The 66,918-nt window shown below is 36.2% G+C and overlaps 2 protein-coding genes across 5 annotated transcripts; one reads left to right on the top strand and one right to left on the bottom strand.

The window, feature by feature from the left end:
* Positions 1–11,435: 11,435 nt before the first annotated feature.
* CENPQ (centromere protein Q) lies at positions 11,436–32,601 on the bottom strand. 3 transcript variants are annotated; one of them, XM_046004118.1, is made up of 9 exons: positions 32,498–32,601; positions 26,709–26,851; positions 25,721–25,769; positions 24,332–24,458; positions 23,155–23,223; positions 18,939–19,068; positions 13,957–14,076; positions 13,739–13,813; positions 11,436–12,689 (listed from the first exon to the last, which is right to left on the bottom strand). In XM_046004118.1, the coding sequence occupies exons 2-9, from the start codon at positions 26,808–26,810 to the stop codon at positions 12,558–12,560; spliced, it is 804 nt and encodes a 267-aa protein (XP_045860074.1). In that variant the 5' UTR covers positions 26,811–26,851; positions 32,498–32,601; the 3' UTR covers positions 11,436–12,557. The 3 variants fall into 3 exon arrangements, with proteins under 3 accessions (XP_045860074.1, XP_045860075.1, XP_045860076.1); XM_046004119.1 differs by having other exon boundaries at positions 24,332–24,452; XM_046004120.1 differs by lacking the exon at positions 23,155–23,223.
* Positions 32,602–32,698: 97 nt separating this feature from the next.
* On the top strand, positions 32,699–64,022 carry MMUT (methylmalonyl-CoA mutase). Of its 2 annotated transcripts, none has more exons than XM_046006503.1 (13): positions 32,699–32,829; positions 35,978–36,402; positions 37,744–38,111; positions 41,974–42,131; positions 44,126–44,297; positions 45,292–45,540; positions 48,354–48,465; positions 50,134–50,249; positions 52,528–52,643; positions 55,583–55,714; positions 56,887–57,034; positions 61,285–61,452; positions 63,755–64,022. In XM_046006503.1, exons 2-13 carry the CDS (start codon positions 36,018–36,020, stop codon positions 63,881–63,883), a joined length of 2,253 nt encoding a protein of 750 aa, XP_045862459.1. In that variant the 5' UTR covers positions 32,699–32,829; positions 35,978–36,017; the 3' UTR covers positions 63,884–64,022. The 2 variants fall into 2 exon arrangements, with proteins under 2 accessions (XP_045862459.1, XP_045862458.1); XM_046006502.1 differs by having other exon boundaries at positions 32,736–32,837.
* Positions 64,023–66,918: the final 2,896 nt, after the last annotated feature.

Raw genomic sequence — 66,918 nt, 5'->3', positions numbered from 1 at the left:
CCCTCTGAGGTTTTTAAAAGCTTTTCTGACTTGAGTTCACATTAACAGGTAGGAACTGGCCATCTGAGTGTCCTTCATCAGCTGATAAAGAGGGTGTTTTATTTCTCCATACCGTGGTATCCACAAGTGACAGTACCCAGTTATGCCCCTAAACCCCTTTACTTGTTTTAATACTAGGGGGATGGTAGGAGGTAATAGGCCAAACCCTATCTTCTACCAGTCTCCTTGTCTCCTCTGTGAGGACCACGCCCACATTATTGACAAATGTCTTGCATAATTGTGCCTTACACTGAGAAACCTTATATACTTTTCTATCCAGGAAGTTGAAAAGTTTTTGGATGCCAGTTTGAACGCTTTGCTCAAAGGAGACACAAAGGGGAGATTGTCCACATACTATAGTAGATGCAGTTTTCAGCTGAAAAATCTGAGAGATCTTAGGAAGGGCTTGTCCCAATAAATGGGGACTATATTGGAACCCCTGGGGTAAAACTTCCATGTTAGTTGGGTGGTCAGATTAGTGGGGTCCTTGAATGCAAACAGGAAGTGAGAATTTGGATGAAGTGGAATGCAATAGAAGAGATCTTTTAAGTCTACAACTGTTTACGGGGATTTGAGCCAGTAGGGCATGAAGGTTTATAAACACAGTATGAATTGTGTCCACAGCCTCATTGATAATGCCGAGGTCTTATACTCATCTGCATTCCCCACTAGGTTTCTCTCTCACTCTTCCTTTCTATCTTTCTCTCTCTCTCTCTCTCTCTCTCTTTCCTTTTGTTTAAAGATTTTATTTATTTGAGAGAGAGAGTGTGTGTGCGCATGTGCACATGAGTTGGGGAGGGGCAGAGGGAGAAGCAGACTTCCCACTGAGGGGGGACCCTGATGCAGGAATCTATCCCAGGGCTCTGGGATCATGACCCAAACCTAAAGCAGACACTCAACAAACTGAGCCACCCAGTGCCCCTCATTAGGTTTCTTTACCCCCCAAATTGGGGTGTTACATGGGTTGTTGCATTATTTTAAGAGCCCTTGCTGTTTTAAATTATTTATGATTTGTATTAGGCATCCCTTGCTTCTGGTTTTAGAGGTTATTGTTTCCAACAAGGGAAAATTATGAGATCTTTATGGTGTATGTGGACAGACACTGCAGTTAAGACCAAACCCACTTCTACCTGAGTTGCCCAGACCTGAGGATAAATGTCAGCCTCGTGGGGGAGGAATCAAGATGGCAGAGGAATAGCAAGCTGAGATGATATCAGGTAGCAGGAGATCAGCTAGATAGTTATCAAACCATTCCGAACACCTACAAATCCAACAGGAAATCGAAGAGAAGAGTAGCAATTCTAGAAACAGAAAATCAACCACTTTCTGTAAGGTAGGATGTGCACAGAAGTGAATCCAAAGTGAGGGAAGATAGACCGTGGGGGGAGGGGCCAGCTCCCAGCAAGTGGCAGAGCAGCTGAGCACAAAATTGGAACTTTCAGAAATCTGCTCTACTGAGAACACCACTTCAGAAGCTTAGCGGTGGTAAAGCCCTCGTGGGGACAGCATGGTCTCAGGCCCCATGGGGTCACAGAATAATCAGGGGTGTCTGAGTGTAACAGAGCTCACAGGTATTAGATCACGGAAGGTGGCTACAGAGACAGAGGCAAGGAGTGAGCTCTCAGCTTGGGGGTTACCTTATACTGTGATCCGTGGCACCATCAGACCACTGCTCTTTGAGCAGAGACCCCACAAGCAGCAGATCTAGGGAAACCCCCCTGGAAGAGCAGAGCAGCCGGAATCTGCTGGGTTTGGAGACTCCAAATGGGACTGTGTGCCAGAGAAAGAAATGCTCAGTCACAGGCTGGGTGAGTTCAGAGCATGGCTAGAGACCAGGGAGACAGGAGTGATTGAGAGCTTTTCTCCAAGGGTGCACTGAGAACTGTGGCCCTGAGCTCTCAGTTCCTCTGGGCCGGAAATTGGGAGGCCGCCATTTTCATTCCAGTCCTTCACAGCTCTATGGAAAGCCTTCAGGGAACAAAAGCTCCCGAGAGGAACCTGAGCAGATTACTTAGCTCGGCCCCTGGCAAGGGCAGAGCAATTCCACCTCAGGCAAAGACATCTGAGAATCACTACAACAGGCCCCTCCCCCAGAAGATCAGCAAGAGCATCCAGCCAAGACCAAGCTCAGTGATCAAGAACAGCAGAATTCCAAAGCAGGGGAAAGCAAAGCATTCCCCCATGATTCTTTAGTCTTACAAAGTTAATTAATTTTTTTTAATTTCCTTTTCTTATTATAATTTTGTTAACTTTTACTCTTTCCTCTTTTATTGTCTTTTAACTAGTTTATCTTAACAACATCTTTCTTAAAAAAAAACTTTTTGAATCTTCATTATTATAGTCATATTTTATCCTTCATTGTTTCTAACTTTATATTCTGTATACATATAGGGTTTTTTCTTCTAAAACTTTTTGGGATACAACTTCTTCTAATAGATCAAAATATACCCTAAATCTAGCACAGGGCTCTGTTCCAGTCTTCAGCCTGAGCAAATTCTCTCCATGTTCTTTTTCTTTCTTTTCCCAACCAACTTATCAACTCCCTTTTTATAATTTTTTTTACAATTTTCATCTTTAGAGTCATATTCTATCCCTTCATCATGTTTACCCTTATTTTTGTATATATATCTATGTATCTATATCTATCTACCTATCTATATATTTTCTTTCTATAAAATTTTGGAGGTAGTTTCTTCTAAGAGATCAAAATACACCCAAAATCAAGTGGGTGGCTCTGTTCTATTCACCAGTCTAATAAGGGTGTGTGTGTATATATGTATATATGTATACGTATATATATATATATGTATTTTTAAATTTATTTTTGAATTTCTTTTTACCCCCTTTATTCTCCCATGATTTGGTTTCTCTTCTGATTTGGTTAATGCACATTTTTCTGGAGTCTTTGCCACTCTTTTAGTATTTTATTCTCTTGTTCATATACTCTTATCTAGATTAAAAAAAAAAAAAAAGGCGGAAAAACTCACCACAAAAAAAAGAACAAGAAGCAGTACCAAAGGCTAGGGACTTAATCAATATGGACATTGGTAATGTTTCAGATCTAGAGTTCAGAATGATGATTCTCAAGGTGCTAGCTGGGCTCGAAAAAGGCATGGAAGATATTAGAGAAACCCCATCTGGAGAAATAAAAGACCTCTCTGGAGAAATAAAGAACTAAAATCTAAACAAGCTGAAATCAAAAAACCTATTTGTGACCTGGAATTAAAAATGGAGGCTCTTACTGCTAGGATAAATGAAGCAGAAGAGAGAATTAGTGATATAGAAGACCAAATGATGGAGAATAAAGAAACTGAGTAAAAGAGAGACAACTACTGGACCAGGAGGGGAGAATTCGAGAGATAAGTGGTACCATAAGACAAAACAAAATTAGAATAATTGGGATTTCAGAAGAAAAAGGGGGGGGGCAGAAGGTATATTGGAGCAAATTATTGTAGAGAATTTCCCTAATATGGTAAAGGGAACAAGCATCAAAATCCAGGAGGCACAGAGAACCCCCATCAAAATCACTAAGAAAAGATCCACACCCCATGATCTAATAGTAAAACTTACAAGTCTTGGTGACAAAGAGAAAATCCTGAAAGCAGCTCAGGACAAGAAGTCTGTAACATACAATGGTAAAGGATATTACATTGACAGCAGACTTATCCAAGAGACCTGGCAGGCCAGAAAGAATGGGCAGGATATATTCAGAGCACTAAATGAGAAAAACATGCAGCCAAGAATGCTATATCCAGCTAGGCTATCACTGAAAATAGAAGGAGATATAAAAGGCTTCCAGGACAAACAAAAACTAAGAGAATTTGTAAACACCAAACCAGCCCTACAGGAAATATTGAAAGGGGTCCTCTAAGCAAAGAGAGAGTCTAAAAGTAGTAGATCAGAAAGGAACAGAGACAATATACAGTAACAGTCACCTTACAGGCAATACAATGGCACTAAATTCATATCTCTCAATAATTGCCCTGAATGTAAATGGGCTGAATGCCCCAACCAAAAGACACAGGGTATCAGAATGGATTAAAACAAACAAACAAACAAAAAATACAATCAATATGCTGTCTACAAGAAACTCATTTTAGACCCAAAGACACCTCCAGATTTAAAGTAATGGAGTGGAAAACAATTTACCATGCTAATGGACATCAAAAGAAAGCTGAGGTGACAATCCTTATATCAGATCAATTAGATTTTAAGCCAAAGACTATAATAGAAGTTGAGGAAGGACACTCTATCATACTCAAAGGGTCTGTCCAACAAGAAAATCTAACAATTTTAAATATCTATGCCCCTAACGTGGGAGCTGACAACTATATAAACCAATTAATAACAAAATCAAGGAAACACATCAACAATAATACAATAATAGTAGGGGACCCCCCCCCCACACACACACACTGAAATGGACAGATCATCCAAGCAAAAGATCAACAAGGAAATAAAGGCCTTAAATAACATACTGGACCAGATGGACATCACAGATATATTCAGAACATTTCATCCCAAAGCAACAGAATACACATTCTACTCTAATGCACATGGAACATTCTCCAGAATAGATCACATCCTGGGTCACAAATCAGGTCTCAACTGGTATCAAAAGATTAGGATCATTCCCTGCATATTTTCAGACCACAATGCTCTGAAGCTAGAACTCAATCACAAGAGGAAATTTGGGAAGAACTCAAATACATGGAGGTTAAAGAGCATCCTTCTAAAGAAAGAATGGGTCAACCAGGAAATTAAAGAAGAATTGAAAAAAATCGTAGAAACAAAGGATAATGAAAACACCGTTGTTCAAAACCTGTGAGACACAACAAATGTGGTCCTGAGAGGAAAATATATAGTGATACAAGCCTTTCTCAAGAAACAAAAAAAGTCTCTAATACACAACCTAACCCTACACCTAAAGGAGCTGGGGAAAGAACAACAAAGAAAGCCTAAACCCAGCAGGAGAAGAGAAATCATAAAGATCAGAGCAGAAATCAATGAAATAGAAAAGAAAAAAAAAAACAATAGAACAAATCAACAAAACTAGGAGCTGGTTCTTTGAAAGAATTAACAAGATTGATAAACTCCTGGCCAGACTTTTCAAAAAGAGATGAGAAAAGACCCAAATAAATAAAATCATGAATGAAAGAGGAGAGATCACAAGCAACACCAAAGAAATACAAACAATTATAAGAACATATTATGAGCAACTATACGCCAGCAAATTTGACAATCTGGAAGAAATGGATGCATTCCTAGAAACATATAAACTATCACAACTGAACCAGGAAGAAATAGAAAACCCGAACAGACCCATAACGAGTAAGGAGATTGAAGGAGTCATCAAAAATCTCCCAACAAATAAAAGCCCAGGGCCAGATGGCTTTCCAGGGGACTTCTACCAAGCATTTAAAGAAGAATTAATTCCTATTCTCCTGAAACTGTTCTAAACAATAGAAATGGAAAGAAAACTTCTAAACTCATTTAATGAGGCCAGCATTACCTTGATTCCAAAACCAGATAAAGATGCCAACAAAAAAGGGAATAACAGTCCAATATCCTTGATGAACACAGATGTGAAAATTCTCACCAAAGTACCTGCCAATAGGATCCAACAGTATACTCAAAGGATTATTCACCACGACCAAGTGGGATTTATTCCAGGGCTGCAAGGTTGGTTCAACATTTGCAAATCAAGTGATGTGATATAATACATTAATAAAAGAAAGAATAAGAACCATAGGATACTCTCAATAGATGCTGAAAAAGCATTTGACAAAGTACAGCATCCCTTCCTGATCAAAATTCTTCAAAGTGTAGGGATAAAGGGTACATATCTCAATATCAACAAAGCCACCTATGGAAAACGCACAGCGAATATCATTCTTGATGGAGAAAAACTGAGAGCTTTTCCATTGAGGTCAGGAATATGGCAGGGATGTCTATTATCATCATTGTTTTGCAACATAGTACTAGAAGTCCTAGCCTCAGCAATCAGACAATGAAAAGAAATTAAAGGCACCCAAATCAGCAAAGAAGAAGTCAAACTATCACTCTTTGCAGATGATATACTTTATGTGGGGAAACCCAAAAGACTCCACTCCAAAACTGCTAGAACTTGTACAGGAATTCAGTAATGTGTCAGGGTATAAAATCAATGCAGAGAAATCAGTTGCATCTCTATACAGCAATAACAAGACAGAAGAAAGAAAAATTAAGGTGTCAATCCCATATACAATTGCGCCCAAAACCATAAGGTACCTGGGAATAAACCTCACCAAGAGGCAAAGAATCTGTACTCAGAATACTCATGAAAGAAACTGAGGAGGACATAAAGAAATGGAAACATGTTCCATGCTCATGGATTGGAAGAACAAATATTGTGAAAATGTCTATGCTACCTAAAGCAATCTATACCTTTAATGCAATCTCTATCAAAATACCATTCATTTTTTTCAAATAAATGGAACAAATAATCCTAAAATTTATATGGAACTAGAAAAGACCTCGGATAGCCAGAGAAATGTTGAACAAGAAAGTCAAAGTTGGTGACATCACAATTCTAGACTTCAAGCTCTATTACAAAGTTGTCACCTTCAAGACAGTATGGTACTGGCACAAAAACAGATACATGGATCAGTGCAACAGAATAGAGAGCCCAGAAATCGACCCTCAACTCTATGGTCAACTTATCTTCGACAAAGCAGGAAAGAATGCCAGTGGAAAAAAGACAGCCTCTTCAATAAATGGTGTTGGGAAAATTGGACAGCCACATGCAAAAAAATGAAACTGGACCATTTCCTTACACCACACACAAAAATACACTCAAAATGGATGAAGGACCTCAATGTGAGAAAGGAATCTATCAAAATCCTTGAGAAGAACACAGGCAGAAACCTCTTTGACCTCAGCTGCAGCAATTTCTTCCTAGAAACATTGGCAAAGTCAAGGGAAGCAAGGGCAAAAATGAACTATTGGGACGCCATCAAGATTAAAAGCTTTTGCACAGCAAAGGAATTAGCCAACAAAACCAAAAGACAACTGACAGAATGGGAGAAGATATTTGCAAACCAAATATCAGATAAATGGCCAGTATCCAAAATCTGTAAAGAAGTTATTAAACTCAACACCCAAAGAACAAATAATCCAATCAAGAAATGGGCAGAGGACATAACAGACATTTCTTCAAAGAAGACATCCAGATGGCCAACAGACACATGAAAAAGTGTTCAACATCACTCGGCATTAGGGAAATATAATCAAAACCACAATGAGATACCACCTCACATCAGTCAGAATGGCTAAAATTTAACAAGTCAGGAAACGACAGATGTTGGCGAGGATGTCGAGAAAGGGGAACCCTCCCACACTATTGGTGGGAATGCAAGCTGGTGCAACTACTCTGGAAAATAGCATGGAGGTTCTCTAAAAAGTTGAAAATAGAGCTACCCTATGACCCAGCAATTGACCTACTGGGTATTTACCCTAAAGATACAAATGTAGTGATCCAAAGGGGGCACATGCACCCAAATGTTTGTAGCAGCAATGTCCACAATAGCCAAACTATGAAAGGAACCTAGATGTCCATCAACAGATGAATGTATAAAGAAGAGGTGGTATATATATATATATATATATATATATAATGGAATACTATGCAGCCATCAAAAGAAATGCAATCTTGCCATTTGTGACGACATGGATGGAACTAGAGGGTATTATGCTAAGCAAAATAAGTCAATCAGAGAAAGAGAATTATCATATAATCTTCCTGATAGATGAATTTGCGAGGCAATGTGGGGGCTTGGGGGTAGGGAAGGAAAAAATGAAACAAGATGGGATCAGGAGGGAGACAAGTCATAAGAGACTCTTAATCTCACAAAACAAACAGATTTGCTGGGAGGCAGGGGGTAGGGAGAGGGTGGTTGGGTTATGGACTTTGGGGAGGGTATGTGCTATGGTGAGTGCTGTGAAGTGTGTAAACCTGGCGATTCACAGACCTATACCTCTGGGGCTAATAATACATTATATGTTAATAAAAATATAAATCTGGCCTCTATACATATCGACACCAAATATATATCTCTATCTCTATCTCTATCACTATCTCTATCTCTATCTTTATCAGGCTCTTTTAAGGGGGAGGCAATTGCTAGTCTGTCCAGTGGGTATCAGTATGAGAGCTTCCAGACTGGATATAATATCTCTACAGAGATATTATGTGTGGGGCTCTCATGCATTATTAAGAAGGTGAGAGAGAAAATTGGATCTCCACAAATGCATCCCAATGGGGTGAAAAAAATCTGGTTTTGGGCTGTCCAGTGACACCCTTAACAACAATGCTGTGGTTAGACAGTTGGCCTAGAGTGGAAAGTAGTATCAAGAAGGAAATTGACTGGCTGTCTATCTCCAGAATTACCTGAGGCTCTGGGTTTTATTGGTAAGCTATTGTTGAGGAGTCACTGTGAAGGACCCTGGGCCCCACCAGTCCCTGACGGGGGTGCTGGTTGTCTGAGCCCTTGCAGATTGAGATCCCCAAGGGCATTCAGATTCCCAGTGCCCTCCTCCACATGTAGAACAGGGGATGCAGGGCTTTGATTTTTGCCTTTGAGGGCATTCACACTTTCAGTGCCATGGGTGGCCACTTCAGTGGCATTTAGTAGCAGAGCCTTGAGGGCCCAAGTTGGTAAGTATGTATATAAGGCTGGAACTAGGGTCTTGGACTTCTTTCTTAGTTACTTTTCTTATTCCTTTCTCTCCTTTTGGGCTTGGTTGTAAAAGATCTGGTTAGCAGCTCATAAGTGCCCTTCTAGGATCCCCTGTGGTCCAACAACCAATTTTTATTGAGTCTCTGGGGTTGACTGGTTCAGAGATTTGTCCTTGAGAATGATATTTGCCTCAGGAGAACTGGGGGAGATAGCAGTATTTAATGAGAGCCTCTCTCACCTAAGAAGGCTGTTGGGTTTTCCTCCTGAATTTGGGTGATGGTGGGCAAGTTGGCATAATTCAGATGCTTAATTAACCTTTGATCTTCTTAATCCCTCAAGGATGCAAGCTTGGATGTGAGCTCGGTACCAGTTTTTGAGGGGATCATTAGGTTCCAATTGGGATATTGGGGAGGAACAGCGTGGGCTCCATTTGGGAACTGGAAGCCACCCAAGGGTTCACCTATGCCCTGGTAATGAAGTTGCAGTTTGTCCCCATATTTTTCAGTGTTGGCTAGGACCCCACATTTTTCAGCCTTGGAGAGGGTTTGATTTAACAAGAGCACTACATCCTTCCATGTTAATTTAGATTTTGGAAGGCTTCAATATATTTGTCTGGGTTGTTGGAAAATTTTCCAAGGTCCTCCTTCGTCTCAAGCCTTGCAATGAAAAGGGCTCCTATACCCTAGCCATAGCAGCAGCCCCTTCCCTTGGTCCTTCTCCAGGTACATATTCTTGGAAGGGATAGAGCCCCCCAGCACCAGTACAGGTTCCAGGTAGAAGGAACTGACCTAAGACCCCAATAAACACCTTGAGGCCATGGGGAAGGAGAGACTACAGGTGGATGATTCTCTGTGAGAGTGCCATTTGCCTATCTACCTTTGGTGTGGGTGTGGTAGTCCTTTTCCTCCCCCAGTGGCCGGCCACAGGAGAGAGCAGCCAGGAAGCTGGAATCAATCCTACACTGCTGGCACAGGCCCTTATTTTCCTTTAAGGCCCAGAAACATTGTACATAGGGTAGTTCTGTTTTCCCTCACGTTTGCAAAATAAGTCTAATTGTAAAATAGTATTATAATTGATACTTCCCTCAGGTGGCCATGTCTCCTCCTCCAATTTATATTGTGGCCATGTCTTGGAACAAAGCAAGTAAGTTGCCTTTTCTTCAAGGTTTGCGGGTCAAAATGTTTCCAGATATTCAGGATGCATCTTAAAGAAGTACTGGTGTCAGTCAGGGAATTGCAGTTGCCCTTCTATAGGAAGAGAGGAAAAGGCATCCCCTAAGTCAGTTCCTTATAATAGATCAGGAAGACCTTTCTTGATCTGATGGCCTGATCTGTTGGTGTGACTGACGACCAAGGCCCCTGTCAATTCTGCAAGGTGCTGGGAGTAGTTGTGCTTACCCAGGCTTTGCCTACCTCTAGAGAGTGACCCTTGCCCTGATCTTTTTTTCTTTTTTGTCCCCTCGTTTCCTACCCATGGTACTTGAGAGGTGCTAATTATGAATCTTTAAGTCTCCCTGAGTAGTTGATGGAAATGCTAGACTACTTTCGGCTCGTTGAAAGTTGACATGATGGCATAACAGAATTGGCCCGTCTGGCATAGCCACAAGAAGAGGTTAGTAAAGGCTACCTTTTGGAGGGATATGATGAGGGAGCTTGGGGAGACGGAAGCTGCCTGGGTAGACATTAGTTTACCGGTCCTGTTTTGCCATTCCTTCCTATAGGTGGTGAAGCCAATGGTGGGGGGAGGGTCTACTGTATAGATAGGAGAAAAACAATTTGTCAGGTGTAGTGAAATGGCACCTGCCACCATGTGTGAGTACTCCTTCAGACAGGTAATACAGACCTAGGCTTGTGGGAGTTGGATTCTATCCATCATTTATGCAGAAACAGCACCCACATTTCTTCTCCATCTATGCACAGAGATAATGCCAGTGATCTAATATAGGGTTTAAAGCGGTGCGGGTGGGGGGTGATTCCTGATGTACAGCATGGGCCAGGCCCCTGAGGAAGCCTTGGTTGCCAGCCCTTCTGATCAATATAGTAATATACCCTTCCATCTGACCCGGTAGCCAGGGTAAGGAGTATGAGTCAGAGATGCCACCACAGGGCACGTGGCAGAGGAGGAAGGCTGTTCCTCATCGTGACAGGGAACTGTGTGTGTGATCCCTTGGAGGCTGCCTGAACCATTTGCAAGAGGATGTCCGAGTAAAGAGCAGTAGAGGGGTTTTTCTCTGGATGCCTGGATGGGCATGTAAGGAGCCAGGTCCCTCAGAGCCTTTGGGTGTCCAACAAAGGGTAGTCTTGGTCAGGACCCCACAATTGCTGCTCAGTTTTCTCTAGGTCCCTCACATCCAATGATCTCCCCTGAAACAAGTTCTGAGTCCCACTGAACTGATATTCCCAACTTATGTTGGGGGAATCAGTCAGAAAGGAGCCCAGAAAGCCTGTCACCCGAGATTTAAAAACAGCAGGCATGCTAATCCGTTCTTACATGACTGATGGGTGTCCACTGTTTTAACAAAATGGAAAGAGAGACGCTTCCTGTTACTCACAGTTAGATGTCCTTTATGATGGTGGAGATCCTGGATGAACTCCCAAGAAATTACTTCAGGATTTCTTTTCCTTTAATGCCTAAGGTTCTTAGTCATGTCACTACGAAAATGAAGACGTAGACCAGACGAAGAGTGGTAACCAGCAAAGCAGAGTTTATTGAGTGATAGTACAAAACTCCCAAAGAGGGAGGGAACCTGAGAGGGTCGCATTGGAGTTTCTAAGTCTAGGGGTTTTTATGCGCACTTTTGCAGAACTATTTTAAGCAACCATAGTGTTCTAAGGCATGCTGGTCAGGGCTTTGATCAAACATCTGTCTACTTATTAGGTTAATGTTTATGTGCTGATGGCCTTTTTGGGCTAACATATGGGGATTTATGTCTTAACTGCCCCAGCTCATGATAGTGACAGATGCTTTGTTTCATTTTAGGACATCTTGCAGAAGTCATTTCCACAAAAGCTGCAAAACAAAATGCTAGTGCAAAATAGGATGTTTGTACTGTTTTGTCTTAGCGGTCCTGTTTCCATGTTTTCTTGTTGGGGACCCTGGTCCAGACTACCTAACTGTCGAAGTAATTCCTAATATTATTACAACAAGAAAAGGTTTACAGAAAGCGTTTGTTTGATTTTTTCTTTTAAGGGAATAAATGTGCTTAGGTTCCTTTTAAATGAAAGTATGCTTTGATGACAGTGGAAAATATTCATCATCTAGCCAATAATCCAACCAAAGAAATAAAATGTTCATGCTACTCCCAAAGGTAAAGACACCTAGCAAATCTTAATTATGTCACAAAACATCTAGAGGGTTATGTAAAAGAATAAAAGCATTTGGGGATTTCTCAAGTTCCAGATGACCAGACGGAAAATGCAAGTCATGAACTAAATAATAATGACTGCAAACAATTGTGTTTTTATGTGCTAGGCACTCTACACATTTTGTATATAATACATTACAGTATCACAGTTCCTCTGCACTAATCAATAATAATAATCCATTCAGCCATTGTAAATCATTAGAGAGCAGCTCAGGAAACCACTGGAGAAACAGCAACAGAAATGTGAGTTCCTAGATTTGATAACAATTAAAAACAGTTTTTGGGACAACATTAGATGCTAATAGATCTAGAGAGGCTAAGTTGAAGTGTATGTTGAAAACAAATCCCAAAGGAGCCTCAGCTTCAGCGGTATCATCACAGGCTAAGTTTTACAAACTCATAAATTTTAAATTAATACAGAACAGACTAAAAAACTCTTAAAGGGCATCCAGTCTCTTATACGCTTCTTCGATGAAAGTTAACATATTCTTCACCTGGGATGAGTTATGGAGAACATCTAAGTCTCTCAGAAGAGCTTTATGGTTTGGAATTGATGTCAAAATTTCTTTCTGTGGATATAATAGTACAATTAGTTTAAAATTTTTAAAAACTGAGATATAATTGACATATAACATTATATTAGCTTCAGGTATACCACACAATGATGTGATATTTGTGTATACCGAAAAATAACCATCACGGTAAGTCTAGTTAACATCCAGCACCATACATAGTTACAAATTTTCTTGTGATGTGAATTGTTAAGATTTACTCTCTTAACGACTTTGAAATATATAAGACAATGTTACTGACTACAGTCACTGTCTTCTACATTACAACCCATGACTGATTTTATAACTGCAAGTGTGTACCTCCTGACCACATTGACCCACATAGTTTTTAAGTTTTTATTATGAGAAATGTCAAATGCATGTTTAGGGAGAATGGTACACTAACCCTTATATACTCATCACCCAACCTCAGTAATCATCAACTCATTCCTATTCTTTCAAATTGGTATTATTCTGTTTTACCTCTGTCTATCCCCTTTCCTTTCACGCTAAATGGATTACAAATAGGACAATTTTAAGTTATTTTTGAGAAACTTGAAAACTTTCTACCACTATAAACATTTACACCATAATAGCTACTGGGAACCTGTGAAAACAGAGACCAGTATATACTCTGCTACAAATAACACAACGTTATTTCATGAAGAGTTATAGGCCATTGTTAGAAGCATAAACAAACTCAACTATTGGAATTTACTTCCAGAAATCTACCTTACAGTTACGACCACACAAATATCTAAAGATACATATACAAGCAATACTGAGCATTATTTGGAACTGCAAAAATCATTTATTTTCAGCAGTAATTCATGAACTAGAGTATGGTACAATGCAATGTTATACAGTTATTGACAAGAATGAGAGATCCACATGAAAGATGCTCACAAAATAAGATGTTCAAACTATTCTGTTAAGTCAGAAAATCAATGTTGCCTACAAACATATCATAGATTTCATTTGTCTTTTAAAAAAGGAAAAGGATATTATGGTTTTATATATGCAATTCACAACTGATGATACAGCTGATATGGCAAATTAGCATTTACCTGAAGTGTGGGTGCTTTGAGACTCTTCTGAGAAAGTTCTGGAAGACAGAGTACCCCACTATCTATTTGAAACACCTAAAGTAGAAAAAGAAAGCTACAGATTATTTCAAAATGAAAAAGATATGATTTTTCTCCTTTTACATTCAAAAGTTGTCCTGCTGAGAGATAAGCATTAAAAAACTTATCCAGACTCAAGATATGCATCATTAAACAATTACCTGTTTTACTTTCTCCTCCTCTTCTTCCACCTCACTTGTCAGAACTTGAATTTTGTTTTTTAGGCTCTGAATATTCCCAGTCATTGACTCTATGGTTTCTACTATTTTATCTATTTCTTCCTGAGTAAGAGATCAGAAAGTTAATGTTTTAAATTAAATACATTATTAAATAAAACCCAAATAGGTATTAATATACATATTTCTTTTTTTTTTTTAGTGATTTTAGATTTTATTCACTTATTTGACAGACAGATTACAAGTAGGCAGAGAGACAGGCAGAGAGAGAGGAGGAAGCAGGCTCTCCGAGGAGCAGAGAGCCCGATGTGGGACTCGATCCCAGGACCCTGAGATCATGACCTGAGCCGAAGGCAGAGGCTTTAACCCACTGAGCCACCCAGGTGCCCCTAATATACATATTACTTAAACACCACATATATTGAAACATTTTTAGAAGAAACTGGTAAATTTTTTTCCTCTTGCAAAACAATCTTCTGAGAAATTAATTTACCAACATAATAATTAATTACATGGAGATTTAATTTCCATGGAACAAGGAGATACAAGCCATGTAAAAGAATATTTCCTCAAAAACTCAGCAAAACTGCTACAGTCAGAGATCCTGGAAAATCCGTGTGAATACAGCAGAGCCCAAGGACTGATGGCCTAAAAATCTGCTGTGCTTTGCCTATCCATCTCTAAGCTACTACACACCCCTGGAAACCACTCATGTTTTTACTCTCCAGTTCTGCCTTTTCTAACTCATCATATGTTGCAGTCATACAATATGGAGCGTTTTCAGTTTTGCTTCTTTCACTTGTGATTTATAATATGCACTTAAGGTTCCTCCATGTGTCTTTAGGGCCCAATAGCTTATTTCTTATTAGTGGTGAATAATATTCCATTGTCTGATATACCACATTTATTTATCCCCTCACCTAATGAAGGACATCTTGGTATTCCAACTTTTGGCAAATATGAATGCAACCACCACAAACATCCATGTGCAATATTCAAACATCCATGTACAATATACCAACATCCACGTCCAATATACCAAGGAGCTATACCATGTGGTACATAGGTTTCATTTTGTAAGACACTGCCAAACTGTATTCTAAACTGGTTGTATCATTTAGCATTTCCCACCAGCTGTGAGAATTCTTGTTGCTCCACATCCTCATCTGCCTTTGTTGTTGTCCACGTTCTAAATTTTGGCCATTCTAATTCTAGTAAGTGTATATTAAGTCTCTTTTCTTTCTTTTTTTTTTTTTTAAGTCTCTTTTCATCTATAGTTTTCCAGTCTAATTTTTTTGGTTCTTTCCAATTGATTTGTACAGGAAACTAGATAGTTTGCTTTGCAGAATTTGTGGGTCAGGTTTAACCCATTCCTTGGTCCTGAATTTCCTACGACTTGGTTTTTGGATTTTAGAGAGTCCTGTCCAATACAAATGTGTGTTACAATATGTATTAGTTTACTATGCCTGCCCAAAAAAACTGCCACAGACTTGGTGTCTGAAAACAGAAATTTATTCTCTCACAGCTCTGGAGAGCAGATGTCCAAAGCAAGGTGTTGGCAGGATACTGCTCCCCCTGAAATCTCTGAGGGAGAATCCTCTCACCTTTTCCAGCCTCTCCCAGCATTCCTTGTGGCTGCTTGCTCCAATTTCTGCATTTTTCACACAGCCTTTTCTTCCATGTCTCCTCTTATTAAGGGCATTTTTGTCTCTTTAAGGACATGAGTCTTTGTATTTAGGACCCACCCAAGATAATCCAGGATGATCTCATCTTGAGATATTTAATTATACCTGGGAAGACTCTTTTTCCAAATAAGGGCACATTTGCACATTCCAGGGATAGGACTTGGGCATATCATTTTTGGGGACACCATTCAACCCGTTAGAGCGGGAATGAATAACAACAATGAATAAAGAAAAGTTAATATCATAAGGACTAAAAATTTCCATTGTAGTTACAAAAATATTTTGGCCCATTGCTTTGGTTCTCTTCTTTGGGTCGTCCTACTATACCTATGCCATATCTTCTATGCTGAGCTTTTACTTTGTCAGTTTTTCTCAACTTCAAAAAAAAAAAAGTTTCTTTTTGATTCTTAAAATTTTCTCCTTTAATATTTATTTTAAGCATTTATTTGTTACATTTGCTTTAATTCTTCTAATTTAGTCTGAGTGTCTGAAAAGCTTTTTCTTTTACTTGTAATTTTTTCCTAAATTCTGTGGCTTCAGTTTTTAGTATTTCTAATGCCGATTTATGATTTTTTCTATACCCTCTACAGTTTTTCTGAATTTCTTTCAGTTTGCTTAAGAATTAGGTTGGTGTAAATCTGCTTTGTGAACACATGCTTTTAGCATGCTTTTGTTATCTGTGGATTGCTATTTTTTGTCCTTACTTTGATATGTTCTTATGCTAACTCTGGTTGTAAAATCCTATGGCTCTGTTCCTATGCGGAGGTCCATATAGATCAAAAACCTAAGCCCTTGCAGTTCCTATACCATCTCTCAGTCTCAGAGACTGTGCTCACCACTGCCTTTTCTGTAGCACCATCACTGAATGAGAGAACTCAATGAATACAACTTCCGTTATTAGCTGATACAGGTTTTTGAAGTCACCACAAAGAACAGCTCTAGGCTACTGTGGGAAAAGGTAGTGGTTGTAAGTAAGGCACATAACAGAAAACTGATGGATACAGACAAGACCTAAAAACTCCTAGTTCAAAGATTCTGTTAGGCCAGTGAAGAACACTTGTGCCCAAAATGCAAACAGTGCTTCCATTGAATAACTGGCCATCAAGCAACAAACCATAGACTGTTGTAATGCTGTGATATAAGAAATATGTATTTGGTTTTCATCCCTGGTTTCTGCCAGAGAGCTTCTAAAATCCTTTCCATCTGTTGAGTGATTGGGGTGACACAGTGGCATCTTTTGCTCTTCATAATAAGCCTCTTTCAACCTTACCTGAGAGTTTATGCTAATGAATGATTCAGAGAGGATGAAGGCTGTTGCCAGAGCAATCAACCAAGTGATTACAGGGTTGGAACTTTGAGCCCCACTCCTTGGTCTCTTGAGAAGGGGAGATTTAGTTAATAATCAATTCTGCCTACGTGAGAAAGCTTTCATAAAAGTTCTAAACACTGGATTCAGAGAGCTTTCAGGTTAGTGGAACACCTTGGGAGGCTAGCAAATCATTGAACATGAAGAAAGGATAATGGCAACACCTGATTTATATGTGGAAAACCCACACATTTGGTGTCAGAAGTGTTGAGGAAAGAAAAAGTTTTTTTCATTTATTATATTTATGCTATTTGCTAGAAAACAAATGCCCCTCAGTATTACAGAAAATCACACTATCATTTGCTATCTCTGACCACTTTCAAGGGATCTACTCGAGTATTAAATAGTAAGATAGGGGCACCTGGGTGGCTCAGTGGGTTAAAGCCTCTGCTTTTGGCTCAGGTCATGGTCCCAGGGTCCTGGGATCGAGCCCCGCATCGGGCTCTCTGCTCAGCGAGTAGCCTGCTTCCCTCTCTCTCTGTCTGCGTCTCTGCCTACTTGTGATCTCTGTCTGTCAAATAAATAAAATATTAAAAAAAAATTAAGATAACTGCCATGATCACACTTTAAAACCTTTAAAATCACCTTGAAAAAAAGTCAAATTCACAAAGAAAGAGTAAGAACATGGTTACCAGGGGCTGGGGAGGGGAGACAATAGGGAGAGGTTAGTAAAAGGTATAAATTTTCGGCTATAAGATGAATAAGATGTGATGATTTAATGTGAAAAACAAGGTGATTATAACTGGTAATACTGTACTGTATACTTAAAATTTGCTGAGAGAGAACTTAAATGTTCTTAACATATACAAAATAAAAAAATAAATAATGTGAGGTGAAGGATGTGTTAATTTACCCCATGAGGGAATCCTTCACAATGTGTACATATCTTATATCTTATAATTATAAGAATATCTTATAATTATAGCCCAATAAAGCTGAAAAATTATAGCCCAATAAAGCCCCAAAAAAACCCGTTAGTGATATCCAACTGTTCATTACATGGTGGAACTAGCGTCAGTGCTGAAAATATACTCTTGAAAAGTAGTAACAGGAATAAAAATTCAATATAACCTCACACTAGGAAGAAAGTGAATTTCTATTTATACTATATGCAATTTATTAATTTATAATATAAATAAGTTATATATATGTAATTAGTTTATAATATATGTAATTAATTTATAACATATATAAATTTCTCTAATCCAGTCAATGTCTAATCCATTCAATGTTATTCTCAATTATATGGAAAAACTGGAATAAATTGTGATTTTTGAATTATTAGAAATCCTTGGGGATGCATTCCTTGCATAAACTACTACCAATCCTGCATTTTCTAAATTGCTAACAAAGACCTAAGGACCATCATCTACACACTACTTTGAAATGGCTAAGGGATATATGGTCTAATCAACTTTAGTCTTAATAACTACTTAATAAGTCCTACAGTTCTCTTAACTGTTCAAGTATCAACTAACTAAAAGCCTGAAGTTAATCATAATACCTAAGGTTATCTCCCATTATCTTCTACAAGATAATCACTGAGAATAAGAATCTGCAGTTGGACTAAGGCGTGCATCATAACTTTAAGCAGTTTGTCTAAGGTTCAGCTAAAAATAGGTCTCTTTTTCACATTTGTATAATGAGATCATATAGCACACACCTCTTGAAGTCGTTTTGAGAATTAAGGGATATAGCTACAAGTGCCTAGAGCAGTGTCTAGAACACAGAAAGCCCTCGTTACATGTTAGCCATACGATAATAACAATAAGTATAAAAGAAGAATTTAATGAACACCCTGTTCTAAGATCTAGCATTTATTATTCAGAGAATATCATGATAATTTAAAAAATTTCTTATTCTCTTCCTCTTTGTCTTAACTCTCTAATTATGGACTCCCTGTTCAAATTTCATACCTGCAATAATGCCAGACCTTCTTCATTAGCTCTGTGCTGTGCTCTTTCCATTTTCAGTAGATTTGACACGTTAGTTAAATCTTTCAGCTTTTTGGGAGGGACTTCAAGGGTTTCACATAGTTGTAGCAATCTTAGGAATAATAAAAAAAAATTATGTTTACTTTTTTATAACCATTTTTATTTTGTTTTGTTTTGTTTGTTCTGAACTGTGTTTGCTGCCATCTTTTTTCTGTCCTCATATTCTCAAGGGCTATTATATTCTTTTATTAACAGTAGCTAACATTAGCAGTGACTCACCCATAAAAAGCCATGACATATTATCTTTTAGCCTTTTGACTTATTAAGATTTACCTCAAATAATGTGGCACTTGTTTTGTGAAAGTAGAAATTTCTGTTTTATACACTAATCAAGTTTATTATGTATATTTATATAATTTCATTTTTATATAATTTCACTTAAATATATTTTAAAGATATTTATTTATTTATTTATTTGAAAGAGAGAGAGAGAGAGAAAGAACATGAGAGAGGTCAGTGGGAGAAGTAGACTCCCTGCCAAGCAGGGAGTCCAATGTGGGACTCGATTCTGGGACTCCAGGATTATGACCTGAGCCGAAAGCAGTCGTTTAACCAACTGAGCCACCCAGGTGCCCTCATTTAAATATATTCTAAAATAAAACATTCCTTGTATCTTCTGAATGTATTTCCTAGACTATTATAGCACATAATTCTATTATTGATTGTGAATAGCTGGGTAAAAGATGAAACACTACTTTGTATGTCATAATTTATGACAGTGAACTCTATATTTCAGTTGTCTTAGATAATGTGACCAATGAAAAGAAACTCTGTATTAGGTACTCTAGCAATGATTTTAAAGATAAGTGAGTCCCACAGAGTTTAAGGCAAATAAAATGTTAAGATTAAAGTGCTTTGTTTAAAAGTATAATCAACATGTCTATGATCCAGCAATTACACTACTGGGTATTTACCCAAAAATATACAAATGTAGTGATCCGAAGGGGCACCTGCACCCCAGTGTTTATAGTAGCAATGTCCACAATAGCTAAACTAGGGAAAAAGTCCAAATGTCCATTGACAGATGAATGGATAAAGATGATGTGGTGTGTACACACACACACACACACACACACACACACACTGGAATATCATGCAGCTATCAAAAAATGAAATCTTGCCCTTTGCAAAGACATGGATGGAACTAGAGGGTATTATGCTAAGCAAAGTCAGTCAATCAGTAAAGGCTATCAGATGATCTCACTGATACGCAGAATTTAGGAAACAAGGCAGAGGATCGCTGGGAAAGAGAGGAGAAAATGAAACAAGATGAAACCAGAGAGGGAGACAAACCATAAGAGACTCTTAATCTTAGGAAACAAACAGAGGGTTGCTGGAGGGGAGGGAGGTGGGGGAGGGATAGGGTGGCTTGCTGATGAACATTGGGGAGGGTATGTGTTGTGGTGAGGGCTATGTATTGTGTAAGACTGATAAATCACAGACCTGTACCCCTGAAACAAATAATACATTATATGTAATTTTTAAAAAAAGAAAAAGAAAAACTGCAAATTAGTCAAACTAAAAAAAAAAAAAAGGACAAGCAACATGAATACTGTGCAATATTAGAGTTAAGGGATCCTCTCTAAATATGTAAAAAAAAAAAAAGGAAAGAACAGAAGAAAAATAAAAAGAAAAAAAATTAAAAAGAGAAAAGTTAACAAAATATAGCAAGGTTATAAAATCTTCCTTCAAACTGGGTTGATAAGATTGCCAATATAAACTAACCTATTACTACCCTCACTGGTAGCAGAAGCAATACAGCTTTCCTAAAAGCTTGGATTCTTAGATTCCAGGAGGAAGAGATTAAGGAGGAAAATCTAAATTTGGTTGCTTCTTCTTAATAGCAACATTTTGGGGTTCTCAAAAACCTTACTATTTAAGATTTGCAGGCATAAACAGTGGAAAACAAAACTCCTCTTCCTAGGATCTTACTCAAAATATTACTTTTTATAAAGAAAAAAGAGGGGCGCCTGGGTGGCTCAGTGGGTTAAGCCTCTGCCTTCAGCTCAGGTCATGATCTCAGGGTCCTGGGATCTAGCCCCGCATCGGGCTCTCTGCTTGGCAGGGAGCCTGCTTCCCCTTCTCTCTCTGCCTGCTTCTCTGCCTACTTGTGATCTCTCTCTCTGTGTCAAATAAATAAATTAAAAAAAAAAAAAAGAAAGAAAAAAGAAAGAAGTAGGTAATATAAAGCTGCACCAATCATAATTTTCATCAAACTCTAGGGATAAACCTCAGTTATCCAATCATTAGGAAGCGTATCATGTTTAAGAATAAAAACCTGTAGGGCACCTGGGCGGCTCAGTCGGTTAAGCGCCTGACTCTGGATTTCGGTTCAGGTCATGATCCCAGGGTCCTGGGATCAAGCCCCTACGTACCACTCTGCACTCAGCATGGAGTCTGCTTGGGTTTCTCTCCCACTGCCCATGCCCCTGCTTACTCTTGACCTCTCTCTAAAATAAATCTTTACCAAAACAAAAAAAAAAAGAATAAAAACGTGTGTGTATAACCATTCCTAAGAGGGATAAGTTTTTGATTTCTTAAGTAAAATAATGATCCATTTATGAACAATTTCTTCTATAAGCTTATTAATTCTGTGAAAGGGTCACTCACTATTCTACATGTTGTAAATAGATGTTATATTTGCAGAAATCTTAAAAAATCTTATTAAAAGTGTAACATGAATACATCCTACTATGTCAACTACACCTAATCATCATTCATAACAATTTTCTTTTGGGCAGACCCATGATCAGACAAACAAAACAGGATTGCTAGTCAAACAGAATGGGCTAGACACTACAGTTTTAAGAGAAACATACTTTAAGAAAGTCTGCTCTATAGAAAAATGTTAAGAATGATGATTAGGTATTGTTGACATAGAAGGGTGTATTCATGTTACACTTTTATTTTAATAAGATTTTTTAAGAATCCTGTAAATCTAACTGTACTAAAATATTCTCATTTACACACCAAATATGACTTATTTGTTCTCTATTAAAGGGCAATAAACAGCTACACTTTTATTATGTATTAGCTTATACACTGGCTTTTTAGTACACTCCTTCCCTTTTAATATTAGACTGTCATTCCCATAAGCAGGTTACAGGTCTGCTTCTAGCAGTCCTTCTTTAATCTCTTCAATCTCTATACAAATTCCCCTCCCCATCCACCCTTTGTTTTGCTATTGTTGAAATTATACTTAAAGTAAGGAGAATTTTTGCTCAGACTTCCCAAGAAGTCTACTTGCTCTAGTTTACTAGACTAGAAATTAGTCTAGACTAGACTAGAAACTAGTAAACTAGACTAGACTAGAAACTAGTCTACTAGTTTCACGCAAACCTGAAATTAAGATGTAAAAAGAAAAAGTTGGGTGCCTGGGTGGCTCAGTTAGTTAAGTAGCTTTGCTTTTGGCTCGGGTCATGATCTCAGGGTCCTGGGATCCACTCAGTGGGGAGCCTGCTTATCCTTCTCCTGTTGCCTCTTTCCCGCCTCATTCTCTCTCTCTCCAGTAAATAAATAAAATCTTGAAAAGAAAAAAGAAGAGAAAAAAGAAGAAAAGAAAAAAAGAAAAGAAAAGAAAGAAAAGAAAAAGTTGTGCAAATAGCAGTCACTGATATCTTTGGCAGCAGTGTGACTTTAAAAGCACTTGAAAAGAAACTTCCATTTGTGAATTGCCACAAGATGAAGATCAGTAATACCCTGGAAAATTACACTTGCTGCTTATGAAAATAATCTAATATCTGAAGTGAAAAAACAGTAATGGAGTAAATCTCAGATAAGAATGGTAAACCATTAACTTCAAATTGCTCAAAATGAAAACGAAGTTAAAGTTGAAAAAATATTTTTTCAAATCCTAATACAAAAAATGAACTGCAGAAGTAGGCATTTTATGATTTTCAGACTCATTTTTTTATAAATTCTCTTAACTTCATAACTGCATGCAGCAGCAGTTTAGAATATACGTTTTCTAGTCATTCACCTTCTTAAAACAACAAAAAAACTCCAACATGAAAGAAAAAATTTACATCCCACAAATGTCTGTTCTGGTAACATAGGAACAGATCAGACTTTTACTAATTTTATTTTCAAAGTATATTTTTATATTTTATAAAAAAATTCTATTGCATAACTATATTACCTTTTCTTCAGATAGTTAAGATGATACTGAACTCGTTTATTTTCTCTATTATTATTACTCAAAATTGCTCTAGAAAAGAAAAAAAAAGATTGAATGCTAGTTTGAAACACTAATGTGTTTACTTTTTCCCCATTTCTTTCAAGTGCCCCTCCTCACTAGCCAGGCAGAATTAACCACTTTTTATTTTATATCAAATATACTTTCCCCCCCTAGTTTTATTCATGATTTTACTGGAAAGTCTCCAGGATTTTGTCACTATGTAGAATACTTGCTGTATGCTCCAGATAGACATTCTTTGTCATGTTAAGGAAGCATCCTTACATTCTTGTTCTTTAAAAGAGTTTTTTTGTTTTGTTTTGTTCTTAAATAAGGAATTAGTATTGAACTCAGCAAATGGTTTAGAACAGATATTAAAATACCATATTATGTTTTCCTAGTTTAATCTGTTATGTTGTTTTGACAGCTTTCCTAAAGTAATCTTTAGGTTCCTAAACTAAATTCTATTTGTTTAGTGTTAAGTATTCTTTAGATATACATTAGGATTCTATTTCTAGTTTAGTAATTCTACATCTATATTATTAGTGAAAGGGGTTTAACAGTTTTCAGGGTTTGTGTTTGTACATACATTCTATTTTTTCAGGTTTTGATATCAGGATTATAATTTTATATAATGAAAATAGTTTGCTACTATTTTATTTATTTATTTTTTATTTTTCATATATTTATTTACTGAACTAGAGTTTAAACAAAGGTACAATCAAAGTTCTTATTACATTCTATAATTGTAATTAATTTAGATGAGTTCAGCTTCTTGATGGCAGAATCCTGTCTCACTTTCTTTGTATCCCCACTCTGGTAGCTTACATATTAAGTGTCGACTGGAACTCAACTTCTTAAAGTATCCCTAGTGACAAAACAAGTGTAAAGTTTACAGGTAGCAGGTCATGCAACACAGACTTCACTTTTCTTTTACTGATGGAATCCTAAGCTTCTGAAATTAACAATGACTTCCTGCTTAAGGCTAACAGCATCAAAAGACATTATATTCTTCTGAAAAACACCTTATCACCATAAAATAAATAATGACATTTAAAAAGAAATGTTTCTAAGGAAATATGTTTCTATGGGAAACATATAAGTAGAAATCAAGGGCAAAATGGAAAACTTTCATACTTACATTATTACTGAATCCATCATAGTTTGCAAATGCTCTCTACTACTCTCTGAAAGAGGCTGCCAGGTTTTTCTCTTGTTGGATGTTATCCTAACCTGTTTTAGATTAGTATGCTCTGTTTGTCCTGTTACTGGTAAAAAAAGAGACTAGGTCAATCTTGAAGTTTTATGTTTTTACTTAAAAAGTGATTCAAGTATAAATTTATTTTAAAAAGCTAATAGAAGTATGAGAACCAAAATATTATGAAACTGCATAAACTGTTGAATTTCCTTTTTATTGCATAGACATAATATGCCAGGTATTGAGTATGAATATGCTGACTAATATTATGTAAACTAAAATACTACTAGCTGATACTGCATATACAAACCTAAGGCAATTCTAAATGAAGAAGTACGCTACAATTATTAGGATTCAATATAAAAGTCTGATTCCCAGAAATGACCTAAATTAAAGAGCCTCACTAAAAAGACTAGAAAGCTATTTCTACCAAATGCTGAATGGCAACTGGAACAAAATATTCAGGTTCTACTTGGTTATTGGTATTGTCCTACTTCTAAGGGATAAACGAAGGAGATACACTATTGGCTCACATTATGATTAGTTTTGGAGAGAAGGGAAACTAAATAATTATCATTACAGGTATTCAAAGCATTACAAAAGAAAAAGTACAATGTGAACTATGGAAGTATAACACCAGGGGACCTAGTTTGGTGTTGGTGAGGAGAGAGAGGGAATTCCTAAATGAAGTTATGCATAAGGAAAGATGACCACTCCAAATTAATTTACTACAAACAAAAGTAGACAGTAGCCCCAAACTAATCTATGCAATGGTGGTAGGACAGAAGTTATCTGTTTTAAAGAGAAATCAGTAGACGTGTCTATATATCATAGATCAGTAATAATTCAGATTGTGGGACACTTTGATTTTCTCTAGTTCTTATCAATTTAGAACCTTACTCAATATTTTGCTTGAGGCGGTAAGTAAAATTTCAGCCAACCAAAATTACTAACCAGTATTACTTATTCTTGCAAAAAAGAGAATATAGCTTTATTACTATCTTTTGCTTTTTTAAATAAAGGATTTATTTATTTATTTGAGACAGAGAACACATGTGGGGTAGGGTGGGGAGGGAGAGGAAGAGGGAGAAAGTCCCAAGCACACTCGCACACTCCTCACTGAGCGCAGAGTCCACATGGAGCTTTGATCTCATGACCCTGAGATAACAATCTGAGCCAAACCAAAGAGTCAGACACTCAACTGACTATGCCACCCAGGAGCCCGTACTATCTTTTGCTTTTGTACAACTCATGAACAAGATGCTGAGAATTTATTCATGAATATAGACAGCTTGAGACAGACAAATTAAATAAGATATAGAAAATAAATACCTTTAGTAAGCAGATGCTTTGGATTTTTATTTTTTGCTGTGTTACTAACCTAGAGAAAAAAACATGCACATATAATTAAACATCAGATAAAAAGACACTGCTTTTGCAATATATTTGTCCTGTATGTTGAAGAGTATTCATATATCTTCTGGCTAGACAGAAAAAGTATATTGCCACTTCTACAGAGAAAGGGTATGTATTTCCCAGGCAGAGGATATACTAAAACAATTTCTGGACAATGGTAATAATGTACAATAGAATTCCAATAATTTTCTTTTTAAGATTTATTTTTATTTTAGAGAGTGTAAGAGAGCTCACAATTGCGGGTAGGAGCAGAGGTAGAGAATCTTTCTAGCAGATTCCCTGCTGAGTGCAGAGCCCTACTCAGGTCTCTATCCAACTACCGAGGAAACCATGACCTGAGCCAAAACCAAGAGTGGAATGCTTAACTGAACGAGACACCCAGGTGCCCTGTGTCAAAGAATATGTTAAAGAAATCTTTAGTCTAATTTTTCTTATGAAATAGTGTTATATACTTTACCTGAAAAAAACACAGGCATTGCCTAATATAGGATAAATCACAACAAATTTTTTTACATTTTAAATATTCTTTTGCAAGAGAGAGGCAAAGTTATGGCAGAAAGAAGCTCATTCCTCCCAAGGTAATTTTTCTGTTAATAAAAACCTCTTCCACCAACTGACAGATTTCAAGTAAAGTGTACACACTTTACTCCTAGTTTTCACATTCAAACACCTTAGCAATGCCCCATGATCCTCTCCTCAACAAAGAATTCTCTACTGAGTATCTTTAGAAATTAAAATAAACAATTTTCATCTAAGAATTTTTACAAATTATGTTGCAACAGCTCGCACATAATGATATGAATTATTATAATTTGTACTCAAACTGACATTTAGTCTTCACATACTCCTCAAATGACATTTTTAATCAAAAAGTTCTGAAAGATTAACTCGGTATTTTCATTACCTTTTTCCCTGGTAACTCCACTTCCTCATCATCAATTTTTCTTTTTGGGTTTCTTTTTAACTGTCGAGACCTTTTCTTGGAAGAACTTGCTTTGCTAGACATCTTGATCTAAACAGAACAATTTTAACAGTGCCTCAAAAAATCTGTGAAGATAAAAAGGACACAAAAATAAGCTTAAGCTTGCAGAATATTTTGTTAAAAAGAACTATGTATAGTGACGCCTGGGTGGCTCAGCCAGTTAAACGGCTGCCTTCAGCTCAGGTCATGATTGTAGGTTCCTGGGATCTAGTGCCACATCGGGGCCCTCCTTGCTCGGCAGGAAGCCTGCTTCTCCCTCTGCCTGCCATTTCCTCTGCTTGTGCTCACTCTCTCTCTGATGCAAAAAAAAAGAAAAAAAAAAAGAACTACCTATAAATGTTACAAATTTTCTTTAAAAAAATCATAATGAAAGTTTTGGGGAAGTATTGTTTTTAGAACATTTAAACATATTTTAAAACAAGTATCGGGGCGCCTGGGTGGCTCAGTGGTTTAAGCTGCTGCCTTCAGCTCAGGTCATGATCTCAGGGTCCTGGGATCGAGTCCCGCATCGGGCTCTCTGCTTGGCAGGGAGTCTGCTTCCTCATCTCTCTCTCTCTCTCTCTCTCTCTCTCTCTCTGCCTGCCTCTCTCCCTACTTGTGATCTCTATCTGTCAAATAAATAAATAAAATCTTAAAAAAAAAAAAAAAAAAACAAGTATCATTGCTTATTATTAAAGTAAGTGTATCTAATTCAGTTTCATTCCTAGAAATTTCTTCTATTTTTATGGCTTTAAAAAAATCATGTGAAAGTTCTTTTGTATCTCTTATTTTATACGCCCCCATACAATAACATTATCTCCATGTTTTGATCCAAAAAATGGAAATATAAAATATTGAATTGTTTTACTCTGGTCACAGATAATATTCACTTGAAGATTAATACTCAGGTCTTTTTATTTCAAGCCTTATGGATTTCTCATTCGACTTATGCCAAAGATGAAAGGAGATAATCTTTAGGATCCACACTATGAATCTATGCTATGGATATTGAATGGAAAAGTCACTCATAAGAATTTAAGCTACAACTCTGCCGTTGCATTTTTTAAGCATACTTGCTTTTAAAAAATGCAACGGCAGAGTTGTAGCTTAAATTCTTATGAGTGACTTTTCCACTCAATATCCATAGCATAGATTCATAGTGTGGATCCTAAAGATTATCTCCTTTCATCTTTGAAATCAATCAGAAGACTGATTATTCTGTCCTTCCACAAATTACAAAACAGGCACAGAAGTGTGAATGTTTTCAATGACAACATTTAAAAGGACTCCTTTTCCATATCTAATAGTCCTTTATGACCAAATTCATTATTGTTAAAAGGAACAGAATAGGATGTTTATTCTTGCATTAGACCTTAAGGAGTAGATAGCTTAGAAGTTAGGAACAGTATACATGGAGGGGTGTGTGTGTGTGTGTGTGTGTATGTGTGCATGTGCGTGTGTATACATACAGGTATACCTTGGAGATATTGCAGGTTCTTTTCTAGATGACAACAATAAAGCAAATATTGCAACAAAGTGAGTCAAATGAAATTTTTGGTTTGATTTATGTGTAAAAGTTATGCTTACGTTATACAGTAGTCTATTAAGTGTGCAATAGTATTATGTCTAAAAAATACATAAAGCTGAAAAATGCTAACTATCATCTGAGCTTTCAGCAAGTCAATCACTAATCACAGATCACTATAACAAATATAAAAATAATGGAAGACTCTAAAATCTTGCAAGAATTCCTGAAATGTAACAGACAGAAAGTCAGCAAATGCTGTTGGAAACATGGAGCCAAAAGACTTGCTGATGTAGGACTGCCACAAACCTTCAATTTATAAGAAACAAAGTATCTGTGAAGTGTGATAAAATGAGGTATGCCTGTATACACACATACATATACGTAGTATATACATTATATATATATACATATATATACACACACATACTTATATGTCTTCTCGGCATATACAACTAGATGCATACCAGTCACCATTCCTTTTCTAAAAATTCAGAGATAATTAGATTAATAATTTATATAGGCAGATTGAGAAACAATAAAGGAGATACTTTCGATAAATCTATTTCTTCAAATTTTAAAAGGTAAAGTTTCAAGCTTTTTTTTCAGTAACGTTAACGAAAATAGTGGTAAATAATTAATTGAAAGAATACCAACTATACTTGGGGACTACATGTATAATCAGTTACAAAAAGCCCTGGTAAATTACACTTTACCCTGCTCTTGAACAATGTGGTACTTTACACCCAGCCTGTGTTATATTCCCAAGATGCCTAATTCTATCAACGTGACATCCATGCCCATATTCTTCCCTGACTTAAAAACCAATACACATGACAGTTCTTGAAGGGCTACCATACATAGAGCTGCACAGGTTGTTCAATAAAGAAGGTGAGGGAGCAAGTGAGGGCTGAAATTTAGTCCTTACTCCATTTGGTAGATTTAAAATAGTGCAAATTCCTTTTTATTCCTGTTATTGAGAGATGGAGACTATGTCCTTTTATCTTAAATCTTGGCAGACTCTGTAGCTGTTTGAGCAGTAGAATATGGTGAAAATGATTCTGGACCAGTTTACTGGCCTAAACATGAAGAGACCGGCAGCTGCAACACGCTCATATTTGGAATATTTGCTCTTGGAACCAGCTACCATGCTATGACGAAGGGCAACATGGACAGAACTGAAAGCCCCAGCAAAAGCTCCAGCTGAACTCCCAGCCAATAGCTAGTACCAACTTGCCAGCCTGATACATATATACCTGAGCCAGTATGCTGCAGCTGACCCTGCATGGAAAAGACATGAGTCAGCCCTACCAAACAACCAAAGTTGTTTCTGATTCCAAATTCTGGAACAAAATAAATGACTTTTTTTTTTTTAATGAAAAAAAATTAAAAATTTCCCCAATACCTACCATACAACATCCAACTCTTTACCATGCCATTTAGAGTTCTTAACCATCTAGCTCTGCTTGGTGTTCCATACTTCTCTCCCACTACTCCTTGTAAGACTCTCTCTCTCTAGCTAGATTTGATGATTCCCCGAATACACGTTGAGTAACGCATACACTATGCCCTCTACCTGAGCTGCTCTCCTCTCCTGTCTCTGCCCACCCTCTCAGAGCATGAGCGGCTGCTCTCCATGCCTCCTAACCACTCCACTCTACTCTAAAAGTCTGTGGGTGCTTCTGGTATCTAACTCTCACCTGGAGCTTATTTATAGTTTGGTTCTATTAATCAGTTTTTCTTGGTACTCTTTATTCAGTAATAACCTGTAATTTAGTGCTACTCTAAATTTGACTCACAAACCACTATAGTCCTTTTAAATATAGAAACTGACAGTATTCATTTTGAAACTTTTATCGTAATTTGGCAACAATTTTATGTATGTTGCATCTTATTATAAAATATTGGGTTTGTTTTTTTCTTTTTAAATGACATTTTCCCAGTAATTTTTTTTTAAGGTTTTATTTATTTGAGAAAGAGAGAGTGAGAGAGAGCATGAGAGGGGAGAATGTCAGAGGGAGAAGCAGACTTCCGGTGGAGCTGGGAGCCCAATGCGGGACTCCATCTGGGACTCCAGGATCAGGACCAGAGCCTAAGCAGTCGCTTAACCAACTGAGCCACCCAGGTGCCCCCCCCCAGGAATTCGTTAAAACAAAACAAAACAAACAACTCACCACTTTTTTTTTTTTTTGAGATGTTTTAAGTTCACATCAAAATTAAGCAGCAAGTATATAGAGTTCTCACTTACCCCCTGTACCCCCTCATTATCCCAGCTTTCTCCACTACCAACCTCCCACACCAGAGTGGTACATTGGCTCTAATTCATGAAGTTCCACTGACTAATCCTACCGCCCAAAGTCTATAGCTTAAAGTAGGTTTCATTCTTGGTGTTATATATTCTATGGGTTTGACTAGCAATTAATTTTTGATTGAATTGTACAAAAGAATCAGTTGTGGCTGGTTAAAAATCAAAGAAAAAAAGGTTGGTCCTTTATTACCGGCAATACGAGATGCAGCATTTTCATTCATACCTACTTGAGGCAATAAACCATAGCACAAAAAGTTTCTAAAGCTTGATACTATCAACATTTTGGTTGGGATAACTCTTTGTTGTGGAGGCTGTCCCATGAACTGTAAGATGTTTTGCAGCAGCTCTGGTCTCTAGTTGCCAGTACCCTCCCTTCCTCAAGGTGTGACAACCCAAACATTATTAAATGTCTCCTGGCCTGAAGGCACCTCAGATTGAGAACCACTGACAAGAGCAAGTCAGGGATAAGGATAAATGGCTTGATTCCAAATTCTGGCTCTGCCATACGACCTTAGTCAAGTAAATTTGTTCAATTTCCCCACTGGTAAAAGGGGTTAAAGTTAAAAGCACCAACATTAAAGGCTTTTGTGAATCTAAAATTTTGTACAGAATACATAAAGTGCCTAGAACAACACTTAGGACATAGTAAGAACTCAATAAATAGGAGTCAAAATTTTCTATCACGACCGGGCCAGCTGTAAAGGAAATTTTAATGCAAATGTAAAAGGGATAGACATTTTGCCCTGCTTTAGATCCACAGGAAACCAAAGCCCGGCGACAGTGGGTAGAGACAGATATGAAAACAATTACTATATAAAATTATATATCATGTGACAAAAGTTATAAAAGACAAATGAGTGAATGACTATCTCAAATTGATATGTACGTGTGTGTGGCGGGGGTAATGATAACACGGTACTCAGGAAAAAAAAAAAAAGGTAACACGGAATTACATTTTTAAATATTTAGCCAGAAGGACCAAGAATGAAGTATTTAAGAGAAAGGAGCAAAAGTCTGATGGCAGAACAGTTGAAAACAAACTGTTCTGTTCGGTCACAGGGAAAATTCAACGAGACTTGAACGTGTATGGGAGTAACCGACAGAAACAAGACGGGAATCGTAGTTTGAGACCAGACTATATACTACAGCAAAGAATTTACTCCTTACTCTGTAGGAAACAGGGAGGCATCCTAAATTCTCTTAATTTTCGTATCGGTTTACTGCAATAAATGGAAACCAGGTCTCTCAACCTAGGCCTCAATGTAAGCACACGGAGCAAGCACCAAGTTTGGCAAAACACAAATAACGCAATGTTTACCTTCCGACACATGCCTCGGGCTAGCGACGCTGCAGACCGCAATTACGTCAATGCCCGAAGACACTAACCTCTAAGGCTGCACTTGGCCTCACTACGGGCAGCCGGCGGAGTTTAAGGAAAAAGAACGGGGATAAGGATGATCTGGGGAAAGGAGGGAAGACCCCAGGAACCAGGTGCGGGGCTTCATTGCCTCCTCGCGAAATCAAATACTTCAATCCTTGGTCCCGAAAGGGCAGATATGGAAAATCCCTGGAAAATCACTTCACCCTTCTGAGATACAAGCCGGGGAATCGGCCACAATCGCGTTGGCCACAAAACCCATGCCGCAAGCTGGACCCACCAGCAGTTTAAAAGCTTTCGCTACTCGGGGCGCCTGGGTGGCTCAGTGGGTTAAGCCTCTGCCTTCGGCCCAGGTCATGATCTCAGGTCCTGGGATCGAGCCCCGCATCGGGTTCTCTGCTCAGCAGGGAGTCTGCTTCCCCCTATCTCTCTGCCTTCCTCTCTGCCTACTTACGATCTCTCTCTCTCAAATAAATTAAAAAAAATAAAAAAAAAAAGATTTAAAAGCTTTCGCTACTCACCGAAGACGCCTCTTCAATCCTCCAGGGAGCTGTCAGAACAATTCCCGCCCAGCCCTTTGAAAGCGGAGGAGGCCAGAAGTGGGCGGGTAGAAACCGGAAGCAACTGTGGCGAGAGGCGGGCGTGTCGGCACAGCCCTAACGTCATCAGAAGCGCGCCCATGGGAGCGCGGTGGGATTGGCTGCGGGGAGGGCGTCGTCGGCCTACGCCCCTTGACTCCTGCGCTGGCTTTTGCGCAAGCTCAGTGGGGAGCTGGGCTGTGTGGACCTCTCCTTCGCAGCGTTTGGGTCTCCGGAGTCCAGTCGCTCTCTCCCACAGCCGACGGCCAAGACAGGTCGGCCAGTGAGTAAGACTGTGCACCTCGGGATACGTCAGTCCTTCAGTTCTCTCCATTCTTCTGGAATGGAATGAACTGGCTCCTCTCTCCCCACTTACCCTGTCCTCTGAGCCTGTCCTTTTTCTCTTCCCAGTTTCCTAATTTAGCTTCCCACCGTGACGGCACCCAGCCCTCCTCTACCTTCTCCTTGGGTTTAGATTCTCCACCGACCTCTCACTTTTAGCGTGGTGTATGGGAATTGGGAGATACTGCTGGAAAGACGATTCGCCTCAGAGGCCATGTCGCCATCCTCCCTGGTCACCCCAACATCCCGAGGTTCCGCTAGGCAGAGTGGGCTTGCAAGATTACACAGGGGGGCTCTGGCTCCACTGCCGCCTCCGCTCTAGGCTGTGGCTCTTGTTACTGTGAGTTTTTTTTGGCAAGAGGTGGCAGGACTGAAGGTGACTTTCTGTATACAGGTAGAGGTAAGGGTGAGAGGTGAAATAGGAAAGACAGGTCTAAATTGACATAAAACTAAATTACTAACTTGTTCTGTTTTATCTTGAAAGAGATCAAGATGTTGTCATCTCCAACCCACATTAGCTGAACATGGGAGGTGGCTAACCTTTCCTGCAGTATTAATATGAAACCACATTATTTGAAAAGTTATTTGATTCAGAACTGTAGGTATTTTACCCATATTTGGGGGGACTGTGGGCGTGGGCTTCATCATTATTCTTTAACACATTCTAATCGTCAGTAACTGTATTTGTTTTACATTTTGCTTCTTTGGATACTTGAAGCATTTTCATGGATCTTCTGGGAAAATTCAGAAGTCCTGTTGCTGCCAACAGTAGTTGTGTTCTTACCTAAAATGCTGTTTTCGGCTTTTACCAATTTGCCATGTGATTTTCCGGAAGTCACCTAATAGAGGGCTCTTTCCTATCATTTGTCCAGATTTGGGGAACCAGTGTTTTGTGTAGATGAGTGTAATATGTCCAGTCTACGAATCTAACAAAACCATTGTAATAGGTCAGTCATGTATTATTTTTCTCACCTACTTTTTAAGCTAGTACATGTAGTTTATGCTTGCAAGAAGATGGATGTGATAGAATAAAAATCATAGTCGCTTTAAAAGAGTAATGGCAATTATCTTGTATTTCTGTTTAGAGTTCTGTGTACTTTTTACCCAGTTAAACGTATTGCATATACAGTGTTTTATCCTGATTCTTTTACTGAATACTTTTTGAGCCTATCTCCTTTTTAAATTATGCAGAACATATTTTAAATTTGACTTAGGTATAATATATTTACAGATAAGTGTACATATCACAATTGTACATTTTGATGAATTTCCACAAACTTAGTACATCTTTGTAATTAACATTTGGATGAAGACTATCACCCCAAAGCACCTCTCACTCCCTTTCTGTACTAGCCACCATAAGTAACCACTCTTCTGACTTCTGACATTAAAGATTGGTTTTGTCTATTTCCTACATATATTTTAATAGCTACATGAAAATTCTATCACTTGTATATACTATTCACGTATTCCTACATTGTTAGATGTTGAAGATGTTTCTAAATTTTCTTTATTACAAGTAAAACTATAGGAAACATTTATTTTTACACAGTAACTTTCTCAGGAGTGTTTTTCCTCAGGAGAAGGGCATAATCCATTCTGACACTTTTTGTACATACTACCAATTTGCTTTCCAAAGTAGTAAAGGCAGTTAATATTCCCACCAATGGTTTATGTCTTTTGTTTCATAATCCCCTAACAAATGTTGGGTATTCTTATGTTTCTTTAAGCTTCATTAAATTGATAGGTAGGAGATGGTATGGAAAATATAATTTTAAGCTTACTTTACTTGTTACTTTATACATTATATGGCATGATGAATATATTGATAGAATTTGCATCTCAAAATCTTTTAAAATACTAGGCTCTATATGTTGAAGCTGTATGACTCTGACATGTATTTAGTAATTCAGATGAAGAATGGAATTTCGTTTAAGTTTCTTTATTCCTTTATTTCTCTGGATCTTAATTTCTATATCTGTAAAATGATGAAATCAGACCTAGTCACTTAGTGTAATACTGTGCTAGTTATCAGGAATATACACCTCTAATGTCAGATAATTGTATAAACTAGCAGAAAAATATATACATATATACTTATATAAAACTTTATACACATATTTGTATAAATATAAAATGCATCTTAAATATATTTCATATAAACATAAAAGAACAATGTTCTAATATATTGTAGTGTGGGAGATGACAGATGTGTAAACAAAGAAACGGTGCTGTGGTTTAGATTACTAAAGAGCCTATTTAGCCCAGCTTGTGAATTCAGGGAGAAGCTGTGAGTATATTATTTAAATTCAAGGACTCTTGAATGCTGACTCTTCTGTGTCTTAGTTTCCTCATCTGTAAAATGGGGATAATATTAGTACTGGTCTTTGTAGTGGTGTGAGTATTAAAATCGCTACTCTGTGTACAGTTCATACAGCAGTGCCAGGCACATAGACAACCCTGTGTATTGGAGATGATGCCTTAGCCACATTAGCCAAGGAAAAACATTCTAGGTAGATGAAAGAGCAAGTCACAGAACTTTGATATATGCAGGGAGCTGTAGGTTATACAGTATTTCTAGAACAAAATGTATAGAGGACAAAAGCACTTATGAGTCTGAGAGGTACGCAGAGATAAGGTCATAGAGGCCTTGAATGCCTGTTTGTTTTGTTCGCCACTTTTTTCTCCAGCACCCAACACAATGCCTGTCATAAAACAGGTGTACAAATATTTTCAATGAAAAAATTAGGAGGCTGTATTTTATCCTGTACATAATGCAGAACCTTTGAAATGTGAAGTGTGAAGTGTGACATGATCATATTTGCATTGGTGTCAGTGTGTGGAATGGATTAGAGGACCTAAGACTATCCAGTAAAACCAGCCAAGAAAGTATTGAGGAAGAAGACTAGAACAATGATAATGGTTGTGGGGAAGAGGGGCCAAAGTTCTAAAACATCAGGTATAGAAACCAGAAAAGGAGAAGGGATGAAATAATACTAAAATACTGCCTTTGTTCCCTTCTCACCAGTAGTTCCCATTTTGCCTTTCGTAAATACATGTTTACTCTGCTTCTTTTTCTAGGCCAGTTCTTGTTCCTCTTGAGTGTTTTTCATGCTCCATCATGTTGAGGGCTAAGACTCGGCTTCTTTTACTTTCACCACACCACCTGAAGCAGCTCAAAGAGTCACCAGAATCCAGGGTTATGTGGCGGCGACTTCTGCATCAGCGACAACCCCTTCATCCAGAATGGGCTGCCCTGGCTAAAAAGCAGTTGAAAGGCAAAAACCCAGAAGACTTAACATGGCACACTCCAGAAGGGATCTCCATAAAGCCTTTATATTCTAGCAGGGATACCAAGGACTTTCCTGAAGAACTTCCAGGAGTGAAGCCATTCACACGTGGACCATATCCCACCATGTACACCTTTAGGCCCTGGACCATCCGCCAGTATGCTGGTTTTAGTACTGTGGAAGAAAGCAATAAGTTCTATAAAGACAATATTAAGGGTGAGATTTTAATGCAACACATAGTATTTATAATCATTTCCTGTTCTTGGCTTCTTTTGAAGGGAGACTGTTTAATCTGTTTAAAGATGATAGTCACTTTATAATTTTGTAGTCAAGACTATACTTTGGAAAAAGATGAATGTTTTTCAACTTCCGTGGTCAAAAGGATGGGTGAGCCAGATTAAGTTAAGTTCTTAAATGCCAACAATTAACATGCAGGGACATCTGGGGACATTATGGGGACATCTGGATGGCACAGTCAGTTGAGCATCCGACTCTTGGTTTTTTTCTCAGTTCGTGATCTCAGGGTCTTGAGATCAAACCTGTTTCAGGCAGGTTTTGCGCTCAGCACGGAGTCTACTTAAAAAAGACTCCGCCTCACTTAGTGTAACACTGTGCTGGTTATCAGGAATATATACCTCTAATGTCATATCAGTGTATAAACTAGCAGCATCTCCCCTACTCAAGTAAAAAAATAAATAATAAATAAATCTTTTAAAAATGCGTATTATGTAAAAGGAATTAGGTAAAATTGTATGATAAAAACAGACCTTGGTTTTTTCTTTGAGAAGCTTTTAATTAACATTGTTAATATAGGAGTTGAAGGGGAAAATCACTTAAAAGATGCCCAAATAAAGTAATAAATGATAATGTACAAATATATTAGTGCAGTCTGGCATTCTTGTCTCAGAAAATTATATTAAACTACTATTTCTTCTATCTGGTCTGTATTAAAATCATGTTGTTTGAATGCTAAATTTGAGGATTTGTAAATTTATATTGCACATGGAGTATTGTTCTTATATTTAATCTAGACTATTTTAGTTTTTGGCATGGTGTTCCTAATTCTGTTTCCCAAAATATTTGAAGAGCCAAAATATCTTGTTATTACCATATTAAATACAAAAATGAAAATAAATAGGCATACCAAATTATGTTAAGTATTTGTAAACAGCCAAATCTTTTCAAGAATCTTAAAAAATATTTCTACCTGAAATTGTTATGATAAGGGCAAAATAGGTGAAGGTGATTAAGTGGTACAAACTTTCAGTTATTCAAAAAAAAATGCTAAGTTAAAAGAAAAAAGTCCTCAGACCTGAGAAAAGTGAGATGGTTTATATTTTCTGTTCTGCAACTAAATTTGTGCGTTTTACCACATGGGAAACAGTTTAGGAAATGAAGTACCTTTCATTAATTTGTTTTGACCTGTATGAGTATAAAAATGTCTGCTATAAAAGTATAAAATAATGAGATGAATCAACACTTTAGTAGTGTTAATGTAAATCAGTTTGCTTTGATGTCAGACTCCTTAATCCTAATTATTTTTCTTTATGTATTTAGCTGGTCAGCAGGGATTATCAGTTGCCTTTGATCTGGCAACACATCGTGGATATGACTCAGACAACCCTCGAGTTCGTGGTGATGTTGGAATGGCTGGAGTTGCTATTGACACCGTGGAAGATACCAAAATTCTTTTTGATGGAATTCCTTTAGAAAAAATGTCAGTTTCCATGACCATGAATGGAGCAGTTATTCCAGTTCTTGCAACTTTTATAGTAACTGGAGAAGAACAAGGTGTACCTAAAGAGAAGCTTACTGGTACCATCCAGAATGATATACTGAAAGAGTTTATGGTCAGAAATACTTACATTTTTCCTCCAGAACCATCCATGAGAATTATTGCTGACATCTTCCAATATACAGCACAGGTATTTTCTGCTTCTTATGGGTTTTGCTTTACTTCTTTGGGTAGAGGAATTTTTTATAAAATATCATAACCTAATTTGAATTTGAAAAGTGAGTCTGAATAATAGTTTTAGCATAAACTTTAGTATGAAGGTTTTATATGTATGTGCGTTGTCAGTGTGTATTTTTTTCCTTTTAATGTACTCATTTTATACTCACTGTTATCTATAGGAATCTGGGTATTAGATATTTACTGTATTTTCTTTATTAAAATTTTTATCTTCTGATAATTGTTAGAATCAAAGAGGGCTCATAATTTATACTTTTTTATTTCTTTCCAGAATTCATACTCAGTTATGAAGTATGCACCGGTACCAGACAGTAGGGGATCAAAATATCAGCTTAGTAAGATATCACTTGTATCTGCCATCTGTAGTGAGGTCCCTGGTACTTCACCCCTAAATTAGGTGGGAAAAGAAGGATCTTTTTTTTCTTTTTTTTTTTTTTTTTAAAGATTTTTTATTTATTTATTCGACAGAGAGAGATCACAAGTAGGCAGAGAGGCAGGCAGAGAGAGTGAGAGGGAAGCAGGCTCCCTGCGGAGCAGAGAGCCCGATGCGGGACTCGATCCCAGGACCCTGAGATCATGACCTGAGCCGAAGGCAGCGGCTTAACCCACTGAGCCACCCAGGCGCCCGAAAAGAAGGATCTTATAGTGTTCCTGTGTTAATAGCAATCCCTCCATGGGGAAATAAAGGTTCATCTTCCTCTGAGTAATTACTATGTATTTTCCCCCATCACTTATATTTTGCTTCTTGCTGGCAATGCTCTCCTTCTCTTAACCTACCTTGACGTTAGACTATATTATTTCACGGCAAAGGCTCAAGCTCTCCTCCACCATGAAACCTTTTTTTTTTTTTTTTTTAAATCTCTTTGACTTCTTATAATTGCTGTTGTCTCAGAACTCTTGCAAGCATTGCCTACTCTCCTCATTGATATTCAGCCTTTATGCTTGGCAGTTTTATTGCTTTTCATAGATCTCATTTGCCTATGTGAACTGTATTGTATGGAATTGTATATTTTTATCCCCCTTTTCAATTTCAAGAACGTATGCATAGGATTCCATTTTGCAGCATATGACAAATGCACATGCACAAATAGCAGTAGCTTAAACTAAATAGGAATCGATTCTTTTTCATCTGAAAAAGTTGGAAAGTAGGCTGTGAAGAGCTTGGTTGTATGGTAGCTCCAAAGTCATTAGGGTTCCAGGCTCCTTTCATCTAGCTTGTCCTCTGTTGTTAGTATGCCAGCTTATGGTTGAGGAAGTGGGTGGGCTGGATGTGTTTGTTTGAGGTGGCAGAAGGACCCAGCTCCTCTGATTTAAGGTAAATTTCCAGAAGGAAGAAACCGTAATCCCAGTTGTATCTCAGTGGACACCCATAGTAGTGAGAGAAGGTTGGAAGTACAGTCCTTGTACAGTGGCATTCTTCATTTATGGTTCAGATATTACGGGAGGAGAGTGGAGAATTGAGTAGCTAGTAGCAATTTGTACAGTTTGTGCTATTACGTACTTTGGCATTTCACCTTTTGAAAGCTCCTAATGTCATCTTTAAGCTCGAAATTGCCTTATATAATCCTTCACATAAGTGATAAAAGTGCTGGTTTCATATACTGATCTAATAATGTTATACTGAAGTACTTTGTGAACTGTCAACCTTTATTATTTTTTTAATTTAATTGTATCAAAATACACATAACATAAAATCTACCATCTTCACTGTTTTGAAGTGTACAGGTTAGTGGCATTAAATATTTTCATACTGATATGCACCCGTCACCACCATCCATCTCCAGAATTCTTTGCATCTTGCAGAACTGAAACTCTGTACCTGTTAAATAATAACTCTCTCACTTCCTCTCCCTTTAGCTCCTAGAAACTATCTTTCCACTTCCTAGCTCTGTGAATTTGACTACTCTAGCTATCTTATATTAAGTGGAATCATACAATATTTGTATTTTTGCGATTGGCTTATTTCACTTAGCATAGTGTCCTCAAGGTTCATCCATGTTATAGCATGTGTCAGAATTAACCTCCTTTTTAAGGCTGAATAATATTCTAGTACTCCAGTATTTCTATTAGTTTTAAAGAAATTCTGCTGGACTCCTCTCTATAGAGAAGCACCTGTTTGTTTTATTGCTTCTTATTTATAAATTGCATATACTCAAGTAGTCTCTCAATTCCATGGAATTCAATTCCCTTATTGTTTTTGCTATGGAACATTTTTTAGGTGCTTTTGATTAATTATAAATAAAATATTCAAAATATAAATTATAGATCTATAACATATATTAGCAACAAGTAACACTTATTACATGCTTGCATAATGCTAAGTGGTTTAGGTGAATCATTTCATTAAATCCTACAAAACTCCATGAGGAAGGCATAATTATTACTTCTATTTTATACTTTAGGAAACCAAGGAATAACAAGGGTGAGAAACTTGCCTAAAGTCATATGGCTAGCTAAGTGACACAGCTAGACTTTGATCATTCTGACTCTAGAGCCCATGGTCTTTATTACCATATTGATTTCAGTGAATTAGTTTTTATTATTTGATGTTTGGCCAGCTCTTGGGAAGGATAATAATTTGTTGTCTTGGCAGAATATGTGTGATATGTACCCTACCTAATAAAAAGTTTTAGGAGAATGGTGGAAATACCATCTTCTTTTTTTCAATCTTTTTATTTTGTTTTTCTAAGTAATCTCTGTACCCATTGTGGGGCTCAAACTCACAACCCCAAAATCAAGAGTCTCATGTTCCATCCACTGAGCCAGCCAAGTGCCCCCTGAAATACCATTCGCTTAGTGATTTTGGTAGAAAAAACCTGTCCAGGATAGGCTTAGCATTAAAAGTCAGAAATTTATTTTTTATTTTAAGCAAAATAAGTCAGTCAGAGAAAGACAGTTACATGATCTTGCTGATATGCAGAATTTAAGAAGCAAAGCAGAGGATCATAGGGAAGAGAGGTAAAAATAAAATGACGAAATCAGAGAGGGAGACAAATCGTGAGAGAATCCTAAGCATAGGAAACAAACTGAGGGTTGCTGGAGAGGAGAGGGTTAGGAGGCTGGTGTAACTGGGAGATGGACATTAAGGAAGGCCGATGATGTAATGAGCACTGGGTATTATGTAAGACTGATGAATCACTGACCTCTACCTCTGAAGCAAATAATACATTATATGTTAATTGAATTAAATAAATAAATTTTTTAAAAATGTCATAGTAAATGAAATTGAAATCTTTGATTGTTAAGCCATGTATTTTATCCTGGTTTGTTTCAGTATATAGTAACTTAGTACAATATATAGTACTAAGGATTGAATCATTTTCTTTCTTCCCCCCCTCCACCATGTACTTATTCATCTTCAATGACTTCATTCAAGTAAGGAAATAAAACTTAAATTTATATATCTTCAGCAGATTAGGCCAAAGTTAGGAGATCTTAGGACCTTGTAGGTCATAGTCATTGGTTTGGAATTAAAGATGTCTTATTCAGTTCTCAGACTCAAGGTTGCATTCCTAACCTCAGCTAACTAATTTTAGAGTTTAAACTTTGACTCTAAAGAATGATTAGTGCAGATTCTTTTCACTAGAAAAATAAAACAGGTGCAATTTTTATGATGGTTCATTGAATCACCACTTAAATTGAGGAGTGAATTAAATGTAACAAAGTAAGCATTAAATATTTTCAGTTAATATTAAAGACTACTTTGTATATCTAAGTTAAAAATCATTTTAAAATAATGGTCTTTTAGAAAATGGGTTTAATAGAACCTTTTAAAATTTTTATTCACTGTTATATTTTTTTAATATTTTATGTAGCACATGCCAAAATTTAATTCAATTTCAATTAGTGGATACCATATGCAGGAGGCGGGGGCTGATGCCATTCTGGAACTGGCCTATACTATTGCTGATGGGTTGGAATACTGTAGAACTGGACTCCAAGCTGGTCTGACAATTGATGAATTTGCACCAAGGTAAGTAAATTGACTCAGAGATTGTCTTAATACTAAGACATTTTTTAGGACCAATTTATGAGTGTACAGTAGATCTAGTGATAAAATAAATCTGTATTTATAAATGTCATACCTCGATCCTATTACGTTTTATTGTAGTAATAATGAGAAAATAAGCCAATACTGTTGATGATTAAAAATCAGAATTAAATTTGACTACTTCTTGGTAAGTTAGAGGAATCTTGTTTCCAGCTATTCAGAAAACACAATTACCTGACATATTTTGACAACTAAAATTGGAAACATCTTATTTCAGGCATATTAGCTTTTATTCTTTTAATTTTCCATTTTAAAAAGTAAGTCGCTTACTCATTTTTTTTCTGTTGCACTTACATAATATAAATGTTATAGAATGCACAGTGCTATTTAAAACATTTCTGTTTCAAAATAGCTTGTTAATGAAGTTGTATGAAGAATACAGGAAAGCTTGGGGTGCCTGGGTGGTACAGTCAGTTGAGCATCTAACTCTTAGTTTCGACTCAGGTCATAATCTCGGGGTGCTGAGATCCAGCCCCATGTGGGGCTCTGTGCTCAGCATGGAGTCAGCTTGAGATTCTCCCTTTCCCTCAGCCCCTTCTACTCATGCTCTCTCCCTCTCTCAAATAAATCTTAAAAAAGAAGGAAAAGCTTAACTGAAGTTTATGAAGTGCTTAAATTTGGTGATCAAAAATTGGTCCCCTAAGCAATTAATTGCTAAGTTTTGCTCTAGACTGAGAATCAGTTTATGTGCTGGGGGAGAAAAAAAAAACTTAACGAAAAACATGACTTCTGTCCTCAGATTGTTTATAGATTAGTGAATATTTATTTATACCAGAGGCTGTTATATACACAATGTGACAGCATTTCTCAGAGTGTGGTCCAAGGACTCTTCAGGGTCACTACCCTTCCTGGGTCTTTCAGGTTAAATTGTTTACATGATTGTATTAAGACTTTATCTGCCTTTTTTACCTCCATTCTTTCAAAAGTCTGTAGTGTTGTTTTCCAGAAACTACATGATATGTGATGTTGTAGCAGATTAAATGTAAAAGCAGGTATTGACTCCACCTGTCTTCCCTGAAGCCACTATTAGTTTTACAAAAACATAAAACAGTAACTGTTTTATTATAATTCTTTATTTTAACAAAGTATAATTATTTTTCATAAAAATGCGACATATGTTAACATGTTATATGATTGTTGTTTCTAAATGAATTAATATGTAAATATTGATAGATGTTATCCAAATAAAGATTACTTGGGGTCTTTAGTAATTTTTAAGAATGAAAAGGTATCCTGAGACAAATATTTGAGAACAGCAGTGTTAAGAACTTCCAAGTGACTACCAGGAATTTTTATTAGTCTTTCATTTCTTTACTTAAGGCTCACCGTGTCTTATATAAAGAAACACAGCTTTTGTGCCTCTAGGCACAGGCAAGTAAACTAAACTAAATGTATAACTCAGCTGCAGGATATAAAATAAAAAGGATTAGTGGGTTAAGAGCAATTGGAGAAATATATGCCTATACCAAAAAAAAAAAAAAACAAAACAAAAACAGGAAAATTTTCTTGCTATCCAAAGAAAACAAGTTGGTGGTTTTATTGCCTTCATAGGTGATCCCTGACTTACGTACTGGATATTCTTGAAGTATTTTATTTTTGGATAGTGATTCATTCTTTATTTGAGGGTACAGGAGGAACTTCTTTCCTAAGAACAAAACAAAACAAACAAACAAAAAAATGAAAAACCAATTGTAAAGTGAATAATTCCCACCTGAAGCAAATAATCAGAGCTCTTTCTTCTGTGTGCCTTAAACTGTACTTTTATCTGTTAGGTCTAAAGTTACTTAAGTTTATATGCTTTGATTTTAGTTCAAATTAAATTGTTTAAAATTAAAATCTAGTGTGTGATACAATTTTATTTTCCATTTTATATTGTCAAGTATAATCAAATAATGGACTTAACATTACTATTTTAGGTTGTCTTTCTTCTGGGGAATTGGGATGAACTTTTATATGGAAATAGCAAAAATGAGAGCTGGGAGAAAACTCTGGGCTCACCTAATAGAGAAAATGTTTCAGCCTAAAAATTCTAAATCCCTTCTTCTGAGAGCTCATTGTCAGACATCAGGATGGTCACTTACTGAGCAGGTATATATATAATTTAAAGTGTAGAGGTTTAGCAAATTCATATATTGTCTTACAAGCAACATAGCACAGTCAGGAAGTAGATTTAAGAACCCATCTATTCATGTTTGAAAATTATAATTATTCTGAAGCGTAATGCACGTTTATGTGTTTTAACATGTATTATAATAAATAAAACTGGCTCCCTCCAGTGGTTAACTATGGAAATCATATAAATCGGCTTACTATAGTGCTGTTTTACCTTTTTAAAAGTGAAAGAAAAAAAAAGAATGTGATGATGAGGAAGAAGTAAAAACCGGAGTTTAGTTAATATTATCTTAAATGATTTTAAGAGTTAAAATTATTAATATAAAATTGCCTGATTAAAATTTTGCGCATGTATATATTATTTATTTTAGTTACATGTTTTAAGTATGCACGCAAACAGACCCATTCAAAGATTCTAATAAGTTGAGTAATTTAGCTTCATTCTATTAGAAGATTGTGTGATAATCTTTCCATGTCTTTTTTTACGTATTATTTTGATACATTAAAAATAATTCATAACTTTAAAGTTAACATTGCTTTTATATACCTAAAGTGATTAAAAACTAATATATCCACATTAAATATGACTTCAGGTACTTATAAATGGAGAAATATAGTTTCGGGGTTGGCAGAAATAGTTGTTGGCTTACCCTCCTCATTTTTATAGCTAAGGAAGCTAAAGTTCAGAAGATCCAATGATTTGCCCAAATCACAATCAGGAAGAGAATGAATTCCAGATTTTTAATCTCACAGTACATTGTTCATCTGTTTTACTGATCACTTATTAATCATTTGTTGAGTGCTTGTTAAACCTGGCTTGTTTACTAATTTGTCTAAATTTATTGGATATTCTGAAGCCTAATGTAGATATTGGCAAAATAAGTATGCAAGAGCCACTGCTTAACCATAGTAGCACCTTTTATCAACTGTTGCCTTGTTTTGACTTTTTGCTTTTCACCGAATGTTTTAGGATCCTTACAATAACATTATTCGTACTACAGTAGAAGCAATGGCAGCAGTGTTTGGAGGTACTCAGTCTTTGCACACAAATTCTTTTGATGAAGCCTTGGGTTTGCCAACTGTGAAAAGTGCTCGAATTGCCAGGAATACACAGATCATTATTCAAGAAGAATCTGGGATTCCCAAAGTGGCTGATCCTTGGGGAGGTTCCTATATGATGGAATCTCTCACAAATGATGTTTATGAGGCTGCCTTGAAGGTCAGTTTCTCTTCTTTAAAACTTGGGTTTTAAGATTTACAGATTTATTAAGATTTATAGATATTTTGATCTATAAATCAAATCATTTATAGACTTATATCAAGATTTATAAAATGAGAGAAAAGAATTAAGATTCAACTTTAATAGTATACAAATAGAAACATTATTTAAAAATACATTTGTATTTGTATTAAATATTTTCTTCAAAGAGTTAAAAAAACTGAAGGTTAAAAGGCTGTAACATAAAAAAACAGTCCTTTGTCTTTTACTTGCTTTCTCCCCACTTCCTTGAATCAATACATCTTTTTTGTTTGTTTTATCTCCGTATTTTAGAATTACACATGTATGCTAGGTCTAATTCCATCAATTTTAGGCATTATCTATTGCTTTGTAGTATGGTAGTTTAGTATTTTCTCTGATTCTTACCTCTGCTTTCTCTTGTCTCATACTACTACCAATAAAATTATATCTCAATAGTAGATATCCTTCTGAAGTCCTCCAGTGCTCTCATTTGATCTCAGCTGATTTCTCTTTAGACGTGCTGACTACTGTGGCCTTTGACTTCCCTTTGCCATTATCCTGGGAATTCTTTTTACCTTTGCTATGTTGAATCTGCAGCTCGATTTCTGTGTCTACCTCCATTGATTTATCCCTTGTTATCTTGAAGCATACCACATAGGAACCTCCTCTAAAAGTGGCACATGGGAGATGACTCATATGAAACTTTGGATGTTCGAAAATGTCTTCATTCTACTCTGGTATTTGATGGATAGTCTGACTTTGTAATTATTTTCATTTGTGAGTGTGTAAACATTGACCTACTTTTTATCCTGGTTTTTTATTCTAGCTTCCACTATTTCTGTTTAGAAATATGATGCTATTTTCACTCTCAGGAACTTTCTAACAGTTGCAGGATCTCTTTATTTTTGAGTTGCTAGACTTTGGTGTGTGTATTTTTTCCTGCATTTTACTAGACTTATGGGGGGCATTTTTTATCTCCCCCATTTTTCATGTTCTCATAGCCCTAAGAAATTGTCTTGTATTACTTTTTTGAAAATTTCCTCCCTGCCATTTTTCTGTGATTTCTCTTTTTAGAACTCGTAGTTGTTGGGTAAGGACCTCCTTAGGTACCCTGATGTTCCTCTCTGTTCTATAACTTATCCATGAGATTCTGTTTTGTTTTCTTGGAGAGTCATCAACTTTAAATTTCTATTCACTTTAAAATTCATATATCATATTTTTAATTTTCAAAAGCTCATTTTTGTTTTTGTGTTTTCTTCCTTGTATATTATACTACTGGTTTCATTAATACAGAATCTGATTATTTCTGAGGATATTAATTATTTTTTTGAAGTTTCCTTCTATATCCTATATTGTCTGTTTTCTCTGTGTGCCTTTGTCTTTAGTGTTATTATTCAGAATGCAGGTTTTTATTTCAACAAGACATCTTACCCATGCCTCTTTCTGTACTTAGTGTTTGATATAGCCCATTGCTTTTCTGCAGAAGTAAACTTTGGTCCATTTTCTGTAAGCGGTAAACTTTGGTTCTCTTGACTGAATGAGAGAGGGGTAGTTGCAAATTCTAAAGTAGTCCCCCATCTTTTTAGCCTCCTATCTTACCTTTGGCCTCTTTTATGTCCAACTTGAATTCTTATTTCTTGACTTCTCCAGGAAAAAAAAAAAAAATTAACTTTGTTCCTTTCTGCAGAGTTGCATACCCTTCCACCATTCATTTTCCCACCATCTCATACATACATATATATATGTATATATGAGGCTGTGATTAAAAGTTTAGATCTTCCCTGGTATCAATAAGATGGAGTTACATCATTACTCTGCTGCTCAAATAAAAAATAAAATTGCATTTTGAAATATACTTTTTAAAGAATACTTATTTATGTGACCATGAATTTAGTTACTTATATAACTAAAAATAGGGATGAGAGAATTGTTGTTATTTTTTAGTTTTCTCCCAAGACTTGAGTGAGGTTCTGTTTTCCAGAATCTACATCTTAGTTTTTCTGTTTTCTTTTCAAGTAGCTTTAAGTACATAATTTCTTTTTTTAATTGAGATACAAGTGACATATAACATTGTGTTAGGTTAAGATATACAACATGATGATTTGATATATGTATGAATTGTGAAATGATTACCAGAATAAGTTTAGTTAATATCCGTACCTGTTACAAAATTTTTTTCCTTGTGATAAGACCTCTTAAGATCTGCTTTCTTGGGGCGCCTGGGTGGCTCAATGGGTTAAAGCCTTTGCCTTCAGCTCAGGTCATGATCCCAGGGTCCTGGGATCGAGTCCCACATCAGGCTCTCTGCTTGGCAGGGAGCCTGCTTCCCCCTCTCTCTCTACCTGCCTCTCTGCCTACTTGTGATCTCTCTCTGTCAAATAAATAAATAAAGTCTTTAAAAAAAAGAAAAAAAGATCTGCTTTCTTAGCAACTTTCAAATACATAATAGTGTATTGTTAACTCTGTAGAATTTTTTTCTTTCTTTTTTTTATTTTTTATTTATTCATATAAGAAAACTCTACGCCCAACGTGGGGCTTAAACTTACCCACCTGAAATCAAAAGTTGCCTGCTCTCCCCAACCAAGCCAGCCAGGCACCCCTAACTGTTGTAGAATTTCTAATTAATGCTCCTGAAGTCTACTTGATTCTTTTCTTACGAAGCGTTAAACTTACCACTAAAATAGCTTATTGCTTTATTAATATTAGTTTTTATGTGATATAACTAATTTGTATAGTTTATAAAAATATCTTTATATTCTTTTCCAGTTTTATTAATCTATTTTTCTTATTAGCTCATTAATGAAATTGAAGAGATGGGTGGAATGGCCAAAGCTGTAGCAGAAGGAATACCTAAACTTCGAATTGAAGAATGTGCTGCCCGAAGGCAAGCAAGAATAGATTCTGGTAAGATAAAATGAAAACATTTATGTGTGAAATCCAGTGTTTAAAAAGAAATATTAATTTCTATTTGAAAAAAACACATGTGAGTTATAAAACAAAGATAATGGAAAAATGAAACTTGGATAGAATGTTTCTCATCTCTGTCTGTCTTTCTATCCATCCATCCATCCATCCATCCATCCATCCATCTATCTCCTTGTTTGTGTTTTTGCATGCGTGGGTGCACACAGGTAAGCATAAGTAGAGTATGTGTGGAGGTATGCCCATTGTGTATATATATGTGTGTAGGTGGGTATCTCCAGCATTTTAAAGATGGTATTATTATTGGTCATTGTGCTTTGCATTGGAGTATTTATTTACTCATTCAGTCAGTCAACACTTTTAGTATTTAGCATTTGAGGCACTGTGCTGTGTCTGGGCCTACAACTGTGAATAGGTCAAATATGCTCTCTGCACCCTCAGAGCTTACATTTTAGTAAGAGAGAAAATGAACAAGTTAATTTTAGATAATTTTAAATAAGATAATTTTAAATTGTGATGAGGTTTTTTTTTTTAATAGTTTTATTAATTTGACAGACAGAAATCACAACTAGGCAGAGAGGCAGGCAGAGAGAGAGGAGGAAGCAGGCTCTCTGTGGAGCAGAGAGCCCGACGTGGGGCTCGATCCCAGGACCCTGGGATCATGACCTGAGCCGAAGGCAGAGGCTTTAACCCACTGAGCCACCCAGGCGCCCCGCTGTGATGAGTTCTATAAAGGAAATATTAGGATGGGGTGGGTGGCAGGATGTCTTTGGATACAGTAATAATCTGGTAGTTTGAGGCTAAATATATTTTTACGATGTTAAGGAAATTTCTTTATAATTCTGGTTTATTACTTACAAATTTTAAAAGTACTTTTTGTTAAAAGTGATTGGCTAGAAAAGAATTCAAGAAAAATTTGAAATGCTATTGGATGTTAATCCTCTTCCTTAAAAATCTTGATGTAGCTGCTATTTTTTTTTTTTTAATTTTTTTTTAAGATTTTTAAGATTTTTTTTTAAGATTCATTGCTCCTGCCGAGCAAGGAGCCCGATGTGGGACTCGATCCCAGGACGCTGGGATCATGACCTGAGCCGATGGCAGCTGCTTATAACCAACTGAGCCACCCAGGCTTCCCGATGTAGCTGCTATTAGTATTTTAATTTTGTAGTGTTAAAAGACGGTTTATCAGAAACTCTGGGCATATAGTGTAGGAGAATAATAAAAGTCCTTCTTTACAGAGATTCTGATACATATCTGTTCTTTCCCCTTTCACCCCCATTTTATTGGGATTTGCTTTACTGATGTATATTGAAGTTTCATTAAGATTTAAGAATGCTGCCGCTTCTGGGTGGCTCAGTCAGTGAAGTGACTGCCTTTGGCTCCGACTATGATCCCAGGGTCCTGGGATTGAGCCTCACATAGGGCTCCCTGCTCAGCAGGAGAGTCTGCTTTCCCCTCTCCCTCTGCTCATTCTCTTCTCTCACTCAACCTCTCTCTCTTTTAAATAAATGAATAAAATTTTTAAAAGATTTAAGAATACTACTTAAAAATATTAAGCTTATAAGAAAAGTATGTGATGATCAGAGCATTACTATTAGGCAATTATTTATGAATAGAATCTAATGTTATTTTCCTCTGGAAAATTAATAGGTTCTGAAATAATTGTTGGAGTAAATAAGTACCAGTTGGAAAAAGAAGAATCTGTGGAAGTTCTGGCGATTGATAATACTTCAGTGCGTAACAAACAGATTGAAAAACTCAAGAAGGTAATAATAGCTATCAATTTTTGAGTGCTTTCTGTGTTCTGGGCACTGTGTAAGCTCTTATATTGTCTTGCTTAATCCTTCTAACTACCACATGAGGTGGGTATTATATCCCAACATTTTGAAGTTAAGGAAATTAAAGATAAGGGAGATTAAGAAACTTGCCAGGAGTAAATAATTGAACAGCCAAGACTCAAATCTGTCTGTTGACACCAAACATTCATGTTTTAAATCATGACAACTGCATCTGTCTTACTTACATATTGTTATTAAAAATCACTATAATAGGGCGCCTGGGTGGCTCAGTTGGTTAAGCCACTGCCTTCGGCTCAGATCATGATCCTAGAGTCCTGGGATCTAGTCCCGCGTCGGGCTCCCTGCTCCATGGGGAGTCTGCTCCCTCTGACCTTCTCCCCTCTCATGCTCTCTCTCACTGTCTCTCTCTCAAATAAATAAATAAATAAATATTTTTTTAAAAATCACTATAATAATAATACCTCCCATTATTATTTACAGATTAAAACAAAGGCCTAAATGATTATGTAACTCAATCAAAATTAAAAACAAAAGTTCAGAGTATCTGAACCCAGGACTTTTCACTGTAATTTGTTTCCACTAGACCATGGTTTCTGATACTATGAAAGTATTATTTTTTTCTGTATTTTTTTTTAACTTGAATATATTTTAATGGTGCTTTAGTAAGATACAGTTTATAAATGAAACATATTTATTTTGATTGAAACTAGAGTATTAATTTTATTTCTGATTTCTTGCCAAGATGAATCAAAGTATATGAAATGCTAAAATGAAACATATTCTTATAGTCGTAACATATATTTCTATTGTGAGAAGCTACCGTGGTGTCTTAATCTTTGGCTTTTATAATTACTGTTATTTCTAAGGTAAGGAAGGCATTTGACATTATATAGCGATCTTCAGTGGTTTTCATTGGTTTACTTTCCCTGTGATAGTTTAAGAACTGACTTTTTTTCCCTCCTCAGTTTAGATGTTCTTTAGGAATCTAAGAGTTTGTTTGGTTAGACTGTCATCTTCCATTTTTTCTTTTTTAATGGCAGATGTTTAATGAAATTGTTTCCATTTCACCCTCAATCAGGAGATAAGGACTCCTCTCTCATTTTTGTCATGATTTTTACAATGTCCTATTTAGGGTGTAGCATGTTATTTTCAGTCATCACAAAAATCTCAATCTTTATTATATTTGGAAAACTCCTTTTCTCCTCTCTTATACTTCAGGCTTTTATTAACTCTACACCTCACTGCTTGAGGGGTTCATTTTGCCATAAATGATGTTAAACTTTATTTCAGGCAAGAGAGAAATTCAGTAGTGATAATGGAGTTGGGTTTTTCCTTTGCCCTTAGGATAAGATTTCTGGTCCACTTCTGCTTATACATATTATATGATTTTAGTAGCATCTTGAGCAGTATCATATTTTAGACTCTTTTATAGATGGTGTAAACTTGTAAGAAATTGGATTTTAGATAACTTTGTTTAGGCAGGTTGTTGGCAGAGCAAGGTAGAGCTAGGACCTGAGAGGAAAAGTTTTTTACCATGTTTTTCATTGTCTTTTTGTCTCCTGCAGTATTTCTCACTGTCTCTTGTCTTTTTTTCTCTCTTTTTGGATTATTTTTATTTTTATTTTTTAAGCCCAACTTGGGGCTTAAACTCACAACCCAGAGATTAAGATCTGAGCTGAGATCAAGAGTCCGATGCTTAACTGACTGAGCCACCCAGGTGCTCTTCTTTGGATTATTTTTAAGTAAAGAAAAACCATACACATACATATTATTACCAATATATTTGTTAATTAACAAAGGAAAACAACATATAACTGAAGTATTCTCTAAGTTGTAATCTATTATTATCATTTTTTCTTCCTTGTGACTCTTACTCTTTAGTGTGCCTTTGAAATTACACATGTAGAACATCTACTTGTTTTTGATGTCTTGTTACATAAGTGAAGCCTAAATAGAATCACCACTATTATTTATTATTGCCCTACTTGTTTCTGATTTATCAGGATTATGCAGAATTCAGTATTATTTTAGGAAATCCTTAAATGTTTATTGAATGAGTGAATAAATAAATTGAATGATATCAGTCCTAGGATACATACTATTCTCTCCCTTTTTTTTCCTTTTGTTTTTCAGTTTAGGATTATGGAACAATTTCTGTGTGATATAGTATCAGTGTCTGATTTTCTGATCTCTCTTTTATTTTCTATTCATGAAAATTATCCCTTTTCTTGACCTTTTTCTTAAGGTCAAATCCAGCAGGGATCAAGATTTGGCTGAACGGTGTCTTGCTGCACTGACAGATTGTGCGGCCAGTGGAGATGGGAATATTCTGTCTCTTGCAGTGGAAGCAACTCGTGCAAGGTGAGGGTATTTAAGTTTGGAGATTTCCAAATACCAGAAGTTGACCTGCTTCTCAAAGTGTACTTAAATAAAAGGTTAACGTTGATCATATAAACCATGTGAGCCTAAACGAGTATATTGGAAACGCAAATGAAGTTAGTTTTTATTTTTCTTAAATATCAGTGCTCTAACAACATTCATGGTTTTTTTTTAAGCATGTAAATATTAAGAGGCTTTACTCTGCTTAAAATTTAAAAATGAAACATTAACTTTTAAAATATATCAAGTGTGAAGTCATCTTGTTTTGAGAAAGTCCATCTTATGGGGGAAAATACCCTCAGGTCACTAGTAACTACCTAATGTAGATCTAAGTATTTCTGCAAATATATGAACAAAACAGCAAAAGTGATTGATTTTTGTCAAATTCTGTTATTGGCAAAATAAGGTAGTGAGAAATGTTCAGGTACATGTGCTCATTTCCCATCTCCAGAGAAAAGCTGGAGGTTCGTTATTTTAGCAGCTATATGGTAATGAATTATAAATGACCTTACACAGTTCTTCACCAAGGGCATCATGAAACCTTTCTGAGCAGGAAACATGTTTAAGCTCTCCTTTTCCTTCTCTAGGTGAAAGGTGGCATGCTGAGAGCCCTAGGAACCCATGCGCCACGGTGTGGTGCAGGACATAGCATAGCCGGGCAGCCGGCTAGCCAAACAGTGGGGTTCCCGAAGATATTTTATTCATATACAGTACTTGGATATCACCGGGGTTTGAGCAGAGAGAGTGCTATTCATGATACTCTAAGTGCTACTGTTCTGTAGGCATGTAGAGATCTTAAAGATGTATTAAAAATCATTGAATAGATCCTATATTAGAGTTCATTAATGCATCTGTGCAGCTGGCTGAAATTTCTGTTTACACTGGTTATTAAATCTTTCTAACATGGTTTGGGAAAGGGTCAGAAGAATTATAGATGAGAAAAGATGAGCCAGCCTTTCAAGATTTGCAACAAGAAATTACAGAAAAACTTGCTGAAGGCCTTCAGAGGAAAAACTCATTAAACCTCCTTCACCACTCCCACCGGAGTGGGTGGAGAGTATATTAATACTTAAGATTTCCCTATGGCTTGGGACATTTTAAGCTATTGTAATGAACCCATGTCATTCATTTGTAGGTTGAGAAGTTTAAGGTACTTTCAAATACAGGGAGACATTTTTATTTTATTTATTTATTTATTTATTATTATTTATTTATTTATATATTTATTTATTTATTTGACAGACAGAGATCACAAGTAGGCAGAGAGGCAGGCAGAGAGAGAAGAGGAAGCAGGCTCCCTGCTGAGCGGAGAGCCCGATGCAGGGCTCGATCCCAGGACCCTGGGATCATGACCTGAGCCGAAGGCAGAGGCTTTAACCCCCTGAGCCACCCAGGCACCCCGACATTTTTATTTTTGACAGTAAACAAACCTACTCTTTGTTCAGAGGTAGACAAGGCTTCTCTGTCTTCCAAAGCTATTCACAGTGTAGTTAACTTTGAATAGATAGTGGAAAATAAAGGGCAATCAGTGCTTTGTCTCATAGGACATGCAAAAAAGCAAATAAACCACAGAAAATTTTCTCCTAGTACTTGACATTACTAAGTGAATTATTTTTGCTTTTGTTATTTATTGCTTAATATAATAACCTTTTCTTTTTAACATGTTGTTTTAAGTGCTTAAGGGGTAGAATAAATAATATGTGAGTTGGGTTTGTTGTTTTTTTCCAGTTTTTATTTCTTATATAAGAAATAAAAAAAAAAAAAAAACTTATCTGCTTACACCCTCTAATGGTCTCCCATGCCTTTTCAGTTAAAACCTAATCTTACCATGGCCTCCAAGATTGTGTAAGATACGAATCTGGCATATTTCTTTGACCTCACCTTGTTCTACTTCCTTCATTAGGCTGTGTCCCCAGTGTCCTTGTTCTAGTTTTAGAACAAAGAGCATGTTTTTCTACCTCTCAGAACTTCTGCATTTAGTACTTTCTTTTTCAAACAGTTTTCCCCCTTATGCTCCCTTGAGTTTCTCCTCATTTACGTCTTAGTTCTAAAGTTAAGTATTCATGTCTTCAGTATCTTTAGCTTTCCCAGAGATCCCATTTCACCTGTTCCAGTGTGTTCCTAGTGCTTATTATCACATGAAATTCTTATTCATTCATTTGTGTGCATGTGTGTTGTTTGTGTCCCCTGACTAGATGATAAGCTCTGTAAGAGCAGTATCTCCTCCTCTAAGTCTTATTTATCACCATATGTCTAGCACTTACCATGCTTTTCCCATATTAGGCACTCAGTAATTGTTGAATGAATTAGTAAACAATGGATGGAATATGCCAAAAGACTTACTTTCTATCAAAATGTATCAGCAGGAGGGGCACCTGGGCAGTTATCTGACTCTTGATTTCACTTCAGGCCATGATCTCAGGGTTGTGAGATCAGGCCTTGCATTGGGCTCCACACTAGATGTGGAGCCTTCTTAAGATTCTCTCTCTCCCTCTGCCCTAGGCCCTGTTCTCTCTCTCAAAAAAAAAAAAAAAAAAAAAGAGTATCAGTGGGAATCTTGCTCCCTTTGCCTATTTGTATTGTTAGGTGGTAAATTATTCATGCTTATCTACTTATAGTTTTTCAGTTGTTCAGTTATTTTTTAGTTAACAAGTGTTAAAAAAAAGAGAGTACTGTGTATAAAGGCATCCAGAATCATTTTTCATTAGTATTCTGAGGAAAGATACTTTAATCGATGCAGTAAAAAAATACTCCAAGTAAAATAAGTCGGTCAGAGAAAGATGAATACCATAAGATTTTTGGTAGCATATTTTTTACTTAGGTAATAAAGTATGTCTAATTATATTGAATATTTAAGTAAATATTTTTATCTCAAATGATGATGTTAATAAACCCTCTATTTTATTGTTTTAATATTTTAGATGTACAGTTGGAGAAATCACAGATGCTATGAAAAAGGTGTTTGGTGAACATAAAGCTAATGATCGTATGGTGAGTGGAGCCTATCGCCAGGAATTTGGAGAAAGTAAAGAGATATCATATGCTATCAAGAGGTAATATGTGAGATTTCTTTCACAGAATGTCTTTTCTGTTAACATAATCCTTATGAATCAAATTTGGGCTTATTTTTCTTACATACCGTTTGGAAAATATTTGAATTGACTTTCCTATTAGTCTGTAGTTTTACTAATATAATATTTTAAATTTTCACCATAGTTCCCTTTAGGAGTTTCTCGTTTAAATCAAATGTTTTTTTAACTAACATTGATACTGCTTCATATCCCCTGGGTGCTTATATTTCAGTCTCCTTATTATAGTATACTTTCATATCTTCCTAAGTTTATTCGAAATGTTTAATTGTTTAAATAATTATAAAATAATTTCCTATTTGAAAATAACTATTTGGTTGCCATCCATGCATAAATTAAAATCAAACTCTCCGAACTGACAGTAAATAGCACTGTCAAAAATGATTAAGAAATATAAATTAATATAAATTGATCATAGTTCTGAAGTGTAAAATGTAGCTTCCTGATGATTTTTTTTCTCAACCTTTGTAGTTTCCCTCTTTTTGTATCACTAGTTATAATATGGTATAAATATCAAAACATCCAAGGTGAAAGTCATCAAAATGAAACTTTTTTTTCCTTTAATAAAAACAAATGTAGTACTTTTTCATATGGGGTATAAATTTATTGATTTAAGCAGACAGATATTTTGATTATATGTCATTAGAAAGTACCACATTGCAGTCAGCTTGGAGGAATTCACACTTGTGATGAGTAGGTGAGATACAGACAGTTCAAAGCAACCAGTGAGTCACATTTGTATTAAAAATTCTGAAAGGTACCTTTTAGGTTATATTTAAATATTTATGCATATTATACTCTGGAGACTGGCTTATGAAGGTGAAAAGTTGTCATTTCCTCATCTTGCTTCAATGTGATGTTCTCAGGTATTATGGGCTTATTGGTTGTGCCATCTTGCAGACTTTCCTCTAAGGGAAATGTGTTAAGCATATCCAAGTTTTAATGGAATTCTCAATTTAAAATAGAGATCTTTACAAAATATGAGTAAACAGATCAAAAAAGATGTTTTTAAATAAACTTGAAGGATTTGCTGTGAATAAATTATAGTTTTTATATCTTATCTTTTGACTATTAACAATATATAAATTTTATTTTATTATTATTTTAATAACTGCTGTATTTTGAAATGTTCTTAGGGTAAATAAATTCAAAGATCGTGAAGGTCGCAGACCTCGTCTTCTTGTGGCAAAAATGGGACAAGATGGACATGACAGAGGAGCAAAAGTTATCGCTACAGGATTTGCTGATCTTGGTTTTGATGTGGACATAGGTCCTCTTTTTCAGGTACTGAAAATTGCTGGGAGAATTTCAAAAGAATGTCATAAATCACTTATATTTAGAAAAAATAATGATAAGATGATAAACTATGATGACGTTTTTCAAGTTGTGAAAGAAGAAAATGAGTTCAGCAGATTTCCAAATTTATTTTTGAATGCATATAATCCAGTTAATTATGACAGAAATAGGAAAGTAATGTAATTTATGTTAATGTACTTGTTTCTCAGACTTTGTAAAAATCAGTAACTAAAATTGTTGTTAGATGTCTGAGACTGAAGGTTACTTTCAAAAATCTTATTCTTTTAAGATTTGACTAATAATTTATTGAGATTTGACTAATAATTTGTGGGAAAGATAACCCACAATGGATTGGTGGGAAGTGTTTCAAAAGAGAAATCAAGCATTAGAGTGAGAGGATCAGTTCATAATAGATTTTCTCTTCTTATTACTCTCTAGTAGTATTTATTTAATCAACAGAATATTTGGTCTAGCAGAGTAATAATTTGTTGGAAGTAAATGAAACTGAAATTCTCTATGGAGTGATACAATAATCATTCTCTCTAAAATATCTTTGGTTGAGTACATTGTAATAAGTTTCATATTAAAAGCTTTATCCCCTATATACTTCTTGATCATCTACCAAATGCTAGGTTCTCAGTTGAGTAAGATATGATTTTTCTCTTCAGGGAGGTTGCAGACTCCTAACAGAAAGAGATTTACTTGCCAGTAATCACAGCAGAATAATAATTAATGTAATTAAGGTTTGAACAAGGAACTTGTCCAAATATTCTAGGAACTTAGGGTTGAGCTGTGCCTTTGGAAGCTTGGAAAGCAAGGCAGGGAAGGGCATACTAAGAAAGGTTGGCATGGGCAGAGGGCAGAGGTACAGAGTCATGAAGACATGATGCCTTCAAGTGACTGTAAGACTGTAAGTGCAATTAGTATACAGAGCAGGAGATGGTATGTAGATTATGATGAATAGCCTTATATGTGCCATTCTAAGAAGTTAGAACATATCCCAAAGGTGTTTAGGCAGAGTGACAATCAAATGTATACTTTAGAAAGCTCACTTTCCAGGAAAATCACTTTCTGAAGTGGATTGAGAGGAGCTGTGACTAGATGCAAGGAGTCCAGTTAAGATGTTCAGTAAATCTGAGTGAGAAGCAAGGCAGGCCTTAACCAAGGCAGTATCAGGGTCTTAGCAGAAGTCAGATAGCATTGTGAAGAAAATTTAAAGAAGGGACTATTTACAGATAAGGAGGCAGGCTTAAGAGAACCAGCTTCTGAATGAAGAGAACATTCAGATAAAGATGACCATATAGGGACGCCTGGGTGGCTCAGTGGGTTAAGCCGCTGCCTTTGGCTCAGGTCATGATCTCAGGGTCCTGGGATCGAGTCCCACATCGGACTCTCTGCTCAGCAGGGAGCCTGCTTCCCTCTCTCTCTCTCTCTGCCTGCCTCTCTGTCTACTTGTGATCTCTCTCTGTCAAATAAATAAATAAAATCTTAAAAAAAAAAAAAAAAAAAAAAAGATGACCATATAGGTTGGATATGCATGTCTGGAGTATAGAAGAGAGGCCTCCATTATAAATAAGATTTTGAGACTTACAGTATGTAAGTGTACTTAAAACCATGAAAACCGGTGTAACTTCCCACCAGAAATGTGTATCACAAGATGAGAACTTGAACACCAAAAGGAAAAAGGGGAGGAGGTAGCAAAGGAGGGAAAGGGAATGGGGTGACGAATGAGATAAAAACTGAGGAAGAAGGAGGGTTTCAGGGAAAAGGAAGTACTGTTATTCAACACTGTGGATGGGCCAACTAAGATGAAGACTGAAGAGTATTCATTGCATTTTTTTTTTTAAAGATTTTATTTATTTATTTATTTATTTGACAGAGACACAGTGAGAGAGGGAACACAAGCAGGGGGAGTGGGAGAGGGAGAAGCAGGCTTCCCGCAGGTCAGGGAGCCTGATGTGGGGCTGGATCCCAGGACCCCAGGATCATAACCTGAGCCGAAGGCAGACACTTAACGACTGAGCCACCCAGGTGCCCTTATTCATTGCATTTTTACCAGCAAAGAGGTAAACCTTTCTGAAGAGGCCCATACTCTGTAGAATCTGTAAGACTTTTCCCTTTTTGAATGAATTTATTTATTTATTTATTTATTTATGTTAGCAAACATATAAAAACATCATTAATTTTTGATGTAGTGTTCAATGCTGAATTTTTAAATATTACTATAGAAAGTCTAGAAGAAGTCTTTACTATGAAGCGCCGAACTTCTGGAGATAACATCTTTGAACTGTGTTGGTAGGTAAATTCATAAATACAATTAAGCTAGGTTTTGTTAAGAACCTCAAATATATTTTAGATTAAATAAATACGTGTATTTAGATTGCTTTCATTCTTCCTTTGAGTTGAATACTTTCCCATTCTAGTTTTTTACTTATGTTCTACTATACTTTTACTTTAGATTTTTGTTTGTTTGTTTTCAAGAGGGGGAGAAAGAGAGAGGAGGGAGGGACAGCTGGAGAGAGAGCCAAGCAGATGTCCCGCTAAGTGGGGAGCCTGATGCGGGGCTTGATCCCAGGACCCTGAGATCATGATCTGAGCTGAAATCAAGAGTCCAACACTTAACTGACTGGGCCTCTCAGGTGCCCCTTTGTTTTAAATAATGACCAAATTTAATACATTCCTGATATTTAGTAATTAGCTTTCAGGAAATATTTTTTTATAAAATGAAAGTAATTAAAAACAATTGTCATTCATTGGCACTTAAAAGAATTTTTCAATGAGCTGCAAGTTCATTTCCCCTTTACATGCCGTCTATAAAAATACAATATACCTTTTAATACCACCAACTTTGTTAACATAATACTTTGTCATTAAAAAAAAAAAGTAACACCTGTAGATGAAGGTACTTTCCTTCAGTTCTGTGTCTTGATTTGGGTAAAATTAGATTTGAAGTTTTAGAATGCTCAGTATTTGATAACATAAAATACAATTTATTGTGTAGAAACATAAAGAATGGAACTGAATTGTTTAAATGGAATTTTAATCTAATGAATTTTGGTAACAGGGATGATAGGAATCATCAGGCATAGGTCAATTAAATTTGGCATAGGTCAATTAAATTTGTTAATGCATCAATACCAAGAATATGCACATTTTCTTAAATGTTTTAATTTCATAGGTTATATTTTTCACAGACTGATTTTTTTTAGCAGTATGCTATGTGATTTACTTAGAGATCTTCTTGAACGTGGCTTCATTACCAAGATGCCTAGGATCTTTTGTTTTCTCACTGAAATGAGCCCTAAAATATTGCTGAACTAGGAAATTTTCAGATAATTTTTTTTAGCTTATAATCGTTCAGCGGTTTCTGAGATAACTTTATCCTCCCCAAATTTCTCAATTTGCATTATATTTACAATGAGAAACTTGTAGGTATCTTTTATGTGAAGTCATTTAAATACATGAAAATTATCAAAGCAAATGTCACTCATTGCAGAAAATGAATATGATCTTGGGTAACCCAGTTCATAATTGAATACTTGAAAATATCCTTTATGATTCTGTGTAAGAAACTGGTTAAATCCAGTTAATAATGAAGAACAGCCTTCTTGGCACCATCTCTTCTCTTGTTTATGTATTTGCCAGGGTTTTGTAGCTAGCCCTTTAACTGGTTTCTAGAGTTCTCATGTTATTTTGATTCATATGTTGCTGTCAATTCATTGTCTTCATGGGAGACTGAGGTCCTGAGCTTCCTAGTGTACCATCTTACTAACGTCGCTCTTTCCCACCCATTTTATTTTAAAACCTAAAATTCATTTTTCACATTGAATTTTATGTTTAGTCTTTTACTTCTTCATAGATACTATGATATGTTGTACTACTCAACCACTCAATAAATGTTGATAAGACAAGTGTATTTTACAAAAATTGTGATGTGAAGAGATAATATATTTTGCCTAAGGATAATTCCTTATCCTAAAGGTTTTTTGGGGGAGCTATATTTGGTGTAATTTAAATCTAATTGATAAATTCTAGGGCTAGAAGCAAAGACAGTAATGGTGTTTATTTTATCAAGGATGAGTTGAGATTTATGATTTGAGAATGATAATATAATGAAGTTATATTCACTTCAAGATTTTTAATGAGAAAAACATTGGAATGCCATTTAAGTAGATAACAGTTTTAAAATACTTTTTGGAATAAATGATGATTTGTTTCTTCACTTTCTGATTGCTTAGACTCCCCGTGAAGTGGCCCAGCAGGCCGTGGATGCAGATGTGCACGCTGTGGGTGTGAGCACACTTGCTGCTGGTCATAAAACCCTAGTTCCTGAGCTCATCAAAGAGCTCAACTCCCTGGGACGGCCAGATATTCTTGTCATGTGTGGAGGGGTGATACCACCACAGGTATTGTTCATTTCCTGTATTTTTCTAGTGCTATGACGGGAATCCTGAGTAATGTTAGTTTATATGTAGTTCCCATTTACTGTATACATTTACTAAAGATATATTTGCTGTAGATGTTGATCTAAATTATTTCCTGGTGATTTTACTAAGTAAATCTTACTTAAAACGTGGGCAATGTTGTATTCTATTCAAGCTGTATTGTAATTCATTTTGTATGATTTAACAATTTACAAAGCTTCTATGAGGGAATTACCTCCTTGCAAACTTAATAACCTAGATAGAGATCTACTTTATTCATATTCAGTAAAGATGATGGAAAAGGAACAGGATGAAAGTAATAAAATCTCACAGCTAGACTAGAGAAGAATGGTAAAGACATTGCATCTGTCAACCCCTAGACACAGTGTCCACTATTTGTCATGGTAATGAAGTGAGTCCTTTGATAACCAGTCAGCATCACTTGTTTTTGTTGTTTAGAGTAGCTACCTTGTTCAGTTCTTCATATTTTCATCCTGGATGTTGTCCTAACTCAGAGCTGTATCAGTTACATGGTCTTGTAAAACCTCTTTTTCGTTAAAGCTAATTTTATTGGGGTATAGTTTTCTTAGAGCCAAAAATATCCTAATTCAGAAATAAATAGAATCAGCTTGTTCTGAAAATTCAATAATTTGAATTTCCCCAGATTGAGGAACAGTTGGATTCTTGAACAAAAATATGGATCATCTTAGAAAAGGAGAAATAAATGCTAGGTAACAATCAATGATGGCCGTTAATTTATTAATGGGGTGGGAGGATGCCTTCCACATATTACCTTACCTGTCAGTTAAAATAACTGTTAAAATATAAATTTGGTTTGCTTCCAATCCAGTTTTTTTTTTTTTATTAACATATAATGTGTATTTGCCCCAGGGGTACAGGTCTGTGAATCGTCAGGCTTACACACTTCACAGCACTCACCATAGCACATACCCTCCCTAATGTCCATAACCTAACCACCCTCTCCAATCCAGTTTTTAATTATATCAAGTTTTCTTTTTTTATTGAGAATGGAAAAAATAGAAGAGTATATGAGATTGTTCTAAGTAAATAATTGATAGATGCTACAAAGACCCCTCCACGAGAGCAGGAGTCTATCAGTGAAGTGTGATCTTATGTTGAGGTCTATAATTTTTTCCTCCATATCACTCAGAATATAAAATAGTGACTTATATACCACTTAAGAGATCAGGCAATATATATATGAAATTGTGAGGTTGATAATCATGCAGATCTAGCAAGCAAACTATATATTATTTATTCTTTCTAACAACACAGTACTTAAGGTGTTATAGTCAACACAAAACGGCTTTTGTTAACATACTTGCCTATTATTTTTGCAAATACAGTTTACTATATGGGAATATAAACACCCTTTATTCTTTATTGTCTGTCTTGGAAACTTTTATCTGTATTGCAGTTTTAGGGTCTGTAATATATAAGCTCTTAGATGTGATGTTAAATTTAAGAGCCAAAATAATTAGGCTTCACAAAATATTGGAATTGAAATATGAGTTGAGAAGAAACATAGCCCTGTTATCTAAGTAAGCTCACATTTTTAAGAAATATATTTCACAGAAGTTGTATTAACCCTCTGGATATTTGAATTACTCAAAACATCCGTAGATGTCTTCCATACCTTTTTCCCTATGAGTTTAAAGACTAAAGATTATTTTCTGTAATGACACACATGTGTGTTAATCTGAGTATCCTTTATAATTATAGCAGTCAACACTTATGCATACACACAGCATAATATATAAACTTGAATCACTGTGTTGTAACCTGAAATCATGTAACATTTTGTCAACTATATTCATATAAAAAAGTTTAACAAAACACTCCCCCCCCCCCAAGTATCACCATTCACCAACTGCAGACAAAATATCTTAGAGGAAATAAATAGCCTAGTAAACTCAAACCTATAATGTGATACTAAATTTAACACAAATAGTCACAAGTAGTGAAAATTTAGGCAAAAGAAAATTACATGGTTTTGGGCTTAGAAGTTCTTGGTCAGTGGGTCATACTGCTTCTTACTACATGTCACACACTGGGGTAATTTGGAAAATGGGTGATAGATGGGTTATTGTAGCAGTCCTGGGGAAGCAAGAAGTTTTCAGCTCCAAATGCAAATGTTGTACCAGTTGAGAAAGCTGGGGGCATTGGCAACAAAGAATAAAGGACAGCATTCATTGTCCTGGTGTCATTTGCTTGAAATCAGAAATACTGTCTCTTCTATTAATTAAATAAATTCTTTCAACAGGATTATGAATTTCTGTTTGAAGTCGGAGTTTCCAATGTGTTTGGACCCGGGACTCGAATTCCAAAGGCTGCCGTTCAAGTGCTTGATGATATTGAGAAGTGTTTGGAAAAGAAGCAGCAATCTATGTAATATCCTGTTTTTGTGTTAGCTTTTTTCTAAAATAGTCTTTCAATGATGATCAGAGCTTAAAACCACGTCTTCAGTTTAATTCAACACTTGATTTGTGCTGTCTTAAAAGCTTTACATTAAAATACCTGATTTATAAAAATTTTGTGATGTTCTAATTGTATATATACAGTTTCACTTTAAAAATTAAATATATATATATATATATACTCTTAAAAGCATTGTATGTTTAATACTTCAGAAACTCTAGACAAAGGTATGATTTTAAAAAGTCATGGTATTTATTTGAAGTATTTCTTATAAAACTATTTCTTTGTATTTTAAAAATTAAACTTTACCTAAAAAAAATCTAACTAGTCCCATTCTTCAAGTTAGTATTGTATTGACTTGCGCACCAAAAACAAAATCCATATATGAACAAAATAATTACACCTACCTTGGAAAAAATAAGGAAGAGTATTTACGTAGAGAAATATATTATGGTTGTAATCTTCAACCAAATTCTACTAGAATCACTTCAATAAGAATATTAAATCAGACAAGGATGAAATGGCAGAATATTTCTTTAAATCTGACTTTACTTTCTTCCTGGGCATGAACATATAACTTTGTTATTTCTGGGCTTGTCTCAAGGCCCAGGAGACTGGATGTTAATGAATAGTCCCTAAAATGAAAGTGTGTAAGTTATTAATATAGCTTTCTCCAGAATAATGATGTAAGCTGGGAGTGTAGAAGGGCTATGATGTCTGGAAAAGCTAGTGGTATAACTCAATCCAAGTGTGAAGGTCTGAGAATCAAGAGAGCCTGTAGTGTAAATCATACCCTAAGGTCTATAAAAGATAATATGACATGTCCTAGATCAATTAGTGAGGCAGGAAATAGGTGGATTCCTCTCTCCTCTGCCTTTCATTTCACTGAGACCCTCAACAGATAGGGTGATGCTCACATCACTGGAGCGGGCAGTTTACTAAATCCACTGATTGAAATGCTAATCTCATCCAGAAACACCAGAACATACACACCCCAAAATAATACGTAATTAGGACATCCCATGGCCAGTCAAGTGGATTACCTATTATAGGTACCTATTACTTAAAATTATCATAGAGCCCTTGTACGTTGCTGGTAGGAATGTACAATGCTGCTGCCATTGGGGAAAATGATACGATTCCTCAAAAAAACTGAATAGTTATCAAATGGCCCAATAATTCCACTCCTAGGTATATATCCAAAAGAATTGAAAGTGGGATCTCACATAGATATGTGTGCCCCCATGTTCATAGCAGCTTTATTCACAATAGCCAAGAGGTAGAAGCATCCCAAGTGTCCTTTGATAGATGAATGGATAGGTAAAATGTGGTATATACTTAGAATATTATTCAGCCTTAAAAAAGAAGGAAATTCTGATACATGCAACAACATAGGTAAAACTTGAAGAAAATATGCTAAGTGAAATCAGCCAGTCACAAAATATTTATATGAGATTCCTAGCATAGTCAAATTCATAGAGACAGAAAAGTAGAATGGTGGTTACCATGGCCTGAGGAGAGGGAATGGGAAATTAAGGAATTGAATGGTTACAGAATTTCAGTTGGGGAGGATGAAAAGTTCTGGAGATGGATGGTGGTAATGGTTGTACAGCAGTATGAATGAACTTTGAGCCACAGAACTGCACACTTAAAAATGGTAAGTAAGGTAAATTTTATGTTACAAGTATTTCACCACAGTAAAAGTATTTAGGACAGTCTTGACATGTAGCATTTATTTTATAAATGTTAATAATGTTGTTACTGTGTTATTGTTGAAAAAGAATGAGTGGTAAGTCAGGAAACTGGGAAGGCAGACAGGAGCCAGATTATGTTTAGAGGCAAGTTAAGGGATGTGGACTTCATCCTAAAGATAAAAACAGAATCATAAAGGGTTTTCACTATGGAAATAATCTGATAAGATTTGTGTTTAGCACAACAGCTGTGTGGAAGATGCCTTTTAATGGGGCAAGACTATGAAAGAAGACTATTAGAATAATGTATTAGAGAAATTCTCAGTATCTAAACTTATCTGCTCAGGTACTGCTCAGGAATGACAAACATGGAGAGGTAAAATCTTATTTTGGGAGATTGAATTGTCAGAATCTGTCTTTTATCTAAACACACACACACACACATACACACAAAATCTCTTGATCCTTGGATATTCACTGTGTGGAATCTGCTGTATCCCCTCACCTATTTTGGTTATTCTTTTGTGGGCTGTTTTTGATGGGCAGTGATTTTGAGGCTGGGTATACTGGCATAATCTCAAAATCAGGAAAGGAAAATCATGGGATTTGTTTTCCAGTGATCCTTCTGTCAGTACTAGAGTTTTTCTGGCTTTGGAAGCACACTAGTATGATGTCTTTAGGGTACTATGAAGACATCAAAATCCTTTCCCTGCAACTTAATGAAAATGTTAGTGTTATATTAATATGATCATAGTATAGGATAGTTAAGGAGAGCTTTGAAGAGGCATTCTTTCTGAACAAAAGCTGTTCAGTAGTAGAAGAGTTAAAGCAACAAAACCAAAGAAACAGGATGATTTCTTCCTCCATTTCAGGGAGTGAGGATTCATACAATGGAGGTAAGAGCTGAGGAGGTTGTTAAATAGCTCTAGGTTATCTACCCACAGACAGGGTTATGCCATGGGTCCCTGCCACCCTCCCCTAGCATCTTTAAATTCCTATCCACTTCATACTATTCAAAAACTTTTCCTTTACCAAAAAAAAAAAGATCTAATAAAACCATTTATGTTAAGGCACTGCTAATGTAGAAGATGTTTATTTTACAGATATATTTTTATTTTAAATGAGGGGATAAAACTTAGCAAAGTGATGAATATGTAAATATGCTTATTATTCTCTGGTAGACACAGTAAAAATGATGCTGATGATGGTAACAGCTAATGTTATTTCTACCAATAGGCAAATCCTGACTCCAGTTCTGAAGAATTATGAACTATCCTTTAGTTCATCAGACAAAAATTTGTGACTAACATGATGAAAA

This window comes from Meles meles, chromosome 5, assembly GCF_922984935.1.
Source record: "Meles meles chromosome 5, mMelMel3.1 paternal haplotype, whole genome shotgun sequence".
Classification (NCBI taxonomy): domain Eukaryota; kingdom Metazoa; phylum Chordata; class Mammalia; order Carnivora; family Mustelidae; genus Meles; species Meles meles.
Note: the sequence above shows the minus strand (reverse complement) of the source record. Positions and strands in the feature narration are given on the sequence as shown.

Bases quoted from the DNA above. Each gene is read 5' to 3' on its own strand.
- CENPQ (XM_046004118.1), bottom strand. From the start codon at position 26,810: ATGTCTAGCAAAGCAAGTTCTTCCAAGAAAAGGTCTCGACAGTTAAAA. The intron at 19,069-23,154 runs GTAATATAGTTA...ATTATTCCTAAG, and splicing joins CTTAACTATCTGAAGAAAAG to ATTGCTACAACTATGTGAAA. The intron at 13,814-13,956 runs GTAATTGTTTAA...TTTCTACTTTAG, and splicing joins AGGAGGAGAAAGTAAAACAG to GTGTTTCAAATAGATAGTGG.
- MMUT (XM_046006503.1), top strand. From the start codon at position 36,018: ATGTTGAGGGCTAAGACTCGGCTTCTTTTACTTTCACCACACCACCTG. The intron at 38,112-41,973 runs GTATTTTCTGCT...TATTTTATGTAG, and splicing joins TCTTCCAATATACAGCACAG to CACATGCCAAAATTTAATTC. The intron at 44,298-45,291 runs GTATATATATAA...CGAATGTTTTAG, and splicing joins GATGGTCACTTACTGAGCAG to GATCCTTACAATAACATTAT.